General features: G+C 35.4%; 1 protein-coding gene and 1 pseudogene across 1 annotated transcript; one reads left to right on the top strand and one right to left on the bottom strand.

The window, feature by feature from the left end:
• Window positions 1–13,823: 13,823 nt before the first annotated feature.
• Window positions 13,824–21,583, bottom strand: LOC149558555 (L-type lectin-domain containing receptor kinase IX.1-like; annotated as a pseudogene).
• Window positions 21,584–28,109: 6,526 nt separating this feature from the next.
• LOC149558554 (L-type lectin-domain containing receptor kinase IX.1-like) lies at window positions 28,110–45,822 on the top strand. The gene is made up of 5 exons (XM_089830918.1): window positions 28,110–28,356; window positions 44,664–44,963; window positions 45,111–45,292; window positions 45,439–45,577; window positions 45,662–45,822. The coding sequence occupies exons 1-5, from the start codon at window positions 28,110–28,112 to the stop codon at window positions 45,820–45,822; spliced, it is 1,029 nt and encodes a 342-aa protein (XP_089687044.1).
• The last annotated feature ends 26,267 nt before the right edge of the window (window positions 45,823–72,089 follow it).

The raw sequence follows: 72,089 nt of genomic DNA, 5'->3' as shown, positions 1-72,089 counted from the left end.
ACTTTCCTACCATATTGTCTACGTACAAGATAACCAAAAGTTCATGGTCAATGAGAAGTGCCTACTGAAGTTCAAGATTGGAAGCTATTAGGATGAGATTCTTTGTGATGTTATAGCTATGGGCATACGTCATATGTTTTTGGTTAGGACATGGAAATTTAATAAGAATGTTGTACATGATGGCCATGAAAATAGATACATTATGACAAAGGATGGAGTGAAACATAAGTTGGAGCTATTCTAAGGATACAAATGAAAAGGTGTGTAGTCGTGCTACAATATTTTTATTGATCGAAAGAAGTTCCTAGAGTGTAATAGGTGTGAGCATATATGATTATCTATAAATTCAAAAGATGGTAAACAAAAAGTAGAAGAGGTACCTATAGAAGTTGTAGATTGGTTGGAAGAATTTCTAGATAGTGTATTTGATAATGTGCCTAATGGATTACCACTAGTGTGGAAGATCAATCACCAAATTGACTTGATTCCAAGAGCCAGTTTCCCAAACTAGCTAGGACATAGAATGACACCAGGAGAAAGTGAAGAGTTAAACAATCAAGTTCATGATTTTTTTTATAAGGGCTTGATTCGAGAGATTTTGAGTCCATGTGTTGTACTACAGGTATTAGCACCAAAGAAGAATGGTGAATGGAGGCTATCAACAATATCACAAAAAGGTATAGATTTCTAAATTGTTTGAGTGGAGCTATGTATTTCACAAAGATAGTTTTGAAGAGTGGGTAACATCAAATTCACAATAGAGAAGGAGATGAATGGAAGACTACATTCAAGACAAGGGAAGAATTGTATGAGTGGTTAGTCATTCCTTTTGAGCTAACCAATGTACTGAGCACTTTCATGTGGTTCATGAATGAAGTACTAAACAAATTTATGGGTAATCTTTTCATTGTTTTTGAATATTGCATTTTGATTTTTAACAAGACATTGGAGGAGCATATAATGCATATTCATAAGGTGCTCAAGAAGTTGAGGGAAGAAAAGTTGTTGATAAATTTGAAGAAGTGTAGTTTTGTGAAGGAGTTGGTGTACCTAGGATTTGTAGTTTTTGAAGGTCTTAAAATGGACCCTAAGAAAGTGAAGGTTATCCATGAATGGCCTACTCAAAGGAGTGCTATAGAGGTAAGATGTTTTCATGGATTGGCTAGTTTTTACAAAAAGTTTATCAGAGGTTTTAGCAGTATTTGTGGACCCTTTATTGAAACAATGAGAGGGGATATGAAATAATTTAATTGGACTATAGGATAAGATAAATTTTAATTTGTTGAATCATAAGGTTATAGAATGACCTATTTTACCACATCTTGATTTTAATTGAAAGGTTTCAAGTAGACTATGATGCTAGTGGTACTATAATATGAGTTATTTGAGCCAAGAAAGTAGGCAAGTTTCATATTTTAGTAAGGAGTTGAATGATGCCAAAAGAAAAAATATTTTTTATAACAAGGAACTTTATACTATTTAATAATTCAAGTATTGAAGAAGTGGAGACACTATGTTCTTGGTAAGGAGTTCATTTTATATACCGATCTTTAAGCTTTGCTATATTTCAATAGTTAAGGGAAATTGAACGAAAGGAATTTGAAATGGGTTGAGTTTTGTAGAGTTGCACTTTTCTTTTGAAATAGAGGAGTGTTTTTAGTCTACTATAGTTGCAGATACTCTTAGTAGAAGATAACTTTTGCTAACAGAGATGTAGATTGAGGTGGTTGTGTTCAAGGAACTCAAGAATATATATCTAGAGGGTCAAAATTTTGGTGAATCTTTGAAAACTTGTACAAAACCTATTGCACTTGATAGGATTAAGTAATTTTATTTCATAATCCAAGATGGTATGTTGTTCACACAAAGTCATTTTTGCATTCCAAGAAGCTCTATGTGAGGGAATTTAATCAAGGAGAAACATAGTGAAGGATTGGTTGGATATTTTGGTAGTGATAAACCTATTGATTTGGTTTCTAAGAATTACTATTAGTTAGAGTTAAAAAAACGTGTGAATAATTTTTTACAGAGTTGTAAAGTATGGTAGAGGAAAAAAGGAGTGAAGTAGAATATGAAGCTGTATCAACCATTACTTGTACTAGAGAAGTCATGGGAGGATGCTAGCCTAGATTTTGTTCTTTGCTTTAAAAGGACTCAACAAGCACATGATTAAATGTTTTTTTTGGTTTATAGGTTTTCAAATATGGTACACTTTATGACTTTCAAGAAGACTATTCATGCAGTTAATCTAGTATAGGTGTTTTCTAGAGAAGAGGTGAGACTACATGGTCTGCCAAAGAGTATAGTTTTAGATTGAGATGCCATGTTTCTTGGGTATTTTTAGCATAAATTATGGAAGAAGTTAAATACATAATTCAATTTTAGTTCATTAGATTTTCCAAAAACTTATGGACAAATAGAAGTTGTGAATAGGAGTTTGGGAAACCTCCTGAGATGTTTGTTTGGGGATAAGACAAAGGGATGGGAATTTATTTAATCATAGGCAGAATTTGTATACAATAATTCTATCAAAAAAACTATTGGTAAATGACCATTCAAGATTTTATATGGGAGTAGTCACATAAATGCTTCTAAATTGTGCAAGTTCGATAAAGGAGAGATAAGTAGTGTTAAAGAGGAGGATTTTGTTGGACATTTAAAGAACATCCATTAGGAGGTGAGAAGCACATTAGAAGGATGAATACACAATATAAGGGTAAGGAAGATGAGAAATAAGGAATTTCATATAAGAGATGAAGTCATGGTTAATTTGAGGAAGGAGAGATTTCAAGTGGGTACATATAATAAGTTGAAAATGAAGTAATTGGACCATGCAAGATACTAAAAAGACATGATTTTGGAAATGCCTATAGAGCATAGTTGCTTACTAAATTGAATATTTCACCATTATTTATCATTTTAGATATAAGAGAGTGTCATCAAGGAGGTGATGGTGATGTAGTCATAGAAGCAAAATGAACTATTTCAATAGCTAGTTCATCTACAAGCGAGATCGAGGACATATTGGACAACCGATTTGGCATAAGTACAAGGAACAATGAATATAAAGAATTTATGATCAAGTGGAAAGGAATGTAAACCTTTGAGGACTCATCATGGATGATGAGGAGGTTAACTACCTTGGTTTTCCTATAAAAATTTAGAGATGTGATAGGGTCACTTCTCAAATTACCCTAGGTGTCTGATGCAGGAGCATCCTAGGTGTAAGGGAAATCTTGCATCAACCAAAAAATATTTATTTGTTTTCATGTTTAATAGGGGCTATTGTAGTATAGAGTTACTATTTATGGAAACTTACTTTTTTAAGAAAGTGGGTCATACAATCTCATAATGTTCTTATTTTATAGGTGGAGGTTCACCTTGTTCATTTCATCCTACCAGTTGACTTGCATTGTCACACCATATGTGTTACAGAAGTTATTGAGGTTTTTGGGCACAAAACATTTGAGCTCAATTTTGAAGGCCTTACAGGCTCTAAAACAAGGTCATGCCTAGGTTCATTGGTGCTTGTGCATATTAGATGACCTGCATTGTCATACCATATGTGTTATAGAATTTATTGAGGTTTTTGGGCACAAAACCTATGAGCTCAATTTTGAAGGCCTTAGAGGCTCCAGAACAAGGTTGTGCCTAGGCTCATTGGCACTTGCACATGTTAGACATTGTATTTCAGGAGCTAACAATTCTAAAAAGTATTTATAGTTGAAAATCAGATATATAGTTTGAAAGTTATGGCCTTGGGAAGTTGGGGTGCGTAAAAACATAATTAGGGTTGACCTTATGTAATAAATTAGGAAATAAATTTTAATTGGAGCTTTTTGGTGTCATGGGCCAGGGTCAATGTCTAGAACCTTCTTGGTTAGTGAAAAATAGCCTATACAGAGAAGGCCTGTAGTGATGTTTAGTCAATCTGAGTGGTAGTTTGTGGCTTTGTGTTGAATAATATTTTAAAGAAATTGCCCATGTGGATTTTCATATTGTAGTTCTGAAAATCTATATAATTTTACATTTGTGGTGATATTAGGAAGCCCATTTTCTATTCTTACAAAAATTAAGTTATTCTCTTTTTCTATATATATATTTTGTATTAAGGGGAGCACCCTTCATTAGTCTTATTAGTCTATATCAAAGACATTTCTATAGAACAAAAATAATTTTTAAAAAAAAAGACAAAACAACATAAATAGAAGGCAAACAGATGAAAAAGAAAAGATTAAAATGACTGCCCACCTCTACAAAGATAAAATAATTTATTCTAAAAAAACTTTGGACATTTAAAATGTTATCTATAAAAATGGTTCATAAGAAAATCAATAATGAGTATGAATTTTTTTGGTAAACCCCTAAAACCCCCAACATGTCACCAAATTTCCCTATGATAGAACTATTCATGAGCTCTACAAGAAAGTTAAATGAATTTTCGATTCAATAGTAGGTAGAGGTGAAAATAAATTTAGTTAAGTGATTCATCCATGAACTTTGAATGCCTTCAATGCCCTATCCAATATGACATAGTACTGTAAACTCACATCCTCACAAAATTCAATCAGTAATTAGTAATGATATATATTAGTGTAAGAACAAGGAGGACATGACATTGTATTAAACTGTCAAAAAAAGTTCACAATTCAATAAATAGAGGTGAGCCATTTACTACCTAGAGATATTTTACATGCACCATAAGCATTAATTCAATATCATGAGGAAAACCTTGCATTAAGCTCAGTAGCAATTTGGCAAGTAGAAAAAATGTCATTTCTCTCTACTGTTCAAGATAAATTTGATTGCCTGATCATATGCAATAAAATATCAAATAAAATTTTGGATGAGTGTTACAAATTCAGCCTAGTAGCTTATTGGGGTGAAAGTCTTATATCAAATTTTGATTTCTCTATTTTGTTATCAAGATCATTTGAACAGGTGAGGTATACACTACTAAATTACAAAATTGACTTTGCATTTGTTAAATGGCTAAATCATAGTTTTAAAGAAATTTTTTTGAATAGCCCTATTGTATATGTTAAAGGATTTTCACTTTCTTTTTTTGAATGGAAAAAAAATTTCAACTTATCTAAAGTTCTTTTTATCTTTACCTACTATTGGATTAAAATTCATAACTTTCTTATAGTGCTCATGAGTAGTTCTATCATAGGGAAAATTGGTGAGATGTTGGGGGGTTTTGGGGTTTACCAATTTTTTTTCCTAAATTCTAATTTTGTCAAAATTTTGGTAAAACTTCTTGCAAACAAGATGCTTAAGCCTATAACAATTATTTTAAAGAATTATGTTTAGAATGTATATTCTACCTTCTTCAAGAGAACTATTCAATCAAAAATTATTTTCATCGATCCTAACTTAGCAGAGGAATTCTATAAAGACATAAATAAATTTAAACTTAAAAATAATAAAGGGCTCAATTTTAAATTTTTAACCAATAGAGGCTTTGGTTTTTTTTTGAACTCTATGGATCTTGAAGATGGCGAGATTCCCATCCCTTCCAAACCTAATGGGTATCTTCTTGCCCTCCCAAATCATCTCTAGATAAACCCGTAACTAAACTAGATCCTCTATCCCTAGATCTAGTCTCTTATCCTAATTTTTATACATCTCACACTCTATCACTTGATGATTGATCTCCTCTATTTAGATTAATTGAGGTTTGATTCAAATGAGGCTAAGTCATTTCCTATGGTGAAGGATAATATCATTATGTAGGAGGTGGTGCTTGAAGTGAACTTATCACAAACTAACCCAATTTGATAATTAGGTTCCTCAAATAGAGGAAGGATGTTTAAACCTTAAAATTAGGGATTTGGAAGAAGTGAATATCCTTATTTAAAAACTTGAAGGAAATCTCTCAATTCTAAATGCTTTGATGAAAGACAAGATGGTTGTTCATGAAGAAGTGTGTGAAGAACTCACCACTTGGAATGAATTCCAAGATCTATATTCTTCAAATAAAACTAGCACCAATATCTCTCCCAATGTTAGAAATATGTTTGATGATCACCTAGTATTATTTCCTAATAAAAATGAAGAATGGGTTGAAGAGTTTCGGGTAGACATTGCAGATAAATATCCTATGCATGATGTGGTTTTTTCATATCGTAATATCAATCATTTTATACTATCATCTAACACTCCTATAGAAAATAATGGATCTCCTAAAAATCCCACTAAGAATAAAAATAAGGAAGAACAAGAATGCCAATAGTTAATAAGCTAGATTCATTGACAAGAGATGAATTTCATGATATTATAAGAGATGCCAAGAATAAAGAAGTTGATTTAGAATCACCTAATCACAAAGTTAACTCAAACTCTCATATTCCTTTGGATAAATTAGGTATAGAATCCAATATAGGTGGTATAGAATATCCTAAATTAGTGAAGGAAAAAAGAAGAGGGGTAGGAAACCACTTTCAAAACTTAGATCCAAGGATGGAATGATTGAAAATCAATCAAAACTTACTAACATATTTGATACAGGGATGGGGAAGTACCCTCCCACTTTCCAATGAAAGTATCTATTTGGAATATTAAGGGATTAAATGGCCTTAACAAGAATATACTTCTCAATAGAAGTCTAATAATTTTGTCTTCACATTTAATCTTTATACAAGGAACTAAATTGGACAAGATAGAGATTAAAAATTTTGTTAAAAAATTAGGATTTTGGCAATGAACCTAGATTGAACCCCAAGGTGCTTCTAGAAGCCACATCCTTTTATGAGATCCTAGGAAAATTAGTTTGGATAACTTAAGTAGTATCTTCAATTGGATTAGTGATAAATTTAAAATAATAGTATTCCAAATGCATCTAGACAAAGCCCTAGCTCCAGATGGATTCAATCCTAATTTTTTGAAAATTGTTGGGATATCATAGGGAAAGTTCTACATGATGTCATAGAAGCTACCAGAAACTCAACTTCACTAATTGTGTAAATTAATAACACTTTTCTAATATTAATCCTAAAAAAGACTAATTATAATTCAATTGGAGGCTTTAGACCTATTTCTTATGAAACATAGTATATAATTTTTTGTCAAAGCTTTTGGCCAACATATTGAAGGATCTTGTACCAAAACACATTTTGGGGGAATAGACGAGATTTGTACCAAATAGGTTTATCCTTGAAGGGATTATAATTGCACAAGAGATCATTCATTCCATCTGATCCAACAAGGATTCTTGTATGTTGATTAAATTAGATATTTAAAAAGAATATGTTAAAGTCAATTGGAGATTCCTATGTAAATCAAGCATATGGTTTCTTCGAAAGGTGAATAAACTTTATCTTTAATTGTATTTCAATCCAAATCTTTTTTATTATGGTTAATAAAAACCCTGAAAACTTTTTTAATATATATAATAAAATAAGTCAAGGAGACCATATCTCATCCTCTCTCTTTCTAATACTAGCATAAGCCTTAGGTCATTCCATCAAAAAAACTCACATTGAAGGGAAAATGGTAGGAGTCTAGATTGTGGAGTGTACTCCAAAAATTACTTACCAACATTTCACAAATGATATAATTCTTCTAGGGAAAATTTTTAAAGAGGAAATATTGCATTTCAAAAACATCCTTAAAAATTATATTGAAGCCTTAAGACAAAAAGTGAAAGTTGAAACATCAGAAATCTATTTTGTTAACTCTAAACTAGAAGTTGAGTATGAAATTTGCAAAACTATGGGGTTTAGAGAAAGAAAAAATTCCCTATAAATACCTTGGGATTCCTTTACATAAAGGTGTTAGGATAGTATTTTGCATTTTTCATACTTCATCGCCTAGATCATTAGTAATGCAAGTTGTGGAGTCCAGACCCATTAACTCGTAGTAAGATGATTCACTGGTAGATTGTATATATCCATGTGCATGGTGCAATTTTGATGCTTGTGGTATTAGTTGGCATTGTCCTTGGTCATTTTTCTATTAGTATATTACCTCCATGGGAGAATTGATAAAACTATCCTTTTTAAAAAAAAATTGATATTTAGAGAAAATGATTTTTCACAATATCAAGTCAACTCCATCTCTTTGTGGTGATAGGTTACATTTACATTTATCACTCTATCCCAATTTTTTCTATGAAAGTTTTCTTATACTTAAAGAAATTCAAAAGGATTGTAAACTTGGATATAAGATGAAATCCTCCTTCTAGATTGTTGCTTTGCTTCCAAATTCTATTTTTTAGGTAATCCATCAAGACATGTACCAGATATCATTAGTTGTTGTACATATCCTATGCACCATGAATCCACTTGAAGATGTAACATATTTGAATGACTTATCCACTTCTCTTGGCTATCCAAATATGTACCTATAGTGACAAGAGACATCTTGCACAATTTAAGATACTCCATAGATCAAGATGTACTTTTTTTAAAATTAGTTTGATACCCATTGTTGTAATATTCCCAACTAAAGATTAAATAATGGTGTCATAATTAGTAATATTTTATTGGTTCTATTTGGGTAAAAGTAAAAAGTTATGTCACCTTGTAAGCTGACTTATTAGAATGACTGAATTTGAGTATTTCTATCTAAATTTTTTTTTTTTTAAACATATGATCTAGATAAATTCATTCTAGCTAAGTTATATATTATCTCACACTTTTCCAATTGGAAATGTCTATTAAATGCATGTTTTATACTAGTTTGTATCCAATTAGTAAACAAATAAAATTATTTTAGAAAAGTGGTGCTTCAATAACTCTTACTATTTTTTGTGATATTATTTTAATAACATAAACACCGTTTTATAGATCTTAGAGTTAAGAATATTCTAATATAGATTTTATAGTGTTTTAATTAGATATAGTATATTGTAATTTAAAAATTCAACAAGAACGTATTTTAACACTCAAAAAGATGTTAGTTTTGAGAAAGAAAGAAATATTATATCATATCAAAAAATCTTAGAATTATATGACATTCTAGAGGAAAGAGTCCTTCTCTAGAATGTATAATTTTTCTCCTAGTTAGAATAGATTTTCTTTGAAAAATGTGGGGGGAGATGAAAACTATTAATTTCAGGTGAGTTGAAATTACAATCATTATAAAAGATAAAATATAGGTCTAAAGCCAATTTTTATTTTTGATTGTTCTAGATATATATGCTATCTATAAAATAGTCTAATATCAAAGAGAAATAAGTTTATTTCCATATAGTTTTGCGATGGGAACTAGACCCCTAATTTTCAGTGTTTTTCAACAACTAAAAAATTATCTATAAAAATTATGAAAATATATCAATTCTTATTCCAAATAATTATTAAAAAATATAATCCTAAACTTCACCCATTTCTACACATTTCATTAGTTTACTTCATTTTCAAATTCAAAATAATAATACCAATTTTACGTCATTGAACATCAACAGTTATACTTTTGTTAGCCTTTCCCTTTACAAAAGGGTGACACAAGTTTGTACTTTTACCCATTTGTTAAATGGGGTAAACCTTATATATTTTATCATCTTGTCCATGTGTGAGGACAAGTCATTTTTGTAATTCCTTTATTAAAGAAAATAGTGTATCCCTCCTTAAGATGATTATGATACTTGTTATGCACACACTTATTCCTCTTCCTATCCCTATATAAGAGATGCTCCTCTCTCATTCTAAATAATACACACTCACTATGTAGTGCTTGTAATGAGCCAATGGGTCCATCTCTCTTTTTCTCTCTCTTTTATTCTTTACATTTTTGCCTCATTCACATTGTGTGCAAGGGGTTTTCTTTACTTTCCCCTTTCAAAATCTATATCTCCTCTTGTTGATTCATTGGTTGTTGTTCCTTCAATTTTTCTTATTCCATGCTCTCTTTGGATTTGAATTTTTGGTAACTATTTTCATATCAAGTTCTCTTGGATTTATTTCATTTCATCTTTTTTAATCTTCTTTTAAATTTATTATTGACTAAGATAAGAATGTTATTGTTAAGACAAATGCATAACATTTTTCTTTTAGTAATAGAATTATCCACATCATCATATTTTCTTATTTCTATTTTCAACAATTGAGATAAGTACTATGAGCTAGAAGAACTTGGGAGGACTAGAATCGTGGCATTCTTTAATTACATTATTAATTTTTTGACTTGCTATGCTTACTATTATGAAACTATAGTCATGACTTCAAAATAGCTCATAATCTAAGTGTTGACTGACTAAACCTCATGGTGAAAATGTATATTTGGATCTTGATCAATAGACACGGAGGTGATCAAGTTTATATATTGAGCCTTAAAAGATTAATATCCAACATAGAATGTTTGACATGGAAGTAGCTAAGAGAACAAAAAGGACTATCTTTGGATGTTCCTTTCTTTTTGAAGATTCCTATCTTAGATTGATAAGTGTTGAGTTGGGATGATTTATAGCACATTCATTCCATTATTTCTCCTATCCTCATTGTTGAGTCATCAACAATGTGTATTGATTTATTCATTATTGAAAATTTTCATCTTATGCCAAAAGATGACATGAAAAATAATAATGAAATTCTTAAAACTACTATGCATAATGAAATGAAGACCTCATAGAAACAACATAGATTGCGCACAAATATCATATAATAAAACTTTGATAAGGATCATTAAAAATGTAAAAAACATTACACTAGCATGTATAATATTGTTTTGCTATTTTCTTGTTTCTTTGAATAATGTATTATATATTTAAAAAGGCTTGATTTAATAGTTCTTTTCTCTGAGACTCATTTTGAACCAATTATTATTAATATAAATATGATATTTTGCCAAAAAATTAAAATGAATTTCTTAATAGAACTCTTTAAATATTAATTTTATTTTAATAATTCAAACAAGAATTTCCATTGAATTAATACTATATTAACACTTATAAGAGCAATACAATAATTTTAACATGGTTAATCTCGAAATAGATATGTACGTAAAGTCATCAAATATACATTTATAATCATAATGTATGCATCATAGAGTAAATGGTTGTTTCTAAAATAGTTAATATATTATTTATAATTTCAATTAAAAAAAGGTAAATAATACAAAAATGAAATATGATCTACATAGTTGATAAAGCTAGTTTATATTAAAAATAAGAAATTGAAAGATATGCATTAATAAATTAACAATTTTCACACAATCTAAAAGAGAAATCTATACAAACAAACATTCAAAATATTTATGGAAAAGAATAGACAACATACTTATTAGAGGTGACACAAGATATACTTTAGAAAACCCTCATGAATGAAAAACCCAACATCCAAAAGCATCTTCCATCCATGTATTATTAAGCAATGGAGCATTACAATACTTTCATGAGCACCTTTGAGTTGCAAGCTCTTTACAAATAATCCATGCAAACAAAGATTTAAGTATGAATTCCATGTCATACATTGAACCCTTACATATATTAAACAAGAGATAATTTGAATTCCTTTGCCAAATTAATCAATTGGCCAACCTTAAATAACTACCATCATGATTGCTTTTATAAAAAAAAAACTCTCACAAAACCATAAATAATATTATTTAAAACCTTATAACTAAAATAAAATAATCACAAACTATTTTGTATGTATTTAATATTGATTACTGATTTCTAATTCATTAAATTACTTTCTCCATTATTAAACAAGAGTTCTAACATCCCTGCCTTTTGCAAGAAATGAAAGTTGTTTTTGTGATTAGTTAACTGATAGCGATACAAAATAGTAACAAAGTCAGCATGACAACTTATCAAGACAAGTACTAATAATCACTTTTAAATCTAATCTATTAATAGCAAACATTTTTCTGTAAAACAAGGTTTTCAATGGTGGCTATTATTAGGAATGAGTAAAAAATGAATTGTTAGAAAATTTATTTAGATAAAATGCATTTAGAAAGATTGAAATTAAAAAATAGTTTTTCCTTTAGTAAGGAGATATTTGAAGTTAAATAGTTTGCTTATAAAATTAAATAAATAATGGACAATTTTGATAATTTTTAAAACTAAATAAATAAGTTTATTTTATATTTAGAATTTTGACATTAGCAAAGAGAAAGATGATATTCATTTTGTAAATATATATATCTAGAATTTCTATTATAAAATAATTAATTAGTGTTCTAATAGATTTTATTTTAAGTTAACTTTATTTTCTATTTTGTCTCATATTATTGAAGTCAATAATCAAATTGTTTATAGAAATTTTTATTTTCGAAATGTAATTTTTGCTAATAATTAAAAATTTCCATCAATATTTCTTTTTGTTAAATTTATATTCTACTGTGTTATATAATTCATGTTTTGTTTCCTAATTCCAACACTTTCTAGAAATTTAAAGTCACAAATTAATTCAATAAGAACATCGTGTACATGGAAAATGTAGTACTAGGGATTGAGTTGTTGACACCTTACAATATCCTACCATGACATTTGGGATGTCATTGAAATTAGAAAAGAAAAAGAAAATGGATGAAAACCTGTGTACCAAATTTTGGAAAAGACCTACCTTATTCCCTTGATTGACACACAAACATCACTAAATCCTAAATAAAATTACATTTTTAGTTTGTCTTATAGCCAACATGCAGTTATAGGTTTGAGTCTTTGTACTACTTTTCAATTGCTATGGGCAACATACCAAATTATTTTGTGGTCAAAATTTATGGTCTGTTCATTTTCTATGTGGTCTCATCATTTGTTTAATAGGTGAAAGGCAAAATATCTACATCAATTAAACATTTTTCTCATAAAATATTTGTACAAACAAAGGCCCAGGATTGAGATTACATGTCTTTCGAACATGCTACATTTAGTCCCTTTTTGTACCTTTTCTCGTCAATTTATGTTGTAGAAGATCTTTTTCCATTTCTCTCTTTTTTGGAACTATTCACATTGACACCTAAATTCTCAATGGATAAGAATAACAACTATTTCTAGGATCACAAATTTCATAAAAAAAAATGGTGTCATATGCTCATTGGACATCAATACAGCCTGTCATGGAGAAAAATTCCTTATAATATAGGTGTTAAATTAAGACAAGTAAGGGTAGGATGTATGGAATAAGAGAATCCATCATAAAATATTTATATGATAGGTGAGACGATTTGCATCACTAGATTAATTTATGAGTTATATGAAATATTATTCTACCACTTTGCAACTAGTGTATCTTTAATCCCCTTTCCAATCAATTGAGAAATCTTTGTATAGCTGTAGGGTCTGGTTTTCTACATTATGTGGCTACCAAGTTTAATTTTTCTCCACCAATATTAAATCGATGTTCACACATGCTCCATGGCTGCAGAGGCTTTGAACCCTTCATCAAGTTGAGCATCATCTTTTCAAAGAGAAGGGCATTCAAGGGGAGGACCTTGCAAATGTTTTGACTAACAAGTGTAAGAGGATGAGGCTAAATATTTGATTGGTCAAGAAGCAAGCTTGACAGAGAGTCCTAGAGTTATAGGGACCAAATTAGAGAACTTGTGCTTGGGTTGAAAGTCGATGGCCATGGTTCATGTGGGTACTGTTGGGCTACAAGTTTAGAAAATACTAGAATTGTTTGAGGAAGCTTCTAGAATGAAGCTAGAAGGTGGGTATCAAAAAATTATTTTTACCCCTAGTAAAAATCAGAAGTGATTTAGAAATACAATGATTTTTAAACCATAGTTTAACTAGAAAAAATAATAATTGTGACCCTCAAGGGGAACATTAGTTCTTTAGCTATAGGATAGTAACGGACTAACAAATATAGTTACATATGACATAGAACACATAAAGGGTCCACAAATTTACGAAGAAACAACTTATAGACTTTAGGCTAGTAGGTCCCTGTGTCGAACAATAGAGGGCTGGACATTTTGACCGGGCCACTTGAAGCCGTAGAAGATGACATAATAGACGTGTTCAATGATGACATTGCTACTTCACTCACAACGGAGGAGCTAACTGCTCCCGACGACCACGAGCCTGACGTTCCACCACGACGATTAATAGGCTGACTGTATACAGCCACCGGCATATCCAGCGGAACACTCGACAGTTCAGCTTCCCTTTTAAATATCTTCAACGCCTCTCTCATTCTCGGCCTTGATGTCGGGTCAGGATGAGAACACAGCAGCCCCACCAGAATCAGCAACTCCATTTGTTTCTCGTTAAAATTTCCTCCAAGTTTTTTATCCGCAGCATCCAAAAGCTTTCCCCATCCATACAAATCCCAAACCCATTCCACCAATCTGGAATTATGCTCAACAAGTGTGTGGTCAACGGGCCGCCTCCCGCAAGCAATTTCCAACATAACCACCCCAAAACTGTACACGTCCGCCTCTGGACTGGCCTTCCTTGTTATATAACACTCCGGAGCTAAATACCCCAGCGTCCCTTCCACCACGGTCGTATGGGAAGCCTCCTGGTAACGCTCCACTGTTCTTGCCAATCCAAAATCCCCCAACTTGGCGTTGAAATCGGAATCAAACATTACATTGCTTGCCTTGACATCTCTGTGAACAACACGCTGATCCCACTCTTTGTGGAGATAAACAAGAGCAGACGCTATGTCACATGCGATACTATATCTTCGATCCCAATCCAGAGTATCCTCCTCTTCCCCAAAAATGTATTTATCAAGACTCCCATTTGGCAGGTATTCGTAGACCAGGAGCAACTTACCCTTCTGATGGCACCATCCTAAGAGGTGCACAAGATTACGGTGTCTGAGCTTACTGATTATGGTAACCTCAGAAATGTACTCCTTCCTTCCTTGTTTCGAACCCTCGGATATTCTCTTAACGGCCACCGCATCCGCCGTCTGGCCAGGCAGGATGCCTTTGTAGACCCCACCAAAGCCGCCTTGCCCAAGCTTTTCATCTTCGCTGAAGTTTCTCGTCGCCGCACTGAGCTCGGCGTAGGAGAATTTCTGGGGACCCTGAGAAAACCATTCGTCTAGCTCCTCATCGCTCTCTTCACCTTCCTCACCAGACAGTCTATTTTTCCACCACCAGACAAAGAATACGAAAACGCCAATAGCCAGAGCGCCGCACACGACCGTTATTGCAACAACTCTAGTAGAACTGTTCCTCCTCCTTCTCCTGCCACTTGATGGGTTCAGTTCATCTCAAGTATTGCTCGAGGAGGGCGCGGGCGAGATTTCCCAAGAATAAAAATAAGAAAAGTTCCACGCGTTCACAGTGTGTGTCTCCGTTGAAGCTCCAGTAGAAGCCGATAACCCAACCTTGATATTCGGTGGAAGAGCCTCCCGCAGATCTATATCATGAGATAAGATTGGGATTTCAGGTTTGGAGACACTAGTGGCATTGGGTTTACAGAAGAGGAACACTTGTAGCCTCTTTGCTCCTCTGTCATAATCCACCCACGCATGCCACTGCTTTCCGTTCTTGAGATTTCTATCGCAAACGCTGTATAAGCTTTGATTCAAGCTTCCCAGTGAAACATTTTCCTTGGATAGTATGCTGTTAACTTTGATCCTAACATGGTTTCCGTTGGGATCCCTGTTAATTATTGTTAGTTGGACAGCTGTTATTTCTGACCCGGAAATAGCAGTTGTATTTATGAGTAGCTTGGACAGCTGTTCGTCCTTATCTATATATAGCAGCACTATTTATGGGTAGTTTGGACAGCTATTTGTCCACTTGCCAAGAATTAGTAAATGGTTGTTGCAAGAATAATTATTTACTAATTTTAGTGATTCCCTTTTGGACACCTTGCAACCAATTCTATTATTGGCTGTCGAGTTGTCTTAATCTCAACCGTTGGTTTGATTTAATCTCGGTCTTTGGTTTACCAACAAGAGTAGTATAAAAAGGGGTCATTGGGTCATTTGGAGCATGAAGTTTTGGAGAAATGTTTGCAGTGTTAGCAAACAGTCTTGCAGTGTTAGCAAGGGCGCAGTGTTAGCGCGGGAATAGCAGTGGAGAATATCAGCGGGATAAATTAGGAGGTTGTCAGAGTTCTGCCAGTGAGAGGCAAAGAATTTTGTATCTCTTGATTTGCTGAAGTTTAATATAATTCCTCATCTGTAGAACTGGGTTTCCCTTAGGGGTTTTTTCAGGGACAATTTGTTCGAAAATATTGTGTTCATTGTGTTGTTCATTTCTTTCCGTATTATACGTGAAGTTGCAGTTCTATTATTTTTCAATATTAGCTGAAAATTTGTTTTCAGCAGTTTAATAATCATTTACAATAGGAGATTAATAATCAGTGACTGCAATATTTGATTTTTCACATGGTATCAAAGCATTGTTAAGGGTAGAAGAGTTTTGCCCTAGAAAAGAAATTTTGATCTTTTTAAATTTATTATTGCTTTAAACCCTTGAGATGGCTTCAGCTGGTTTGAGAGATCGGGATAGATTGGATGGTGCCTCAAATTTTGGTGTCTGGAAAGCCAGAATTTCTTTATTGTTGGAAGAGAATGGTATCAAGGATTATGCTACCAGTGGTGTACCTGTACCAACAGATGCAACACAACTTGCAGCATATAGGAAGGACGATGCCAAAGCAAAAAGGATTATCCTTGATGGTGTCAAGGATCATATTGTTCCACATATCTCGGAGCCAGATATAGTAAAGAAGATGTGGGACGCCATTCTAAATCTGTACTAAAATGTTACCACCAACAGGAAGTTTATTCTCAGAGAGAAGCTAAAGAATACCCAGATGAATCAGAGAGAAGACGTCACAAGTTACCTCACTAGGCTCACGCTTGTCAAGGATGAGTTAGCAGCTGTTGGAGATAGCCCTAGTGATGATGAGCTAGTGAGAATAGTCCTAAATGGGTTTACTAAACAATGGAGTGTCTTTGTTCAAGTTGTCAGTGGACGAGATAATTTACCGAGTTGGGATCGACTATGGACTGATTTTACTTCAGGAGGAGTTTAGACTAAGTCTTGTCAATGGGGCCGACAAGAGTCAGAAAAATGAGGTGGAACAAAAGAACGTTTCCCTAGCGGGTAACGGGAAAGCAAAGAAGGGATTTAGCAAAGGATCAAATTCACAAAGTGAAAAGAAGAAGAAGGACCTTTCTAAGGTCAAGTGCTTTGGATGTCACGAGTTTGGTCACACTGTCAGTGATTGCCTAGAGAGGAAGAAGGGTAAGAAGTAGGTGGCAGCTTCAGCAAGTGCAGAAGAACTCTCAGTAGAATGGAAGATGAGTTTGCACTCATAGCTTGTATGGTTAGCTCAACCTCACAGTGTGTTTGGTATATAGATAGTGGGGTGTCATTTCATATGACAGGAGTTAGAGAGTACTTCTCTAGTTATAAGGAGGAGGACACCAACATCCAGATTTCTATGGGAAACTTGTCCAAACTCAACCCTGTTGGGAAAGGGACTGTTTAGTTTCAAAGGGAGAATGGAAAGATAATTCCACTTCATGATGTGTTATATGTGCCAGGCTTAGGTATGAATTTGATTTCTGTATCTGTTCTTCAGGATAGGGGGTATAATGTACTCTTTAGAGGGACACATGTGTTGATTAAACACAAGGATTGGAAATCACCCATAACTATTGGAGTTAGAAGTGGTCGCCTTTATAGATTGTAGCTTGATACTCCTAAGGTACTTATGAGCAACAGTAATCCTAGAGATCTTGGAAAGCTATGGCATAGGACGATGGGCCATATTCATCATGGAGCACTTAGATTGCTTCGTGAGACCGTGACAGGTGTTCCAGAGGTGAGCACAGAGCATGACGATGTATGTAAGGGATGTGTGTTGGGGAAGTTTGTGAAAGCATCTTTTCCAAGGAGTGACACCAGATCTAAGGGTGTTCTTGATCTAGTACATTCAGATGTTTGTGGACCAATGTCGACGAAATCTCTCAGAGGATATGAGTACTATGGTACTTTTATTGATGATTTCTCTAGAAAGACCTAGATATACTTCTTGAAGACTAAGGATGAGGTTTTCAGTTGATTCCAAGAGTTCAAGGCTCTTGTGCAGAACTCGACAGGAAAGAAGATAAAGGTTCTTCGGTCAGACAATGGAGGCGAGTACAAAGGAAATGTCTTCCAGGAGTTCTGCACCAGAGAAGGAATCAAGAGAGAATGAGTTATTCCTTACAATCCATAGTAGAATGGATTTGCTGAGAGGAAGAACTGTTCTATATCGGAGGCAGCAAGAGCTATGCTACATGACCAGGACATGCCCCGTTACTTATGGGCAGAGGCGTGTAATAAAACAGTCTACATTCAGAATAGAGTTCCACACAAGGTGCTAGGGAAAATGACACCAAAGGAGGCTTTCACAGGGAAGAAGCCAGATGTTAGTCACTTCAGGATATTCGGGAGTTTGGCATATTGTCATATTCTTGGAGATACACGTACAAAGTTAGATCAAACTGCAGAGAGGGGGGTGCTTTGTTGGGTACAATGAGACCTCAATGGCATATAGGATTTTCATTTTGGGGATTAAAAGAATTATTGTCAGACGGGATGTCAAGTTCATGGAGGAAAAGGCATTTAGGAGATCCAGAGATTTGCCAGTAGATGATCAGAGTGAGCAGCCAATAGAAGCTCCAAGACCAAGTCAAGGGCAGCAAAGCTCAAGTACAGTTACCAGTACGAGTGTAGACTTAGTTAGTGAAGATTCACAGAGTATGGAGCAATAGGTGCAATAGTAAATGCATCTAGAAGACTTAGAGGTTGACATTTCATCCTCTATAGTTGGCAGCAGGAACCATCTAGTTCCAAATACACAAAGGGATACTCAGGAGTTTGTGGGAGCTCCTAGGAAGACTACTAGACAACGAAGACAACCAGCCAAGTTCAATGACTATGTGTCATTAGTTAGTCAGTTGGTGGATAGTGAGCCTTCTAGCTATCAGGAAGCTACAAAACATCAGGTATGGCGAGATGCTATGGTTGAGGAATATTCTTTAATAATGCAGAATAATGTGTGGGAGGTAGTACCTAGACCAACAGATAGGGTTGTAGTTGGATCACGCTGAATCTATAAGATAAAGCACAGTGCAGATGGTAGCATTGAAAAATACAAGGCTAAGTTCGTGGCAAAGGGGTTCCCTCAGAAGGAGGGAATAGACTATGAGGAGACATTTGCTCCAGTTGCTAGGTATACTTCTATATGAGCTGTAATCTCACTTGCAACACAGATGGGATGGAAAATCCATCAAATGGATGTCAAGACAGCATTCCTCAATGGTGAGTTGAAGGAGGAGGTATACATAGAACAACTAGAAGGCTTTTTAGCACACAACAAAGAGACTCATGTGTGCAGATTGAAGAAAGCATTGTACAGACTCAAGCAGGCTCCTAGGGCGTGGTATCAGCACATTGATACATACTTGCAGAAAATGGGCTTTGTGAAGAGTGAAGAAGATGCTAACCTCTACTACGTGATGGTTAGGAGTGAGATTCTCATTCTTGTTCTTTATGTGGATGATTTATTTCTTACAGGTTCACTAGGGCTCATAGTGGATTGCAAGAGGAACCTTGCAGAAGAGTTCGAGATGAAGGATTTAGGACTTATGCACTACTTTCTAGGCATGGAAGTGTGGTAGACAGATGGGGAGATTTTTCTTGGTCAAGGGAAATATTGCATTGAAATCTTGAAAAAATTTGGGATGGAGGATTGCAAAGCCATGTCTACACCCATGATCACGAATTGGAGGAAGGTAGATACATCTAAGGAGAAAGATGTAGATGCCACTTTATATAGACAGTTAATTGGTTTGCTTATGTATTTGGTTAACACTAGGCCAGATATAGCATTTGCAGTAAACTCTCTTAGTCAGTTCATGGTTGAACCAAAGAGAATGCATTGGATAGCAGCTAAGCATGTGCTACGTTACTTGCGTGGTACAGTCGAGTATGGGATCAGATATGTTCAAGGTGAAGGTATTAGGTTGATAGGCTATACTGACGCAGATTGGGCAGGAAGTACAACAGACAAAAGGAGCACTTCAGGGTGTTGTTTCAGCTTGGGATTAGGAGTTGTATCTTGGTTCAGCAGGAAGCAGAAGTCTGTGGCTCTAAGTTTAGCAGAAGCAGAATACATAGCAGCTAGCATGGTGACATGTGAATCTATATGGCTTCGGAAGTTGTTAGTAGCCTTGTTTGGTCAGAAGGTTGAGACTACTGTGATACATTGTGACAATCAGAGTTGCATCAAGTTGTCTGAGAATTCAGTGTTTCATGATAGGTCTAAACATATAGATATCAGATATCACTTCATCAGAGATTGTGTACAAAGGAAAGTTGTTAAGCTATAGTACATACCTATAGAGGAGCAGGTAGCAGACATTCTGATGAAGGCTTTGGAAAAGGCCAAATTTATCTTTTTCAGAGATAAGATGGGTGTCATGCAGAACAGCTTCCCCACTAAGAGAGATTGTTAATTATTGTTAGTTGGACAGCTGTTATTTCTGACCCGAAAATAGTAGTTGTATTTATGGGTAGCTTGGACAGCTATTCGTCCTTATCTATTAATAGCAGCACTATTTATGGGTAGTTTGGACAGCTGTTTGTCCACTTTCCAAGAATTAGTAAATGGTTGTTGCAAGGATAATTATTTACTAATTTTAGTGATTCTCTTTTGGACACCTTGCAACCAATTCTATTATTGGCTGTCGAGTTGTCTTAATCTCACTCTTTGGTTTGATTTAATCTCGATCGTTGGTTTACCAATATGAGTAGTATAAAAAGGGGTCATTGGGTCATTTGGAGCACGAAGTTTTGGAGAAATGTTTGCAGTGTTAGCAAACAGTCTTACAGTGTTAGAAAGGGCGTAGTGTTAGCGCGGGAATAGCAGTGGGGAATATCAGCAGGATAAATTAGGAGGTTGTCGGAGTTCTACCAGTGAGAGGCAAGGAATTTTGTATCTCTTGATTTGCTGAAGTTTAATATAATTCCTCATCTATAGAATTGGTTTTCCCTTAGGGGTTTTTCCAGGGACAATTTGTCCAAAAATATTGTGTTCATTGTGTTGTTCATTTCTTTTCATATTATAAGTGAAGTTGCAGTTGTGTTATTTTTCAATATTAGCTGAAAATTTGATTTCAGCAGTTTAATAATCGTTTACGATAGGAAATTAATAATCAGTAACTGCAATATTTGATTTTTCACAATCCCAACCATTCTGGTAAGTGTCAAATTCAACAACAACCATCTGATAGTATGATCCATTAAAAGTCGTGGCGTTAAACAATCCAAGACCTCCTCCAGAAGCGTTCAAGGGCTGATTCAACTCAAAAGGTGCCATGAAGAAGGTAAGTCTGTCTCCATAATCGGTGTCAGGATCATTACCTGGCTGGATAACAAAATTGAAATAGGCAGAGATATTTGCTAGACTTCGGGAAGAGGTGTCCCATAGCGGAACAGATTCGTCGTAAAGAGCCCAGCCGAAGCTACGCGTTAGCTTCCCTGATACTTGATTCTTGGTGAGCTGCACCATGTCTCCTTGACAGTAGGCGTCATTTTTGTATGTTATTATGTCTGAGATAGGAGGGATCGAAAAGCTGTGGGTTGCTGCGCGTGATGAGAAAATGAGAGAAGCAAGAGAGCATAGGAAGAGCAGTGCAACCGAAGGCTGTTGACAAAGCTTCGCCATCTGAATATCTGATTAGCAGGTCTATGCATGATTATACTTTGTTCGTAGCCCTGAGTCCTGACCATTTATTTTAATCATATCTAGTGTGCAAGGTCTTGACCATTTATTTTAATCATATTTAGTGCGCAAGTTCTTAGACGTTGGCTAGAATCGGTCAGAGTTATTTGTGTGTTGACAACGAAGACTTCCTTGTGGGACACTCGTTCCTTCCACGAGAAAAAGTCTTTTATACAGTGACAATAAAGGTTCTGGAGTAAGACTCTTTGTACATGGAAAGTTCAGCCAATGTCTATGCCGGCATCAAATCAGTATTTTACTGTTTTAAAAATTAAATTAAAAAATCATTTTACAATTGTATCTTAAATTTAAATTTATTTTAAAATTGTCGTTCGAACACACTTGGCTCGCTGAAAAGATCATTTATCCGTCCAAGAAGACGAAAATGCAACGCCACAACAAAATTTGTATCAAATTTTAACGTCTTGTATGGGTTTTGGTCATTTTTTGAAATGGCAATATATCAAAAACAATTTTTTTTTCAATTTTTGTGCTGTTCACATGTCCACGAAGACCTCGATGTCACTTGCTTTCCATCGAAGGCCCTTCAAAACTAATAAATTGCCTTGTCTAAGACCCTGTGAAAGAGCTAATCAGATGGCCAATCTTTGTCAGCCTCTACCTACCCTCCTTTTAATTTGCTTCATTGCTTCTTTAATTTTATTCACCCTTTCAGCAAGTGTTAGCTTTAACTTCCCTCCTGTGACAGATATCGGAATAGAACACGATACCAAATACGAAGAGGACCATGAAGAAGGCGTGTTGCAGCTTACCAAAAATGAAGCATGGGAAAGGCTAGATAGCAGCTATGGCTGGGCATTTTATAATCAAGCTATTCCTCTATGGGAGAGATCCTTTGGGGCTTTGGCTAATTTTTCTACCCATTTCCAATTGAGGTTTTGGCTTATTCAATGAGGAAACCTATAAGGGATCTCCCTACCCCATGTTTGTCGTGGAGTTTGACACTTTCAAGAACGAAATAGATCCCAGTAAAAATCATGTGGGGATTGATATCAATAGTATTTTCTGAAAGTTGATAGTTTCTCTTAAAAACTCCAGACCATTCAATACCTCTTGCTACCCGTATCTCATAAACGGTAAACCATGGGATGCTTGGGTGGATTGTGATGGTGTAGAAAAGAGTTTGCATGTCTTTTTCTCTTGTAATCCAAACAACACTAATGCTTCTAAACCCAAAAGCCCTCTTTTTAACTATACAATAGATCTGCGTGACTATCTACTAGAAACCATCAAGGTTGGCTTGTCGGCTTCAACAGGAGCTTTCACGAAGATAGTGTGAGAGTTTGAAATTTTTCCTCTCACCATTCATGGGAAGTCTGATCTTTTGTGGATGGAAGAAGATTTCTTTTCCATGTTTTTTTGATATTTGTGTTGTTCGTTGTTGTGGAGTTATGTGGCTTTATAATAGTTAAGTGGTTGTAGTATTTCAGAACAAGTAAAAGAGGAGCTGGTAAGGCGAGGGATGAAAGTGATCCAGAGCTGGACAAATGGTGTTCTCATGGCCCACAAAGCTTTTCCTACGCTGAGCTGAGGGCTGCGATAGGAAATTTCTGCGATAAACAAAAGCTTGGGCAAGTTGGCTTCAGTAGCATTTATAAAGGAATGGTGGTGGCTCTAAAAAGAATAGCGCAAAGTTTGGGACAAGTAAGAAAGGAGTATGTTTCCGAAATTCAAACAATCAGCAGGCTGAGACACTTTGAAAAATAGAAATTCAGAGGAATATTTTCCATTTATTGTATTCACATAAAACTATATAGGTACATATACAATTGTGTGCCAAAAGCATAAAGCTACAAGAAAGGAAACACCTATGGGAAAGCTACAGGAAAAGAAAGAATAGATTAGGAAAGAACAATTTAGGAAACAACTATAGGAAAGCTATAGGAAAAGAAAGAATAGTTGAGGAAAGAAAGCTCTTTCAATATTAGAAACAATCTAATATTGCAACACTCCCCCTCAAGTTGGTGCATAGATGTCCCACATGCCCAACTTGCCCAAAATTTTTGAGAACACTCAACTTGAAACCGCTTTGGTAAGAATATCGGCCAGCTGATCTTTTGATCGAATATTAGGTAGCTCCACAATCTTCTCATCCAACTTCTCCTTAATAAAGAATCTATCTACCTCCACATGCTTTGTACGATCATGTTGAACTGGATTATGAGCAATATCACATGCTGCTTTATTGTCACAGTGTAGTTGAATTAGCTACCTAGGTGGATAGCCCAATTCTCTCAGGAGAAGTCTTAGCCAAAATGCTTCACATGCTCCAAGTGCCATACCTTGAAATTCTACCTCCACACTATATTGTGCAATAACATTTTGTTTTTTGCTTCTCCATGTAACAAGATTACCTCCTACAAAGGTGAAATAGCCTGAAGTAGAACACCTATCATCTACTGCTCCAACCCACTTAGCATCAGTATATGCATCCACACTTTGATAATCCTCATTTTTAGTGAATAAAATTCCTTTTCCAAGAGAAAACTTCAGATATCCCAAAATGTGCATAACTACATTCATATGTTGCTCTCTAGGATTATGCATAAACTAGCTAACAATAGTTAATGCATAGGCAAGGTCTAGCCTTGTGTGTGCTAAGTACATCAATATTCCTACGAGTCTCTGGTATCTTCCTTTATCAATTGGTACTTGATTAGACTCAATACATAACTTCAATCCTTCTTCCACGGGTGTATTAGTGGGTTGACATGCTGACATACTGGTTTCCTATAACAAGTCTAAGGTATACTTTCTTTGAGATAGAAAGATTCCTTTATTAGATCGAGACACTTTGATCCCAAGGAAATATTTTAAAGGACCGAGATCTTTCATTTTGAATTCTCTAAACAAGTAATCCTTGAGAGCCCTCCTTTCTTCAGGTCCATTCCCTATAACTATCATGTCATCCACATACACAATAAGTGCAGTGATCTTACAGTGCTGATTCTTTATGAATAAAGTATGGTTTGAATTTCTATGATGGTAACTAAAGGCTTTCATTGCCTTTGTGAATCTTCTGAACCATGCCCTTGGAGATTGTTTCAACCTATATAGTGACTTCTTTAATCTGCACACCTTCAGACTATGTATTTTTGGTATCATGCAGCCAGGCGGGAGTTGCATGTAGACTTCTTCAGACAACTCTCCATGTAGAAAGTCATTCTTCACATCAAACTATTGTAATGGCCAACCCAAGTTTTCAGCTAGAGACAATAGTGCCCATACTATATCAATTTTAGCTACAGATGCAAATGTCTCTACATAATTGATCCCATAGGTTTGGGTGTACCATTTTGCCACCAGTCTCACCTTAAAGCATTCAATTGTACCATCTACTTTGTACTTAATAGCATAAATCCACTGACATCCAACTGGTTTCTTTCTTGGTGGAGAGTTAGCAAGTTCCCAGGTATTATTTTCCTATAATGATTTCATCTCCTCATTCATAGTGGCTTTCCACCTTGAATCAGCTAAGGCTTCCTGCACATTGTTAGGAATAGATGTAGTAGATAATTGATTTACAAATGACTGATTTGATTCTGACAAAAAATGGTTAGACACATAATGACTCACAAGATATTTAACTTTACTAGAAAGTTTGGGTTCATATGCAGATTTAGGAATACCTTTGGTGAGATGTTGAGGTAGTAGTTTTCCAGATGGTTCAGGAGCATCCTTGGTAAGTGACTGGTGTGGTGTTAGGGACTCGGATGGAGGTGGACCCAAAGCTTCAATTTCTCAGTGTTCATCATTGTTTTGATCCAAAGTTTAACCTACTTCTTGATTAACAATATCAGTTTCTAGGTGTTCATCACTACTTTAATCCAAAGTTTCACCTACTTCTTGATTAACAATATCACAAAGTTCCCCTTCTTTAGAGATGTCCAATCTACTGACATCTTCAAGAATGTGAACATCCACATTTTTAGAGGTGTTATCCACATCTTCAGAGATGTTCAAGCTACCTACATCTTATGAGATGTGAGCATCCACATTTTCAGAGATGTGATCATCATAGTCTAAAGTATGAATTTCCTTCTGGTACTCCCCTTGAAGTTTAGACTCAAAGAAAAAATACATTGAGTCTTCATGAAAAACTACATCCAATATAATAAAAATTTGTTGAGTTGGAGGATGATAGCATTGATACCCCTTTTGATAAACAACATATCCTAGAAAGATAGATCACAGTGCTCGAGGAGATAACTTGTTGTGCTAATGCTTATGGAGGTGTATGAAAGCTACACAACCAAAGACATGAGGAAATAAATTTGGGATAGTAGGAGCAACAACTACCTTAATGAGAGCTTGGGATGGTGTTTGGAAATCAATAGTGCTAGAGGATACCTAGTTGATCAAATATGCTACAGAGGTAAGTGCTTCGCCTCAATAGGATAAAGGAAAATGTGCTTCTATCATAGAAGCACGAACAACCTCCAACAAGTGATGATTTTTCCTTTCAACCACCCCATTCTGCTAAGGTGTATTGAAACAAGTAGTTTGATGAGTAGTTCTATGTGCTTCTAGATACTGTTGAAGTTCAGAACTCAAATATTTGCCTCCATCGTCGTTAGAAGAACTTGAACTTGTGCATTTTACTAAGTATGAATCATGTTACCAAATTTTTGAAATAACAAGTTCACATCACTTTTAGACTTCATTAAGCATACCCAAATCATCCTAGTACAATCATCAATAAACGTAAGAAACCAATGAGATCCACCCAAGGTAATGACTTTGGATGGACCCCAAACATCAAAATGTATGATCATAAATGGAATTGGACTTTTATTCAAACTTAATGGAAAAGAAGCACGATGACTTTTTGCAAGTTCACAAACTTCACATCAGAAGCTAGAAACATCATATTTTGCAAATAAACTAAGAAATAATTTCTTCAGATAACCAAAAGAAGCATGTCCTAGATGTTGATGCCATAACTAGATTTCAAATTTCTGCTTGTCCCCCTTAGAGCTAGCCATCACTAGAACTTGACGTAGCTTGTTTGAACTCTTTGACTCCAAGTCCAAGTAATAAAACTTCCTTCACTTAACACTACAACCAATCGTTTGTCTCATTTGGATGTCCTTAAACATGTAGAAATCAAGCCAAAAAATTACAACGCAAAGTAAAGTAGTGGTGATTTGGGAAACTGACAAAAAATTGTAATCCAAAGATGGAACCACTAAAACAAAATTTAGATTCAAAGTATCAGTGAGAGGTAAGGATCCTTCTCCAATAACTAGGGTTGGAGAGCCATTGGCAGACGAAACAAATTTTTGTGAGGACGGTTCAAGGGATAAGACCTATCTAAAATCAAATGTCATATGATCCATAGCACCAGAATCAATTATCCATGCACTGTTAGAAATAAGTGTAGACATATTTAAAGACTTACCACCATTACCTACCACTACTGCTAATGTCGAGATCTATCCAGCAATAGTTTGATTGCAATGGGTGCATTTGTAGGTGGATTTTTCAGCACCATTAGTGATCCCTGCCTTGAACAACAAACTTTTAGATTGAATAATAATGGGAGTAGATTTGCTCTCAAATACTTTGGAATCTAAATCGGCCATAGTTCAATGAAGGAATACAAATAATTCAAGCTTCAAAGCTCTGTTACCAACTTGAAAAATAGAAATTCAGAAGAATATTTTCCATTCATTGTATTCACATAAAACTGTATAGGTACATATACAATTGTGTGCCAAAAGCATAAAGCTACAAGAAAGGAAACAACTATAGGAAAGCAACAAGAAAAAAAAGAATAGATTAGTAAAAAATAGTTTACGAAACAACTGTAAGAAAGCTATAAGAAAAGAAAGAATAGTTTAGGAAAAAAAGCTCTTTCAATATTAGAAACAATCTAATATTGCAACGACACCATAACTTTATGTGGCTTTTAGGGTGGTGCCATCAAAAGGGAAAATTACTTCTTCTCTACAAAGATTTGCCAAATGGGAGTCTGGATAAACACATTTTTGAGAAGGAGAAGGATACTCTGCAGTGGGACCGAAGATACAGTATCGCTTGTGACATAGCATCTGCTCTTGTCTATTTGCATGAAGAATGGGATCAACATGTTGTACATCGAGACGTGAAGGCAAGAAACATAATGTTGGATTCTAATTTCAATGCCAAGTTGGGAGATTTTGGTTTGGCGATTGATGGAGCGTGATTGGGCGGCTTCCCATATGACTGTGGTGGTTGGAATGCAGGGGTATGTAGCTCCAGAGTGCTATATAACTGGAAAGACCAGTCCAGAGGCTGAGGTGTACAGCTTTGGGATGGTTACTGTGGAAATCGCCTGCTGTCGGTTGATCACTGCTTTGAAGAGCACAATTGCAGACTAGTAGAGTGGGTTTGGGATCTATACGGGAAGGGAAAGGTCCTGGATGTGGTAGATGAGAAACTTGGTGAAGATTTCAATGTGGAGGAGATGGAGCGGCTGATTGTTGTGGGGCTGTTGTGCTCTAATCTGGATTCAACATCAAGACCCAAAAGGAGAGAGGTGATAATAATATTGAAAAATGAAGTTGGACTGCCATATGTTCCTTCAGATTTGCTGGTAGCTATTTACAGCCAGCGTAATCCGCTTAAAATGAGTTTAGGCTTGTCAAGCTCTGGGGTGCTTTTCTTCCCAACTGTTGTCGAACCCATTATGTCGTCAGGTTCACCGGTTCTCAGTGCGCCGACTTTGTTGTCTTCTGACTGCAAATAGCTTTAAAAATCTGTCGTCGAGCCCTCTACATTTCACAACTAGCCTTGTCAATGTAGACTATATCAAATTGAAGTGGGTGTGTAGAATGGAAGTTTCATGTTTTAAATCTGTGTTTGTGAAAAACCAAAAAAAAAAATTTAAAAAAATTGTTTTAGAATTTATATCTGTTTTCTTTCCTCTCATTTCTTTAGCATGTATGCAGCTTTGCGTAGTTCTATTATGTAAGCGGCTTCTAAGCGTGTTTCAAATATGAGACCCACATACCTTTTATGACAACACATAACCTTTACAAAATTTTCACATGATCAAATGCTAAAAATTCAACTGTAACAAGATATAGTTCTAATTATGCTTCTTGGTGAGATTGTGTATGAGTTTATCAGCATCAACATTTCGGATCATACTCAATGATACATCATTAGGATGAGAGAGCTAAGAAATGAAATAATAGGTTACGGACCCAAACTTATAAAAAGAAAACAAGAGGGGGCCAAGGAGGGCAGCACACAAGCCAAGGGGACGAGTAATAAATAAAAAGAGAAAGAACAATAAGGAAAAAAATATATGTATAATTGTCACAACATTTGATTGGTGTATTTTCAAAAGCTATTGTTTATATATTAATATTACAAATAATATAAATTTTCACATGCTACAACGCTATTATAAAGATTGAAATAAAACTTCTAGATTAGGAAGATAATCAAGAATAATTTTACAGAGAGAGGGGGAATAGAGGGAAGCTAGAGATAGAGAAATACATGTATATGTGGATGATATAAGAGGAGAGAGAAAGAGAGGGAGCGAAATAAAGAGAGAGAGAAAAACAGAGATTATGAGGCATAGGGAAAAAATATTTAAGAAATAACATGTAGAAATAGATAAGTAAAAAATACTTATGAAAAATATCAAATCTATAATAAATAAAACTATAATAATATAGTATATTTCAATAAATAAAAAGATAAATTCTAACATTTAAAATTAAAAAAATAATTTACAACAAAATAATATTTGGATATTAAGTTTTTCAAGATATTTCTAATAATATTCTTTAAAAAAATAATTATTTATTACTCAATATATATTTTTATTATTACTTTAAAAAAATCAAAAAAATTATGTCACTAAATTCAACTATAACTAATTTATTTTTAATTAATTAAATTTTACAATTCATAGAAGTTTGAAAAGTATTAAGTTTATTAATAGTATTGATTGTATTTGTCGATTTTTATTATTACATTTAATAATATTAATTAACTATAATTATTAAACACTTTAAAATATAGAAATAACACAACTAAGAATACAAATGAAAAAACATGTCAATAGTATTGAAATGTAACAATTTTTTTTTTTTTAAATTCATATTTCTAAATGTTGTATAATAGAACTTGAGTTATTTTCAAGATTAAGGATATTTAAAAAGATATTCAAAACACTAAGAAACTCAAATACATTATTCCTAGTGTTCACACGTTAGCAAAAGGGTATCAAATATTTTAGATAGGTAAATGAGAGGAAGATAGAAAATTTAGAGGATAAATTTGAAGGTGTGCAACAAAAATTACATAAGATAGTGAATGTTAGAAAATCTACTCTACATGATACCAATGAGGAACTAACATAGTTTAATGAACAATTTGAGGTTGTACATTATCCATCTATAAGTAACAACCCTAATTCTAGTTTTAAAAATTTTATACATGGAAATTTCTAGGTGAGAAAGAAGCATAGAGAGATAGAAATAGGCAAGGACATGGTGAAAGATCTTGCACCTCCCACTAGCACTCAAGTTGTACTATGCATTTATTTTTGCAATTTGTTGATGTCAAACTTTTTTATGGTTATGACCTATTTTAGCTTTTTAGAAGTCACTTTCATTTTGACTAATAACTTTTGGGCTTCTAGTCATTGTATTTAATCAATTTTCCTCTAATAAAGTAATTGATACTTCCTAAAAATCTACTGTTTAAGTTTTAGCATTACACATAACATAAATTTTCACATGCTACTATGCTACTACCAAGATTGAACTAAATCCTCTTAATTAAGAAGATAATTAGGATAACTTTTTAAATAGGAGGGAGAAACAGAGAGAGGGGCGATGTGGAAGGAGAGAGAAAGGCGGGCAGAAAATAAAGATAGAAAAAGGAAGATTGTTAGAGAGGGAAAAAAGGTATATACAAGATGAATAGGAATATATATATATATATATATATATATATATATATAAGTTTAAAATTAAAGAATTACAAATTTTATAATATTTTTATATTAAATTATTTGCACTATTTACAATTAACTTTCTCTAATGACATTTATTAATTAATGGGTATTTTTAGTATTCCTTAGAAATCTTTAAAAATAAGTTTATACTAAACTCAATTCTTTTTATCTCATGATTTCTTAATTTATCTTTAAATTTTGATTTTTTTTTAAAAAATATTTTTAATAATATGAATTATCAATAATTGTGAAAATATTAAGCAAACAAAAAAAACCATCAAAATACAAAAGACAAAATTTGTCAATGTTATTAAAATACTATGAAAGCTTATGTTTTTAATATTGATATATTCAACATCTTGTGACATATTTTCTATAACATATATTTTTTTTGTAGAAACTTTTATAGATTATAATCTCCTTTCCTTGTAGTGTACATAATAGACAAATAGATATGGCAATGGGAAAAAAGAAGTTGAGTAATGAAAAATCATGGATCCAATAAGAGTATGGACCACATGATATCATTTCTTATAATCAAAACTAAATCAAACAATATAATTTTTTATTTCATCTCATTTTTGTTTAGTAAGGAATATTTTTCTTCAAAATTTTAAGTATAAAATAATAAATTAGTCTAAAATAATATTTTTTTATAACTTTTAAAATTGATTATTTATTTTACTATTAATGTGCTTCTTCTTTTTTTTTTCAAACTAATACACAATATGCAAAAGAATCTAATACTTTGGTTATATATATAAAGATATAGTAGTTTACTTGGCATAACATGTCATCTTTTGGTTAAATATTTATTGTCAATTTAATAGTCTTATTGAAAATATATATATTCAAATCAAGTAACTATTTTTTTATAAAATCAACTTTCTTACTTATAGATTTAACCTACATAAATATAAATTAACTAGAAATCAAAATAAGTTGTAAATAATATGAATAAAAAATAAATTATTTATCAATTTTCACATTAAAAATACTGCTTAAATAGTGAATTGAAACAATCCAATAAAAAAAAATGGAAGATTTGCATTTGTCACCATTACTATCGAATGGAATCCTAACATTGAAATTTGAGCACCTTACAACATTAAATTTAAAATGTAAATTATAAACCTTTAATTATGAATAACAGTAGGCAACTTGTTAAAGTTTCACTATTCAATCATTGTGCCTTGAAGAGATTGGAATAAAGTTTTATAGTTGGTAAGTCTTTTATAAAATGTTAAGGTGGATAAAATTAGTAGGTAACCCTCAAAATGAGGAAGAGCTAGATTTGAACTTTTGATGTATGAAAACTAAGCATGTAGTTATAATAAGTTGAATTCATAAAAAATTATGTATCTCTAGTCCTTTTCAAACACATTAGTTTCTATTATAACTTAAATGTATTTTAGTGTATAAATGTTTTATTTGAATTGAGAAATTACTAAACATGCTTAATATGGTTGATATTATATTATATATATTCATCCAAAAATATTTCCATACAATATGTGTAGGGGGTCTACAATTTTGGGTCGAGTTGGCCTTATGACTTCTCATGTCAGAGTTAGCTAGCTTAGGCAATTCATTTGCAATTGGTGTCCACTCTCATAATGACACCAAGCTTGGAGCCAACTTGCTAAGTATCTGCATATCGGGTATGATAGGTCCCATGGTGGGGTTTATCCTATGTTGGACCAGAGTGTTTAATATAGTGGGGGCACCTTGGACAATTCAAAGGGGCTAGCCCTAAGCGGTTATTGCCTTGGAGAAAGAAATAGGTCCCACCCATTAACTAGTCCTTTAGGCTTAATGGCTAGTTGTATTAATTTTGGAGTGATAGGGGCTAGCTGCCTGGATGGTTAGTTAATGACTTACTCGAGGCTATCTCTACATAAGAAATAGTGAAGGATCATTTGGAGATCATCATCACTTAGTGTTATGAGTTGGAGCATTCAGTCACTTGGTGTTGATAAGAGGCATTGACCTAAGAGAAGAGAAGCATTTTGAGTCTTCCTAGCCAAGTAGTATCTAAGGAGTAGCAAGGCATGAGGAGTTAAGGAGTAACTACCTTGATACCAAGCCACATTCGGCTAACTAGCTATTGAGGATAGTTGTACTTGAGATAGATGCTCATCATTGTAATAAAGGGACAACCAAGAGATTTTGGCACGATCTTATCTTGGGGGTGATATTTGTTCTTTAACACAACATCCTATCCTTGATTATTTGTAATATAGGATTGCATAATCTACCAGATATTGGGGATATCACCCCACATCATATCTTGGTCCATGATGTTTGCTTGAAGGCACCATTTTTCTTGCCTTGTTTATTTTGGATCCACTTGCATATAGTATTAGGAGCAATCAAGTCGGTTTACTTAGTATCCACTTAAGTGTAAAATGTGAAGGCATAGTCTCATATCCTTTATGTGAGCTCAGCTTGCATACTTATTCTGCATAGGATTGCAAGTGTCGCATGGACATGTCCCAAGGTCTGTGACAATATGGGTAGTGCTTCCTTCAAATTCACTCCTGTAAGAGCCCTCATATATGAACCAAGAAAATTAACATAAAACACTTGTAATGATTTTAGAATTTTAAATTTCACATTTAAACATTTAGTAAAATGATAAATGAAAAATAAAAATAAAAATAATTACATTTGATTGACCTAAACACAAAATATTAATCACAAGTTAAGAGCAAGTGATTGTATAGTATATTCCCTACAATAAATATAACAAGAGTTGTATGTAGTAGGAGTCCCACCATTTGCCAAAATATCAAAAATTGAACCATTTGCCTTAAGATGGAACATTGACTTTTATGCCATTTGTCAAAAGATTTTAAAAAAATGAATTCTATCTCAAGGAAAATTTGATCAATAAAGGAGGTGGATGAATGAATTATCACATAAAAATATTAAATAATATGTACAGAATTTTGTCAACACAAGTTTTCTTCTAAAAAAATTATTGCTATTGATCTTAATAGAAAATGATTGGCTTGGGAATTGTTTAAATTAGTTTTTCAGTATAGACAATTGATTTATATACAAATTCCCACATGAAATATGATTTTGTAGATTACATATAGTCTTTAGAAGCTCTAGGGAATCCCATTTTCTTAGATATCTCCAAAAGCTACAATCTCAGAGATATTCTAAAGAGTTAGAAAATTTGATTATTTATAGATTGGCATGGTATAGGAGTTGGAAATTGCCATGCATAATATTTGGAGGTGTGTATGAGCACCTTTTCTTTGAACGTGAGTAATTTAAGGTATAATGTTTCATCACAATGTATGAGTGAGAATATATATGAGTTAATGCAAGGTGGGAAAATTCTCAAATAAAGATTTGCAATAAAATCATTGAACATTTCAATATAAAATCATTTTAAAAGTCTTCTAAGTCTTTAGTTTGAATGTGTGTAAGTCAAATCAAAATTGAAAGTATTTTTCTATAATATCTCCAAGTTGAGAAGGCTTGATAAATAATAGTTTCCACTAGCAATGACAAGATCCATAACCTATTATTGTGCCTTTGAAACATTAAGATAAACAAACTAGTAATTTTCCAAAAAATTGTAGACTTGAATCTATTTGTAAACTTGATAAAGGAAGGATAAGTCAATGGTATTAGTTCTAAGCAAGATGAGTAGATGAAAATAAGTTTGAAAATATATAAGATCATTCATAGCAAGAAAATGATGGAAGAAAATTTTAAAACTTTGCAGACCCCTACTAACTATATTTAGGAAACATAGTCAGTACAAGAAACATTACTTAATAAATTGATATGTAAGTAATGAATTGCATAGCAAACTTCTATTAGAGCATTCCAATACCAAAATCAAAAGGAACTAACATGTTATTGTCATCTAATGAAACTAACTTATTATTGTCATCCAAAAGAAAGATTATAGAATCTGCCTACAATATTACTCCTTTTAGACACATATAATTTGCCAATGTGGGGCATCATTCTACTAGACTTATCATTTGTCATTTTTAGGGTGATTTTCTACTCTTTCTATATTTCTTGCACATATCATTGATGCTTATATGTGTTCTTGGACTTTTAAAAAAAAAATGAGTGCATAGTGTGAGAGAATAAAAATATGAGTTTATCATGTGAGAGAATAAAAAATTAATGTCATTCAAAAGTCTCTGCATGCAACAAATATGGTATATATCACAAATTATCCATTCACCTATAACCCATGTGGTTATTTCCATGCTCTGTATTTTAATTAGAAAAGAGAATGCTAATACACTAGAGAAACTCAAAAAATATTTTTTTATTAATTAATAGTGATTGAAGTTCTCTATGCTAAACATTGGAATAAAATTTAGGGGGAAAATTGGTGATGAGGAGATAACAAGAACAAAGCCTATAATAGGCTCAATATTGGGTGGAAAGAATAAATTAAAAAAAAATTACAGGGAAACACCCATGAAAGAATTAATTTACCATCATTATGGTTTAATATTATGCACAAATGTAAGCAAGAAATGTGACATGGGTGAAGGATCTCGGGAGTATTATTATCTTATCATTATTATTTAAGTTGATGCACAAGTTTAATTCAATGGGTAATGTATCTTATAAAGAATCCTCAAAGAAAAGGATTTAACACTATTTTGTAACCAAATGAGAATCGAATGAATGATTTTAGGGTAGTTGTAAATAGTTTGTAAACCATTTAGATAGTTTTTAAAAGACATCTCATAATGTAATGGAAGGAGATAGAGAAGAGAATCAATAATAGGGGAAAAGACAATAGGTTTGAAGAAGGGAGTAAATTGAGAGGAAACTCTCATGGCTCTCTGGCGGTAGCCACCAGAGAGCCATACGTTTGTAATATGTCATTAGTATATAATGGAAGTGTGTTTTAGTTTTAATAATGTTTCAATCTTCTCTATATTGATCTTTTGTGCTCTAAAGCATTCGGTCATAGTTCATTGGTTCATTGATAGGAAGAATGTTATAACAATTTGGTTCGGGTTCCAAGTTAAGAATAGTCAGTTTCATAGTACCATTATTTTATTGTCATTATTGTGGTTGCTCCACATCAATCGGCGAACACTATTGACTACCCAAAGTTATCTTAGTAGTTATGTTAATCATTGATGCTCCCATAATATTGTAAATTGTATAGGTTCAAACTTTGTCTCTATGAATATAGGTATGTATATATAAAAGGATAAAAATAAAAAATAATAATAATAAATGAATATTTCAAAAGGATTTGCCTTTACTTGCCTATCAAAATACTTTGATATATATTCACTATTTCTTGAATCTTTAATTAAATAGACATATTAGTTGTACAATGACGAGCATTTAAGTAGAGATTAAATAAAAGGAAAACCAAAAAAATAATGAGGAAGTGTGAGATACTATTAAAAGCAACTATAGAAGTGTTTAAAGAAGTGATGTACTCATAAATAATAAACATAGCAATGAAAGAATCATGAGTGTCTAAAGGGAACAATGCATCCCTTCTTTCTAATGGGACTATATACTAACGATTTAAATACTCATAAAATAAGAAACATAAAATCTACCAAAATTGCAAGAAGAGGAAAATTACAAAACACTCCTGACACAGAGAAAATGGCTCCCAAGAGGTGAGTTGGTACATCCCAAGGAGTCTTGCTAAGGGCTGCACATCAAATGAATCATTATGTTAATCAACAAAAGAATATGGAATTGTGGGATCTAAAAGAAAATGTTAAAAAATTAGAACTTGCAGGATGATAAATTATTTATTTATGTTTTGAACCTTAAGGGCCATAGCCGCCTTGTTCTTGATAGACACATAGTCAAGAAAGAGCTTAAAAACAATAATTGAATTTCAATTGTACAAATTTATTTTGTAAGGAACCACTAAAAAAAACTATGACCCAACAAATTAATTTTTTTACAACACTAATGTACCTTCTCAAGAATTGAATTTTCTAATAAGAATTCTCTATCTCAAGTTGTAGAGGTTCCAGTTGCAATTGTTCCTTTAGTTTGTAGTCAAATTTTTGATTTTGGGATAAAGTTTTGGACCAACCAATTACCTGCCATGAGAGATGTGCTCACTCATATTGAGTCTTTGTTCAAATATGGAATATCTTGATGCAAACTAAAATGCACAGATTGACATTGAAGGCATGTATGAAAAATGTTTGCAAGCATGTATGCAAAATGTGTGAATATAAATTTGGCATGTGTATTATTTTATGGTTTTCAAAAAATGCAAAAATGCCACCTAGTGATAGAAGTATATGCCAATTACAAAAATGTTAGAAAAGTTCCACTTGTCCAAGTTCAATACATCAACTTAGAGTTTTGGCTATTTTTTCAAGTAAGAAATGGAAAAGAAAACTAGAAACAACCAATAAAAAAATAGAAATTCAAATTCAAATTTTCATTTCAATGAACAAATTTGTTTAGACCATAGCATATGGATAAAATTTGTTTGATTCTTCTAACATAAATTAATTGATTTAAAGCATTGAAAACTTTAGTCTCCATCATTGAGAGGTGGGACTAATAATAAATCCCAAAATTAATCTTGTTTGTTAACATTGACATAAATATATCATTTGATTTAATAATTAATATACCATGTGCAAATTCATCAGCATGAAATGAAACATTAAAGAACAAAAACTTGCAATTAAGGATATGAGGAAATTCTTACCTTACAATTATTTTCAGACATGACTATCCTCCTTACAAAATGTTCTATTGACTAAATTTTAAAAAATTGAAAACATGTTGATTTTTAAAAAGAAATTCACCATTTCATCTTCATGGTCTACATATTTTGTGATCGAAAACAATAAAAAGTTTGGAAAAAAAATCACTATGGTGTCATGAATCTAAACAAAAACTATGTTTTCACTTTATTTTGTCTTTGGTGCTTTTTGTCTGGAGATTAGCCAGTGTCATTATTTTCTAGGGAATATCAAATCATATTATTAAAGAAAACAAACTGAGGGGGCATTAAAATATTATACAAAAATTGGACATTTATGATATCTAGAATTTTATGGACCATGCATGTTTTCCTTGAAAAAGGCTGAAATTGTAGAACGTCACAACAAGAACCCTAGATTTTTAATGTATTCGATGTTCATAATGGCCAAAGGCATTCCATAATGAATTCCATAGTGGATGACATTAAAAATATTTCTCTTGCACACTCTTCATATCTCAATGAAGACCTTGATGAAGCCTGTGTGTTGTTGAGGTTTCACTTGGCTCTTATACCAAGTTATATAGGAATCCTTTTTAGATACATGGTTCATCAATATGTCAAATTAAAAAAATTTGGGGTGTCAATTAAAACCAATAATGCACCCCATACATTTTCATAGCCCATTAACAAACATCATTAATTCAATCTTCAACACTTGGTTGGGGGATATCAATCCAATATTCATCTATTACATGAAACTTTTGATATCAACGTACCCATGACATGTAGACAAACAAATTCTCAATGCCAAACCAAATACTTTCAATCAAAACCAATGTAGACATCTTGAACAAACCCTTATACCATAAAAAATCCTCAACATACCATCTCACTAGCAATCAAACCACTTTTACTTGATGCAATCACAAATAACTTCCATTACTAATCTATAACATCAAACACACATTCTTCAAACACAAATGCATAGTACAAAACTTTTAATAGTAGAAAAATAAGCCTTAACCTTCAAATTTAGTTTCCTTCTTTTCACATTGTATTCTTGTGAAATCTTCTTCTCTGTCAAGAATTATGCATGCACTCTCTAGCATTGCCACTTACACAAATGTTTTCTACAGACTACTAATATATGACTAGCCACTACACAATGCAAATGCTCCAAAAACCTATAGATTTCTAATAGAAATCTCCATGGGACAAATCCCTAGCAACACTTCTCCAAATTGTTTAATTCTCCTTCAACTTGCTTTGCAAAATAACATTCACAATTCCTTACCCAAAGCTCAATAACAGTTGTCTTGCCTAACAATTCCACATGTCACTTTCGATTGCTTACATAGGAAATACCAAATAGGAAACCCCACACACCACTTTCCACTTCTTACATAGGTAATACCAAATAGCCTTCCAATACAATTTTATCTTGTAGCCACCAATTACAAATTGAGCTTTTGTAATGCACTAACTAGGGTGATCTCCTCCTCTTGTCTTGACTAGCCATCTTTGACACTTTCCATAACTTCCTCACATGTTGTTATCTCCTCAGAATCAATGCTTTTCACAGAATTTGCCTTTGAACATGACCATTCAAAACACCATTTCTATATTGAAAGAGTTTAATCTCAAAATACAATCTTTCCCTTGGGCTGCAATAGTATTGCACAACTGATAAACACGACAATATTTACCAATTGTAAAAGACGTTTATCTTTGTGCACCACTTTTCATCTACTAGTAGTTTCATTCTCAACCTCTAGCTCTGATACCAAGTTAAAAACATAGCAGAAGAAGAGACTACAAGAGAAAGGAAACCAAAGGAAATGAGAAACCCAAAATTGGCTCTCCTAGACTATTGTTAACTGTATTATTAATGAGATTAATTGAAAAATACAATTGTAGGTGGCTATGGATGGTTTTGGATTTTATGTTGAAACTTCTATTTGGATGGCATGTTAAATGCATGTTTCTGGAAACATCTCTACCGACCATACTAATGGAAAAGCAACTAGCTTATATATATATATGTATGTATGTATAAAATATGCTAAGAGTAATCCTTCTTGAGGCATCTATTTTTCATCAAATCCTAACCCACACAAAAAATCCTTAGGAATTGATGAAAAATAGGTGCCTCGAGAAGGATTACTCATATATAAGCTAGTAGTAGTCGTCGCGCACCATGGAAGACATTTTTGAAGATTTTGGATGATAAATTTTTTTTTTTAAAAAAATTTTTTTTAAAAAAAAAATTGTTCTAATCTTTAAAAAATAGATCTTTTTTTTCAACTCTATTATATATATGGTTTCAGTTAGGCTTAGGGTTCAAAGTGAAATTATTAATTCTATTTTCATAAGATTAGTATCAAAGTATTCTTTTAAATATATTTTAAACATATTGTATAGGTAGTACTTTAGTTGCATAATTTGACACGTGACTAGTTTTCTTCAATTTAGTATAATTTTACTAATTTATTCAACTTTGAATTATGTATACCTTTAATTTATATGTTTTATGTTTAGAGTTAGGAATATGGTTATGGATAGGTACACAAATAGATTTAGTGAAAGGCTTCCTCATTAGAAGTAGGCTTATAGTTAGATTTAGCATTAGGAATATGGCTAAGGGAAGAATTAGACTTAGAGTGAGGCTTAGGGTTAGGAGTTAGGTGAGATTAATATTAAAGTGGTAAATAGTATTATTATGTTTACAACTATAATTCAATTTTATAATGGTTAGGGTTATAATTATGATTTTGTGCAAGGATTAGGATTAGTATTAAATTATAGATAATCTGGGTTCATATTAAGGTATACATGCATATGGTTAAGGCTATAGAGGTTAGGATAAAGTTTACAATTAGAGTTTAAGGTTGAGTTTATGGGTAGGGTTAGAGTTAGAGTGAAGACTTCAATTATGGTTAAAACTCTCTCTCTCTCTCTCTCTCTCTCTCTCTCTCTCTCTCTCACACACACACACACACACACACACACACACACACACACACACACACACACACACACACACATATCAACTCATTATCCATCTAAATATACCTTCTCTTCATCTATATAAATATACCTTCTCTCACTCTCTATTTATCTCCCCTACCACTAGTTCACTCTATATTAAAAATAAAATATAAACTACTCTATGTCTCTCTATCTCTCTTTCACACGCACATACACATCCCTTTCTACTTTATCTAGATATGCCCCATAATAACCATGTCTTTCCTTCCACCTTTCCTCATCTTACCATCATTGTAATCTCTACCCCACCTACCCTCCGACCTCTTTGTTAAAAATAAAATATGAGGACCTCTCTCCGCTCCCTTATAATACATACATACATACATACATAGGGGAAGGGATAAAGAGAGAGGGAGAGAGGTTATGGAGAATATACATATATTCTCCATAACCTCTCTCCCTCTATCTTTATCTCTTCCACTATCTCTCTGTCAAAATTTCCCTCCCTCCACTATCCATTAACACATATACTCTCTCTCTCTCTCTCTCTCTCTCTCTCTCTCTCTCCACACACACACACACATACCACCTAATCACCCTATTTGAAGTTCTCTTTCTACCAAAAATATAATAGGCTTCCTTACCCATGCTCTCTCTCTCTCTCTCTCTCTCTCTCTCACACACACACACACACACACACACACACACACGCACACTCTTGAAAATGCACAAAAAAATTTCATTTTAGTAATTTATTATAGCTTTGCAAAGTTGAATTTAGATAATGGAATGCCTTGTTCCATTCGCAACATAATGTTCTGTTCAAGTGTTTTTAAAGTCAAGTAAGGAAGCAAGGGCTCACACCATCTACAAGAAATAGTTATCCTCGAAGCCAAAGCATTTATGAGACATGCATTAATTGAACCAAGTTGGGAATTGATGAAGGTGTTTTAACTAATTTCTATTATATTATTTATTAATTGGATCTCTCTCTCTCTCTCTCTCTCTCTCTCTCTCTCTCTCTCTCTCTCCTCCCTTTCTACCTCCCTCCCTCCCTCCCTCCCTCCCTATTAATTCACCCTAATCACCCTCTCTCACTACCCCCCTTTATATATATGCCCCCTACCCTCTCCCTCCCTCCCTCCTTCCCTCCCTCCCTTTCTTTAGTAATTCCCCTAGTCACCCTCTCTCACTATTCACCCCTCTCTCTATATATGTGCACATACTTTCTTTCTCTCTAGTAATTCCTTGTAATCACACCCTCTCACCATTTCCCCCCCTCTCTCTTTATATATATGCATGCTTCTCTCTCTCTCTCTCTCTCTCTCTCTCTCTCTCTCTCGCTATATATATATATATATATATATATATATATATATTCCACATAATATTTATCTCCTTTTCTCCCCCTGTCTTACTCCTTCCCCACTCTCTCTCAATCTCTCACTCCCTCCCCTGTCTATTTCATCTATTTATAAATATGCCCCCTAATTGCCCTCTCTTTCTCCCTCTATCTCACTCACTCCCCTCTCTTAGATATTTCCTTCACATCTCTCTCTCTCTCTCTCTCTCTCTCTCTCTCTCTCTCCCCCAGCTCACTACCTCCCTCTTGTAATCCCCCCTAATCAACCTCTCTCACTATTCCCCCCCCACTCTCTCTAATATATCTCTATTAAAAATATAATAAGGTCCCTTGCCTCTCTCTACTTATACCCTCTAATCACCCTCGCCCTCTCTCTATATGTATGCCATATAATCACCCTCTCTCTCACTCTCCCCTACCTTATCTCACAATTATATCTCTCTCTTTACCCCACTCTATAAGATCTCTCAATTAAGATAATCTTTAGCTCTTGAAAATGTAATATGAGTTCCCATCTATCTCTCTAGATATGGCCACCTCTCCCACCTTCCTCCCTTTAACCAAGTGTCACTTTATCTTCCCTTCATTAAAAACATAATATGTGTCTTTTTGCAATTAGACTATGGCCATTATTATGGTTAGATTTTATGTTAACATATGTTATAATAAGATGGATAACTACATTTTCTTTCATATATATTTTGTTATTGTATTTTCTTAAATTAAATCCCAAATAAAATATATAAGAGTTGAGAAAATTATATAGTTGAAAATTTTGTCAAGTATATTTTTAATAAAATGAACATTTACTATATACTATTATTATATTATACAATAATATATAATATAAGAAAATTCAAATCAAAACAATTGTATAATATCTTTTAATTTAGTGGTAGATCATATCTATCATTTGAAATGAAAATAACAACCTATGCAATAGTAATCATTTGAAAGTAAAAATATTTAAGATATAAACAATTATATGTAATTTTATCTTTGAGTTAACTTATCTTATATTTCATTAATGAAATTGGAAACTCTTTATTTATTGAAAAATGAAACTAACAATCTTGTTATATTTAAATAAACTCTAAATTGATTTAGAAATCCAAAAATTAGAAACAATTATATTCTATTTTATATTTGATCTAGTTTTAAAATCTATCAATCATACTTACACTTCACATATTTTAAAATATAAATATAAACTTTTATTTGTTGAAAAATGATTGATCATATCTTTAATTTCAATGGTAGGTCCTATTTGTCATTATGGAAAGAATAAATTAAAATATAGTCTATAGAAAATGATAATTTCTATTTATAACCTAAATAATATTGAATACAAATTTAAATAATAAATTCAAAAGTATTGTTAAGAAATCAAAACGAAAGACAAGCAAATGTGGTGTGTTTTTATTTTCTCAAATAATAACTATATATTTGATTAAGTTTCTAAATCAAATTTTATTTGTTTAAACTCAAAAATAAATAAATTTTATTAATGATAAAAAGTTTAATTAATTAATTTTTGAATAAATTAATAAGTTAATAAAAGAGATTTTGGTTTTAAATCTTGAAGTCTTAGAAAAAAAAATCATTAATATTATGTCTTATCTTTTATTTGTTTTATAATTTGAAATGATTTTATAGGCCTATTATCCTGACCCTATTTTTCCAAACATGTTATTTTTTATTGCCTCCTATTTTTTGGGCCTATAATGTCGGGTCCATTATTATGGAATAACAAAAGACATTTCATATGTAACCACCTTTCATTCTTTTTTCTTTACATGGTAGATTCCTCAGCATATTCCTATCAGTCTCCATTGTATATGCCTCTCAACATAATTAATTTAGTTTAACAATCATGGCTACTAATTTCCTAGGTCTTATCGGTGACAAATAAAAATAATGAAATTTAACGCAACTTGGAGAGGCCAATGTGTTTATTGGTATGTCAAAATGGAATCACCCGACTGACTGCATTAAGAAATGCTTAACTTCTATGTGTTTTCTAGGAAGTGCCGAATCATAAAATCAATAAGTAAAATAGAGAGAACAAACTAACGAGGAATTTAACGTGTTATAAAAACAACTCGACTTCATGCTATCCACCATCTTGTGCACCATGCCTGAGTGCCTTCAAGAAGACTAAAATGGAATATCAAATGAGAAGCCCATGAATTTCAACATCAGTTTTGTAATTTGTTAGAATATCCACAAGGATTCCCACGAAGAATTCCATATTGCTTGATATGGAAAACACTTTTCTTGGGCCCGGATCCCTACGTCCACGAAGACCTTGATGAAAGCTGCGTGCCTTCGAAGGTCCATTCCGAGTAACAAATCACCAGGTCCTAATCGTATAAGAAAATTAATGAAGAAAGAGTCGTGTGTGTTCGTTCGTATCTCGAAATTGAATCGGCCAAACAATTGCAATATATCTAAATCGTAGCGAAGGCATCGAATAGACCTACCCATGAAAGGCATGACATAATATAATATGCTAACAAATTACCATCAGAGACCCTCTAAATCACATATTCGGATGGCTAAGCTCAGTCACCCTATACGGGTCTTCCTTTTCTTATTTTGTGTTGCGGACATAGGAATAGAGAGTAGGCATGTAATATTGGGAATGAGAATGGCTATTTCAATAACAGCTATTTTTTGGAATGGGCATAAGCTCATTTTGGAGGCAAAATGAGAATATAAAAATGGTATTCCAAATTTTTCTATTCCTATTCTATCAACCAAACAGAAAATAAAAATCGTATTCCAATTTTTCTATGCCTATTCTATCAACCAAACAAGCCCTTAGCTTCCCTCCAATAAAAAGTATAGAAAGAAAAAATGATGCCACATATCAAGAGAGCAATCAAGGAGCTCTGCAGCTTACTAGTAATGAAGCATCTAATGACCCTAAGAACAGTTCCAACTGGGCGTATTATAATGACAGTATTCTGCTATGGAATAGGTTCTCTGGCCAAATTTTCAACTTACTTTCAATTCAATATTGATCTGAACAACAAAATATACGATAATCATGGAGATGGACTTGCGCTCTTCATGGCACCATACGAATTGGAACCACCAGAGGACGCTTCTAGCGGATTGGTTGGCTTGTTTAATGAGGAAAGCTTTAAACGATCATCTTATCAGATGGTTGCTTTGGAGTTTGATACATACAACAACGATTGGGATCCTGATGACAATCATGTTGGGATCAATGTCAATAGCATTTTCTCAGAGTTCATTTTTCCGCTCAATACATCCAGTCTATTTAATCGCTCTACACACCAAAATCTCACAATCGCGACATGGGATGCTTGGGTGGATTATGATGTTATGGAAAAGGTTCTGCACTTCTTTCTCTAGCATAATTCTTCTAAATCCATAAGCCCTCTATTTAACTACTCAATAGATCTGCGCAACTATCTACTAGAGTACATCAAGATTGGCTTCTCGACTGCCACTGGAAAGTACATAGAGACGCACACCGTAAAAGTTTGGAATTTTACTTCTGAATATTCATGGGAAGTCGGACCTCCTGGTGAAGTATTTAGAAATGGCAATACAAACAGATTTTCTGTGAAAGTTTATTTGGTATGTGTGTTCTTCGTTGTTGTGGTCCTATGTGGCTTCATACTAGTTATCTAGTGGCAGTATTTTAGGAAAAGGGAAATAGGAGGTAAGGCGAGGGAAGAAAGCGATCCAGAGATGGACAAAGGCTGTTCTGATGGCCCCCGAAGCTTTCCCTACGCCGAGCTCAGTGCCGTGACAGGAAATTTCTGCAAAAAATAAAAGCTTGGGCAAGGCGGCTTCGGCAGTGTTTACAAAGGAATCCTCCCGGCACCGGGGAGGCGCTGGCAATGAAAAGAATAGCGCAAGGTTCGAGACAAGGAAGAAAGGAGTATGTTTTCAAAATTCAAACAATCAGCAGGCTGTGACATCGTAATCTTGTGCGGCTTTTAGGATGGTGCCATGAAAAGGGAGAGCTACTTCTTGTCTACCAAGACTTGCCGAATGGGCGTCTCGATAAACACATTTTTGGGGAAGGGGAGGATACTCTGAACAGAGCCATCTATCCTGATGCAAAAAGCGATATGGATGGTCATTTCGTACATCAAAAATAACATGATCTCTACATGCTACCTATCAGTTTCCATTGTAGACGAGGTAGCAATAGTGACAATGGAGTGATGGAAACATGACGACGGAAAGGCGATGAGGATGGAAAGTACTTGAATGATTTGTTAGAGTTTACAAAAAAAATAGTGTTACTCCGGCGCGGGGGTCCCCCTGAGGGGACGTTGGGATGAGTTTTGGGTAAGGGAAAAAAATAGCCTCAATTTGGGGACGGCAGAGGTGCGGCGGAGGGGGAGCAGAGGGGGGGAGGAGAGGGAGTGGGGGGAGGGGGTTGCACAGTATATATATAATATTATTAATATGATTGAAAATGCTAATTATGAAATGATACTTCAATATATTATATAACAATGTAACATTAACATATCAAATATAGTTGACTACAATGAATAGAGAAAATTAAAATGTGATTCACAAACCATAAGTTCAAACTTGAAACTAGAAATTTCATAACCATTACTATTACTAATGACCATTTGACAAATTAACTTAGTTCAAGATGCAAGATTCAAATTCATTGTTCAAATATGATTTTATGAATATCATATATCATAAAGATGCTCATGATGACAATGAGCTGAATAGCATGAAACAGTGAAATAATAATAATGTATCATAGCCATATCAAAGTGAGTATAATCAACAAAATGACAAAATGCCAATAATGAGAATAGATGATTCTCAAGTGCTCTCTAATCATCCCTTATGCCAAAGTCCTCATCACTAGAACTACTAGACTCCTCCTAGGTAAGATCCTGATCCTCTAAAGGAACACCAACTAGCCTTACATTGGCTTCTGCATCGGCATCCTCATCAAGCTGAGCTGGATCCTCTGGCTCCACATCCCATCGTGCTGCAGGGCTCTCCTTGTACTCGCGTGTCTTGCGATCTTTGAGCTGCAAGTGACCATGTACAACAACCAGCTTCTCCACTCTCTTAGAGGTAAGTCTATTCCTCTTAACAGAGTGAATGAAGCTATAGGTGGACCAATTCCTCTCTGCAGCTGAGGAGCTAAACACCTAAGATAACAAAGTTGAAAGTTAAAATTTACAAGTTACAAACAAATGTTCATACAATTTGTAACAAATGATAAATGGTAAATCGATGATTAATAATTATTGAATCAATGAATCATAAATTAAAATCAGCAAGGTAAAACTCTTCAAGTTAAGATTGTAAAGGGCTAGAATTAGTTATTAGTATTACAAACCTGAGAAAGCAGTCGAATGACTAGTGAGGTGATCTTTAAATTTTGTGACCCATGACATTTCCACCACAAAATGGGATTCTTTTGTGCCATGGTTTTGAGATCCACCTTTGCAATATCCGAGTATCCTACAAGTTACAAGTTTTAAAGTTTACAACATAATATTCAAATTATAAATAACTTAAATAAAGTTATAACTTATAAGTAACAATTAATTATTAAAAGAACTTATAATTATAAAGAGTTTAGAGCACTGAATCAAGATTTAAGGATTACCTGAAAGACTAGCAAATTCAGACCACTTGGTACGGATCTCACTAGTAGTCTCAGTATCATACATTTTGGCAATGCATCGAAAGAACCCATTCTTCACCTCATCATCTTGAAGTGGTGTGACTCTACCAGGCCTAGGTATGTACCACTTTGGGTTCAATGCATAGGCAGCCATGTGCAAAGGAGTGTTCAACTTCTCCCACTTGCAGTGAATGATAGGCTCAATGTGCTTCATATAGAATGCTAGAGTGGGGTCTCTCTCATGCACAACAGCCCTCATCTGCCCAACCATGGAATCAATGCACTCATAAACCTCTCCAAGGCTAGGTGAATTTGCATCTCCATATCTGATAACCTGAAACACTGGAGTAATGATGGAGACTATGTATTTTGCATCACTCCAAAATTGATCACTCTTCACTGTCTCCTTTACCCTCTTCCCCTGCTCTGTTTTGGACTCAGGCCATCGATTCCATTCTTGTGTCATAACCATGAGTTTCAATGGCTCTTGCAACTCAATCATTCTCTCCAAGAGAATATAATATGATGCATACCTGGTCTCAATTGGTTTTAAGAATTGCTTCTTTGCGAAGCTCCTGAAAAGTGCATGTGATGTATGGTGATTGAAGATAAACATCTGCACCTCTCTCCCATTATTAACCACCTTTCTAATCCACTCTGTTTTTCCCATGTCTTTGAGTGCATTGTTCATGGAATGCACACAATATGGAGTCCACCAAATATGCATATAAGCTACCTCAATAAGCCTCCCTGCAGCTTTGCACACATGTGCTGCATCTGTCACAACTTGGACCACATTTTGTGGTCCAACCTCCTCAATGGCTTCCCTAAGCACATGAAACTGAAAATCAACATCTTTACGATGCCCTGAACAATCAACTGCCTTCAAAAAATATGGGCCCTCCGTGTATGTAACCATAATGTTGATGAGTGGACGATGACTAATGTCCGTCCACCCATCCATGATAATGCTACAACCTAAGTCCATCCAACATGCTTTGATTTGCTCCATCAAGATCCCAACCTTGTCATAGGCTCGATCCAACACTATAGTCCTCAGCTTGTGGTCACCTGGTGGCACATATGATGGCTCTCCCTCATTCACTGGCATGGTAATCATCCTCACAAAATAGGGACATCGAGCTACATGTGTAGAGATGCCATTGGCAAAGAAGAAATCACCAACAACATCATCTAACCTGTCCCTTGCATGCATGTTAAATAAATGAGCAATGGGGTTACTATCAGTACCACTTGAAGTTGCTTTTCATTTCCCCCTATTGTTGTCCCTAGCTGAACTGTGTGTAGGTGAGGAGAATGATGGTGTAGCTAGCATAGTCCCTGCTCTCTGATGCGAGATACGAGTAGATGTATCTCGCTGCCCCTGTAACTGCTGTATATGCTGTACCTGTTGCCTAGCAGACAAAGATCTAAGCACTGGAACAACACTATCATCGAGAATGCCCCATAGTTTATTTACTTCAATTCTGTATCTGACATTCTTAGGATTTGATAAGAAAATGCATGGGTTCACACCATAGCCACTCCAAAAAAGAAGGTGTGAATTAACTCTTGTAATGCTGCCAAACCATTTTTCTCCACATATATTGCACTTCCATTTGCGTGTGCCACCCCCTGAAGGTGTAGGGGGTGTAATTTTTGTAGAAAACTGTTTAAAAGGGGACTTTGGGTCATGAGGACCCCTAGCATACTTCCTCAAAATCTCTGAAGGGCAATCAGTATAAGGCACCCCTGGTGCAACATAAGGAGGCTCTTCTGCAGGCTCAGATTGACCACCTACATCAGCCCCATGATCACTTCCTTCAAGCTCAAGTTCAGGCTCATAATCAGATGCACTTGGTTCATTAATTTCCATGTCTTCTGCACTTTGGCTAGATCTAAAAGCCATTTATAAAACTGCATTTCACAAAATGAAAGTAAAATTATAAAAATGATCATGATACATTTCAGCCCAAGTAAAAATAATTTAAAACTTAAAACTTTACTATTTAATTTTAGCATTTACTATTTAAAAATTTTAAGTACTAAAAAATGAAACTAAATAGTAAAATACTAAAAGAAAATATTAAATAAAAATATGGCAATATGGCATATGCTGAAATGTTTTACTAAGTAAGTTACTCTCAAGTTTCAAGTTTTATTTTTGATTCTTGAATCTTGTTGATAGTTGAATCTTCTTAGTTCTATGATTTTTTATTTTATTATTTATATTAATTTTTAGTTTTTAAATTTTTTCATTGTTCTTAAAATAAAAATATGGCAATATGGCATATGCTGAAACGTATTTAGTAAAATACGTTTCAGCATATGCCATATTGCCATATTTTTATTTTAAGAACAATGAAAAAAAACTAAAAATTAATATAAATGATAAAATAAAAAATATTAGAACTAAGAAGATTCAACTATCAACAAGATTCAAGAATAAAACTTGAAACTTGAAAGTAACTTAGTAAAACTAAATACTAAATACTAAATTTAAAAATTATAAATTGATTTTTGAAACCAAAAAAACAAAGTAAAATAAAATAAAACCCTACCTTGAAGGCTCGAACTTGAGGAGACACTTGCCAAATCAAACTTTCTTGCTCCTCTTGCTCCTCTTGATTTTGCAATCCCTTGCAAAACCACCCACTAATCTCTCACAAGCTCCTCCAAACACTCTTTCTCACTTAGGTCCTTGCTGCTCGAAAATAGTGAAATGAAATGATGAAATGAATAAGAGATCTATTGGTCTTATTAAGCCTTCAAATAGACTACATGAGATCCACACCAAATTAGGGTTAGCATACTTCAAAAAAAAAAAAAAAAAAAGTATTTAAAAAAAAAAAAAATTGGGCCTCTTCTCGATGCACCCCTCGCGCACCCGGGAAGCACCCGTGGCGCATCCGCGCACCCTCGCATCCAGGAAGCACCCAAGCACCCGGTGCTCGACCGGTGCGTTGGGGGTGCGGCGGCAAAAAAGTCGCAGGCGGGGGTGCTTGGGTGTGTGACGCACCTGCACCAGGTGCGTACGCGCATCGGGTGCGTAAGGCTTTTGACCCGGGTGCACACACCTAGGTTACAGTGAAAAAAATGTCATATAGTTTTATCAAAATTGTTTTTAATTGTCTTTGTAGAATTCATTTGGTTAAATTTTAAATGATTGCTTCTCTTTGATATATTTTTGTTTTTGTTTGACATATGACTGCTTTTTTAGAAAGAAATTTTATTTTTATTAATATAGTATGTATTATTTATTTTTAATTTTTTATATATATCATTGTCATATTATTTTTGTTGATGTAAATAAGTATTTACTTATTAAACTTACTTAAGTTTACTTAGGTTAATGCACTATTTAATTATATTGCATTATTTTATTATTTTTATTTGTGAGACATTTAGGAGTTTTCTCACCTTTTCAGTTGTCATGTAGACAACACAGGAGTATGCATCTTTATTTTAGCACATGGTGTCTACAACATTGTTTTGCGTGTCACAACCTTGTAGGCTTATCCTCTTATCACTGCACTTACTTGCATGGTTAATGGAGGATAACTCATATCTGGTGGACATGTGTTTGGTTGTATTACACTTCATGGTGCTGATTACGAGGCATTCTAGATGTATCTCAGAGGCCTTTATATTCAAGCACTCCTAGTGTACTCTCATGAAGCAGTTATTGAATACATTGTTATTCTAATCATACTCTCTTTCTCTCTGGTCTACTGTGTGCTTGTGTTTCAGTTCTTAGTTCTTGGGTGAATTTTTCCCTTAGGCAAATTCTTACATGGTATCAGAGCAACTTGGAGAATTTCTCATCGCAAGCCATTCGAGACCTTTTGTTTGCTTCATCACCTCAGCCTAACTTCGAAGTGCTACAGAAATTGGGAGTGTCCAGAGCCAGATCTGACCTCACCATTGCATTTGAAACATTGAACCAGTGAAAAGCGACTATAAACTTAGCTACCTTGGCCCAAAGTCAACCATGACGCAAATTTTTTTTGCAAATTAGAACCCGGAGGCCCCAATTTGCGGTATGGGTATGGTCTTTTGCAGATCTCATTGATTATTTTTTAATCTGTAATTTTTATTTTCTCTATTATATTTTTATTAGCATTTTCAAAATATTTTTGCCCTTTGGGCACCCGACAAATAAAACTTATATTTTTTTAACAAACCTAGATTGTGACACTCTGGATTTACTATTTTTGGAGGTATATTTATTTTGTCACAGGGTATATTCAATTTTTAAATAGCCGCCGTACCACAGTTGCAGAGGACATTTTTTGCATCAAACACAACTGATAGAGCAAGTCTTCATACTACCTGGCGATAAGGACTTCCTGGCGCAACCTTCATTTTATTGAAGTGTAGTGAAGTTTGGTATATACAACCTCCAAACTCCCACTGCACATTGCATGTGGGATTATTGAATCCCACTCCCGACGTAGGATATTCTGGGTGCAAACCACATATTCTGTAGACTAATCTACGACTCGATTTGGCGAATTCTTGACGAGATCTACTTTCTTCCAAGGATAACTTAGCTTCAGATCCGGCGTACAGGCCAATTTTTCAATAGGCACACAATCTTTGGCCGCATAGACTTCAAATCTAACTCCGACAGCAACGTACAATCTGGTCCACTATGATTCTGGCATCGACTATACCTTTCTAGCATCCAAATCTTTTCCTAACGCGGCAACCATGCGGAGAATATATCGAGATCTGTTGAAGATTTGAATAGTTGCATTATTTTTTGGCATTGCTCACACAACCCCCACAGTGATTGTTCTTCTAGCCACGCAACCCCTTTTTTGAGGGTCCAAACATTCACCACAGAGAACTAATACCTGCTCACCACGTGTCTAGTGTTAACACAAACATTTGCCAACTCGTCGGTTAGCATAGTCATCAGCCGGTACTACCACATCATCATGTGGAAACTAGAATTTTGCCACATCAACTACCTATCTGTATGTTCTGTATAGTAGGACAATCATAGTCAACATCTAGTCAGTCTGAAAGGTCACCATAAGGCGTTGAATTTTTAGTAACATCATCAATTCAATAGGTCAAAATTGACGGCTATCTGGACCGTCATTGAAAGTCTTTTTCCAACTGCATGGATGGCCATTTGACTGTCAAATTTAGACTCGTAGTTTTTGCTCCAGACCCCTCTCCAAACTGCATTTCAATTTGGCAGCCTAAATTTGCGAGCCCATATCTTAGACATTAAGACTCCAATTTAGGTGCAATTTTTTTTGAAATCGGGTAGAATTTCTTGAATTTTCCATTAGTGGTGTTGTTTTCTAGTTTTGGTGCTCAAATTTTATAGAATTTGCATCTTTTGATGACTATACTTACATAATCTTATGTTTTATAACTTTAGAAGCTCTGTACAGGCACATCTGGTCACCCTTTCAGGTTTCAATTTTTTTAAAGTGTGTATTTTTTTGTCTACTTTTCAAATCTAAAGTCAGATTCTAGGGATGTGTGGACCAAATTCTCACTATCAAAATTAGGCTTTTTTCGACATTGTAAAGGTTTGATTCTTTTCAAAATTATTGTAAATCTAAGCTATAGTGCTTAAGTGACAAATTTTAGCCTCATAAGGCAGTTGTAAAAGAAAAATCAGAAATTCCACTTTGTTCATTTTGACAAGTGGCCCATTGTAAACGCACTACTTATAAAGTGCCAAAAGCATCTTTTTTGGGGGGGTCTTTTGATTGATTGAAAAGGGGGGGGGGGGGGGGGGGGTGTACTATGTTTTTTGTGTCTCTCTATTGTGCTCTTTTCATTTCTGCATCATGGGTTTTAAATGTCCTCCTCTAACTTCAAGCAACTATTCTACATGGAAAGATATTGCATGGAGTAGATAAATGGAAAAAAGATATAGTTTGTATGTTGATGGTATAATTACCCAACCTACTGATGCTAAAGAGCTCATTCATTGGCAAATTCAAGACCGACAAGCTTTATGTATTATCAAGATTTTTGTACATGGGGATCTTCTCTTTCACATTAAAAATTGTTCAAAATCTAAAGAAGCTTGGGATAAACTTGAATAGTTGTATGGTAAAGTGAATGAAGAAAAGGGATTTCAGATTGAGGATGATCTACTTCTCTTGGATCCTAAGAATTATGACACAATTCAGGATTATATCATCAAATTCAATGAGTATAGAGCACTTCTAAAAGATTTTGAAAATCCCATGAAGGATGACAGGTTGATTCATCACATCCTGAAGAGGCTACCTTCTGAGTATGTCAACTTTGTTTTGAGTTTTAATACTCATAGGTTAACCATGGGATCTGCTTACCAGAAGCCTTCCTTTGATGGATTTACAGACATGTTGATTGTTGAACAATCTCACTTGGTGGATTTTGGACTTCTCAAGTCATCTAAGACCAAAGCCCTGGTGGCTTGTGATGATCACAAATCTAGTCAAGGGGGAAAAAGCAACAACAAGAAGAAGCAGTGGAAGTAGAAATCACAATTTGAGACACAACATGACTCCTCTCAACAAGGTGGTTCTTCTTCAAACAAGAAGGTAAGTAATGAAAAGAAGGAAAAACTCTTTTGTGCATATTGGAAAAGCCAAATCATGATGAGCATCATTGCAAGACAAAAAGAATCGATGAGTTAGAAAATCTACTCAAGAAGAACAAGCTTCAAGTGCTAGGTACTTCCAAGGATTCTACTCCAACTTCTTCAAAAGGTGAAGGTCAAGCACTTATGGCAAACACAAATTCTTCTTTGGAATGGATACTTGACTCAAGTGCCTCTTACCACATGGGTTCTTCAAGGGAAGACTTTTCTTCGTTGAAGCAGTCAAAGGTACCACACATCTTTGTGGGAGATGATGCTAAGATGGAAGTTGAAGGGAAAGGACATGTGGAAATGGAAGATGGGGAATTCAAAGATGTTCTCTACATTCCAAATCTAAGCTCCAGTCTCCTACCAGTTTACCAAATCACTCACCTTGGAGATGGTTATAAGGTTGAGTTCCTTCTAGATTCAGTGATGGTGCGAAGTCTTAAAGATGATTTATTGGTAGCAGTGGGAAAAGTCAATGATGACAAGAGGCTTTATTCCTTCTCCCACTTTGTGCCTAAGAGTCCTTCCCAAGCCTTGTTAACTCACTCTAATTCAAACATCAACTTATGGCATGAGTGGTTTGGTCACCTTGACTTCCACTCTCTTCAGCAACTTTGCTCCAAATGCATGATCAAAGGTCTACCTAATATCAGCTTTTCTAAGGGAGAATGTTCATCTTGTTTAGTGGATATGAATCTCAAGGAGAAGTATGATAAAGGGAAGTCTTCTCGAGCACCATTTTTTCTTCAGCTAGTTCACATGGTATTAGCATGACCCTTTGCAGTGACTTCAGTCAGCCAAGGCCACTACATACTCACATTTGTTGATGAATTTTCAAGATTCACTTGGGTCTTCTTCTTTCATCACAAGAATGAAGTGGTTCATAAGCTTCAAGACTTCAAGACTCATGTTGTACACAAGTCAAGGAAAGCCATCAAAGTATTAAGGGTGGACAATGAGAACAGATATGTTGACAGAAGACTTAAGAACTTTTGCAGAATTGAGGGGGTTGATCTTCAAAACTCACTAGCATTCAATCTGCACAAGATCAATGTTGCAGCTATGAGGATTAGGACTCTCAAAACTATGGCAAGTTGCATGATTAAGGCCAAGTCTCACAATCCTACACTTGAAGTTGAAGCCATTAGCAGTGCTACTCACATACTTAATAGGTCTCCTCATCCAGCCTTAGATGGAAAGACTCCTTTTGAGGCATGGTGCAACATAAAACCAGTTGTGAGTCACCTTAGAGTCTTCGGTTGTCCAGCATGGGAAAACCTATCTCCGAGGAGTTGCAAGGTATTGACACCTTGGACTTGTACCTTCATCAGTTATGAAGATAATGTGAAGGCTTACAGACTAATGGATCCAGAGACTCATGAAATTTTTGTGGAGAAGGATGTTCATTTGTAGGAAAGTTCTCCTAGCTTGTCCTCTACTCCTCTCTACACATCATACACAGTGGAAACTGATAGTGACACCAGCGATAGTGCTTCAACAGGTTCAAACATGTGGGGTTCTATCAACAATTAGAGTGAGAGGTCACATCAGTCTAGTCCACATGCTTATATTACCACATGAAAGGTCCATCTCAGCATGGTACATCTCATCTTCCAGCTCTAGCTTCACTTGACTTGGGAGATAGACTTGAGGACTTACATCTTCTCATTGATGATGATTCTTCTATAGTTGTTGCGAGGGCTCACTCTAACCCTCATATCCATTTTGTACATGATCAATCTTCATAGGTTGGTGTGATTGTGGATCCTTATGAACAATGATTAGTGGAGGTCTCTTTGTCAGTTGAGGAGACAAATGGTTTAGTGGAACAGGTTCAACAGACATCCTTAACAAATCTACATTCATTCTTTTTAGCATAGTTGGAAGGGGTGAACTTCCACATCAATACAAGGATACTTGAGCAGGTTTCAAGGCCACCATACATCTTTAGGAGTGCACCTTTTCCTTTGTTTCTTCCTAAGGGGAGGAACACCATTCTGCATTCATGGACCAGCTTCTTCATCGGAGTGGCTTTCACTTGTTGGCATTCTTGGGTGGGGAAGCCTATTCTATCTCTCTTCCTTCTCTCATTCTCTTATGTATATACTAGATGTATGTTTTAATGGGGGTTCTTGATTACTCCATCCATCGATGCAACCTATCTATCTCTCTTTTTGGGAGAGGGTTTTTCCCATGAGGTTTCCCCTCTTTCCCCACTTTATGGGAGATTGCATTTTCATTATGTACATGGGTACCTAATATGGCCTAGTAGTCGGGACCCATTATGCATCTTCATCCTAGTTTGTGAGCTTAAGGGCATTCCCCTAAGTTGCACTTAAGGTGGGGTTATTGGTGTAAATAAGTATTTACTTATTACACTTACTTAAGTTTACTTAGGTTAATGCATTATTTAATTATTTTGCATTATATTTTTATTTTTATTTGTGAGACACTTAGGAGTTTGCTCACCTTTTCAGTTGTAATGTATACAACATAGGAGTATGCAACTTTATTTTAGCACATGGTGTCTACAACACAGTTTTGCGTGTCACACCCTTGTAGGCTTATCCTCTCATCACCGCACTTACGTACATGCTTAATGGAGGATAACCCATATCTGGTGGACATGTGCTTGGTTGTATGACATTTCATGGTGCTGATTATGAGTCATTCTAGATGTATCTTAGAGGCCTTTATATTCAGGCACTCCTAGTGTACTCTCATGAAGTATTTATCGAATACCTTGCTATTCTGATCATACTCTCTCTCTCTCTCTGGTCTATTGTGTGCTTGTGTTTGAGTTCTTAGTTCCTAGGTGAATTTTGCCTTGAGACAAATTCTTACAATTTTTTTTAACTCAACATTCTTATATTTATTTTAGAAAATTTACTTCATTTTTTCAATTTTTATCATTTTAAGATATATATATATATCATATGAGATGTTTTTGTTATGTTGTTTTGTTTAATTATATTTTTGAAAAGACATTAAGATTTTTTTTTAAAAATCAATATATTGTTAAATATAAACAAAAATAATTAATATGAATAATATTTAAAATTAAAAATAGTTCAAAATTAAGTTAGACTTTATATAATGGTTCAGTGAAGAGTTTGGCATATGAAAACAGAAAAGGTTAGGGTTAGAGTTAAGGATAAGATATGGAGAGGGTTATGGTTTAAGATTATTGTTGAGACTTTTTATAGGGTTAGATTTTACACCATGGTTAGGATTTATCTTATGGCTAATATAAGATTTTAGGGTTATGACGAGAATAATGGTTTTTTTGACAATGATGTTTAAGCAAATAATAATATTTAGGTTTAGGGTTTCCATCATTGTCTAGTGTTAACATTAGGATTAGCCATGGGATTACTATTAAGACTTATTATTATGGTTCAAATTTATGTTAGGATTAATATAATTTTTTTAATAATCTAATATAAATATAAGCATAATATAAATATTATAATACTAAGTTATTTAATTTATATTTTAATGTCTATTTTATATTACCATATATAAAAATATATATGATAAATTTATTTAGATATAATTATCTATTAATGCATATCATATATAATATAATAATGAGACATATTTTCAGCTCTCTTTATCTCTCTCTCACATACACGAAAAAAATCTTTGCCTCTCTTTGTCTTCATATTTATTCTTTTACTTTTTTTTAATATACCTCTCTCTTTTTATATTTGTCTATCCTATTTGTCATTATCTTTAATTCATGCTCTACCTCTATAAGAAGATAAAAAGAGATAGGAATAAACCTATCTCCTTTCCCATATATTTCTATCTCCCTTTTTTCCTCTTTATATTTATTGTCTCTCCCTTTTTAGGCTTTAATCATTAGGGTAAGAGAGAAATGGAGAAAATGAAAAAGGATACAAGGTTTATTTATTATGGTTATAGGGATTTTAGTTTTTATGTTACATGTTTATTGTTTAGTGATGAGAGGGTAGGTGGGGCTGGAGGAGGGAGAAAAGAAGAAAGGATTTAGAGTTTTGGACATATGGTTATAGATTTTGGGGTTCTAAGATTACATAAGTGTTAGAGTTTAAGGGGGAGAGAAGAAAAATATGGAAGGAGATGGGGAATTATGAAAAAAAAAGAGAGTGGTAAAGGGAGAGGGGGAGTTGAGAAAGAGAGAAATAGGGAAAGGCTTTAGGGTTTAATTTATATGGTTATATATTTTTTGGTTTTGGCATAGGACCTTTAGGATTTAGGGTTAAGGGAAAGAGATAGTGGAGTCTAGGAGAGAGATGGGAGAGAGGGAGAGAAATGGGGGCTAAAAGGAGAAACTAGGAGATAGGTGAGGAAGAGGAAGAAAAGGGAGATAGGGAGAAAGTGAGCAACAAAAAGAGAGAAAAGGAAAGGGAGAGAGATAAAAGTAGAAAGTGAGTAAGTAGATAGGGGAGAGAAGAAAATAGCTATGGGAGAGGGGGATTAGAGTGGGAAAAGACTAAAAGAGAAAGGATTTATGGTTTATGGTTTATAGTTATAGGATAAATAAGTTGTAATTTTAGGTTTTATGGTTTAAGTTTTAGGGGGTTGTGTGTGTGTGTGTGTGTGTGTGTGTGTGTGTGTGTGTGTGTGTGTGTGAGAGAGAGAGAGAGAGAGAGAGAGAGAGAGAGAGAGAGATTTACATCTCTCTCTAAACCCTATAACCATAATTGCTAAAATATAAGTCATTTCTCCCTTGCACTATCATTCTTTTTACCTCACTCATTCTCTCCCTCTTCCCCATCTCAATCACCCCTTCCAAGAAGTTGTGGCTTACATATGTGAGTAGACCCAACCCTTCCAATATAGGTGATGAACGAGTAGAGGAGGAGAGGGGTAATTTGAGGGAGAGGTAGTTTTAGATGAAGGTATATAACTAGATGAGGGCTTGACAGACAGACAAGAAGCCTATAAGGTGATAGATCTATAGGATAGGTAGTTAAGGAGAAAAAAGGTGATGTAGATGAGTAAGAGAATAAAATAGAAGTGGATATGGATATATAGAAAGCAAGAGTGAAACAAGGGAAATAGGTGGGGAAGAAGGAGAGAGTGAAAAAGGAGAGAGGGAGAGTTATTTGAGGAAGAGATATCACAACATTCTTATTCAAGTAAAAGAGATATGCATACATCAACATGATTTCATTATGAACATAAAGGTTGGTATTAAATTAAATCTAGTAGCTCCCCTACATATATCTCACCACTCTCTCTCCCTATCTAGGTCTCTCATGTCACTCTCCCTATCAAAATTTTCCTTTATATTACAAATAAACCAATAGGAACTCATTATGAGAAATAGGTGACACAGAAATCAATGTTCATTATAGAAGATCAAAATCTAGGATTGCATCACTATTTAAACATGGATTGTTTGTATGTAAGATATTAATGTTACCTTTACAGTTTCCATATTATTCAGTATGTTGTGATGACAAATTGTCAATTGTACCTAGAAATAAAGATATATAATGAGTACTACATATAGAGATGAATCTATTATGATAAAGGAAGAAGTAGATTGAGACTATTATTCTCATTTCTAGCATTTTTTCATTATTTCATTTATTAGATCTAAATACCTTCTTAGAGAGAAAGAAAGTGATGCGTCCTTTGATCCTATGCAAAGATTTTGTGATAAAACTATCTATGATGAAGACATAGATGCATGCTATTCACTTGAGAATCAACAAAATTATTCTAGACATACTTTTGAGAGAACTTTTACTCCCTTGGAATATTCTTGTGATGTTTTCTTACCAATGCTCCTTGCTAATGAGCTCATCACATTGCCTAAATCTAGCTCATATGGAAACCCATTCTTGGATATATACTGTGCATTCTAATCAATTGCACTCAAGTGGGGTAGTTGGTGTAATTAAATATTAACTAGTTACAATTTAATTAATCTTAATTAGGATAATTAATGTTGCACTAGTTCAAAAATGATACATAAAAGAGTTTGTACCTACATTAAGTACATGATGTAGGAGAGTTCTATTTTATGTGGGGATAGTTTTATATCATTCAAGATAGAGATTTCTCCCTCTCCCCCAAATCTCTCCCATTACCCTTCTAGACACTCTTTTTCAACCTAGCTCCCTATGACCCATTTTAACCCATTTGAAAGTATAATGTATTTCTTCAGGTGTCCAAAGGCCCCTTAACACATATATAAGCATTTAAATGGGTTAAAAGAAGTCATAATGTACTTATGACCCATATTGACATATAAGATCATATAATGTGTCTTTTGGGTATGTGCAGGATCATGGTGTACCAAACTATGGCCTTAAGTGGCAGTGAAAAATCAACAAATCAGGTTTATGTCAAATTGACACATAATTTTGGAGTGGTTATGTACTTTATATCAAAAAGTTGTAAGAAAATAATCTGTAAGAAATTGAATGTAGTTTCTAAACTACTAGGCCTTATAAGGAGAAAAAAATAATTAATTGGTCAAAAGTTTGAATTTTAATGCAATACTAAGAAAATTTTAGGGCGAAAATAAAAAGTAGGTGTATGTCTGACCACTTTAATCAAAATCAAATCATAATATTTTTTTAATATAATTATAGATATGACAAGAAGACTCATGCCCAGATGTGACACATATTTTTCGATATTTATTCCAAATAAATAATTAAATATGAATTTTCTACCAAAACTTTTTCAGACAAAAAAGTCCCATGTCTGACCAACCTAACTAATAGAAAATTTTACCAAATTTAAATTCTTTTTTTTTTTCCTTATACTAGACAAAGTATAGAATGTGACACAACTTTTATATTTAAAAAATGTTATACCATTTGAAAGTTATAGCTATTTTTCAATCAGTATGTCAATCAACACTTTACAATTATCTTCATTGATAATTAACTAATAAATACTTATCAAACTCAGAATTTGACATAAATTATATTGATGGAATCTAGAGAGCGATATTAAAAAACATTTTTCATTTTATTCAATTTCAATAAAAATAACATTGTTAGACAACTACCCGAAGTCTGAGTATCACTAAAACCATCTTCAAACACATCTTTTGGGTTGACCGGGAAGGCTTGGTAAATACTAAGTCTAATCGGATATCCAATTATTAATCTGATATCTCATATGTTGCGATTGGCAAATTCAAAATCCCAACCCATTTTGGAGGGAAAATTGGGTTTAAACATCATAGCTTATTATTTATAAGTTTTTTCACTTATATTACTATGTAAAGACATATTTTAATACATTATATATATATATATATATATATATATATATATATATATATATATATATATATATATATATGTAATGTAAAGATATGAAATATAATCTAGCAATATATAATAATATATTATGCTAATCTTATTACAATCCATAAATATAATTTATATTATTATTATTTTTACTAAATATAATAACGTAATTTATTTATATATATATATAATACGTATTATATATTATAATAATAATATGTATGTTATTAATATATATAATAACAATATTTTCATTAAATATAATATGTATTATATTATTATATTAATATGTATAATAATATTATATACATATATATAATAATAATGTAATATATTAAATATAAATATATAATATGTATTATAATTAAAGGGGGTCATAGGTCCCTTTGACACATTAAATGACAACATATGTGCCTAAGGGTCTTAGGACTTCTAGGGACATATTTGAATGGGTAATATGGGTCAAAGGGGGTCTTAAGGTGACCTATGACTCTCTTTGACCCATTAAATGATGACATATGTCTCTAGGGGTCTTAGAACCCCTAAGGACATATTCGAATAGGTAATATGGGTCAAAAGGGGTCATAAAGTGACCTATGACCCTCTTTGACCCATTAAACGACAACATATGTCACTAGGGGTCCTCGGACCCCTAGGAACATATTTGTTCATATGTGTCAAAAGAGTCATAGGTGACCAATGACTCCCTTTGACCCATTAAACAATGATATATGTCTCTAGGGGTCCTAGAACCCCTAGGGACATTTCGAATTGTTCATATGGGTCAAAGGGGGTCATAGGGTGACCTATGACCCCCTTCGACCCATATGAATGATTCCAATATGTCTCTAGGGGCCCTAGGACCCCTAAGGACATATTCTAATCGTTCATATGGGTCAAGGGGGTCATAGGTTACCTATGACCCCCTTTGACACATTAAACGATGACATATGTCTCTAGGGGTCCTAGAACCCTTAGGAATATATTTGAATTGTTCATATGTGTCAAAGGGGGTCATAGGCTGACCTATGACCCCCTTTGACCCATTAAATAATGACATATGTCTCTGGGGGTCCTATGACCCCTATGTACATATTCGAATCGTTCATATGGGTCAAAGGGAGTCATAGGGTGACCTATGACCCCCTTTGACCCATTAAATGACGACATATGTCCTTAGGGGTCTTAGGACCCCTAAGGACATATTCGAATCATTCATATAGGTCAAAGGGGGTCATAGGGTGACCTATGACCCTCTTTGACCCATTAAACGACGACATATTTCTCTAGGGGTCCTAGAACCCCTAGGGACATATTTGAATTGTTCATATAGGTCAACGGGTGTCATAGGATCACCTATGACTCCCTTTGACCCATTAAACGATGACATATCTCTCTAGGGGTCATAAGACCCCTACAGACATATTCAAATTATTCAAATTGGTCAGAGGGGGTCATAGGGTGACCTATGACCCCCTTTGACCCATTAAATGACGACATATGTCCCTAGGGGTCCTAGGACCCACAGGGACATATTTGAATCGTTCATATGGGTCAAAGCAGGTCATAAGGTGACCTATGACCCCCTTTGACCCATTCAACGATGACATATGTCCTTAGGGGTCCTAAGACCCATAGGGACATATTCGAATCATTCATATGGGTGAAATGGGGTCAAAGGGTGACCTATGACCCCCTTTGACCCATTAAATGATGACATATGTCCGAATCGTTCATATGGGTTAAAGGGGGTCATAGGGTGACCTATGACCCCCTTCAACCCGTTAAAAGATGACATATGTCCCTAGGGGTACTAGGACCACTAGGGATATATTCAAATCATTCCTATAAGTCAAAGGGGGTCATAGGGTGACCGATGACCCCCTTTGACCCAATAATAGACGACATATGTCCCTAGGGGTCCTAGGACCCCTAGTGACATATTTGAATGGGCCATATGGGTCAAAGGGGGTCATAGGGTGACTTATGACCTCCTTTGACCCATTAAATGACGACATATGTCACCAGGGGTCCTAAGACCCCTAGGGACATATTCGAATCGTTTCTATGGGTCAAAGGGGGTCATAGGGTGACCTATGAACCCCTTTGACCAATTAAACGATGACATATGTCCCTAGGGGTCCTAGGACCCCTAGCGACATATTCGAATCATTCTTATGAGTCAAAAGGGGTCATAGGGTGACCTATGACCCTCTTTGACCTATTAAATGACGACATATGTACCTAGGGGTCATAGGACCCGTAGGGAGATATTCAAATCGTTCATATGGGTCAAAGGGGGTCATAGGGTGACCTATGACCCCCCTTGACCCACTATACGTCGACATATGTCCCTAGGGGTCGTAAGATCCATAGGGACATATTTGAATCGTTCATATGGATCAAAGGGGGTCATAAGGTGACCTATGACCCCCTTTGACCCATTAAATGATGACATATGTCTCTATGGGTCCTAGAACCCTGAGGAACATATTCGAATAGGTAATATGGGTCAAAGGGGGTCATAGGTCCCTTAGACCTATTAAATGACAACATATGTCCCTAGGGGTCCTAGGACCCCTAGGGACATATTAGAATGGGTAATATGGGTCAAAGGGGGTCATAGGGTGATCTGTGACTCTTTTTGACCCATTAAACCACGACCTATGTCTCTAAAGATCCTAAAACCCCTAGGGACATATTCGAATGGGTAATATGGGTCAAAGGGGGTCATAGGTTGACTTATGACCCTCTTTGACCCATTAAACAATAACATATGTTGCTAGGGGTCCTCGGACCCCTAGGAACATATTCGTTCATATGGGTCAACAGGGTCATAGGTGACCTATGACCCTCTTTGACCCATTAAATGATGACATATGTCTCTAGGGGTCCTAGAACTCCTAGGGACATTTCGAATGGTTCATATGGGTCAAAGGAGGTCATAGGGTGACCTATTACCCCCTTTGATCGATTAAACGATGACATTTGTCTCTAGGGGTCCTATAACCCCTAAGGACATATTTGAATCGTTCATATGCGTTAGAGGGGGTCATAGTGTGACCTATGACCCCTTTTGACACATTAAATAACGGCATATGTCCTTAGGTTACTTGGGACCCCTAAGGACATATTCGAATCGTTCATATTGGTCAAAGGGCGTCATAGGGTGACCTATGACCCCCTTTGACCCATTAAACGACAACATATGTCTCTAAGGGTCCTAAAACCCTTAGGGACATATTCAAATTGTTCATATTGGTCAAATGGGGTCATAGGGTGACCTACGACTCCCTTTGACCAATTAAATGATGACATATCTCTCTACGGGTCATAAGACCCCTACGGACATATTAAAACTATTCAAATTGGTCAGAGGGGGTCATAGGGTGACTTATGACCCCCTTTGACCCATTAAATGACGACATATGTCCCTAGGGGACCTAGGACCCCTAGGGACATATTCAAATGGGCCATATGGTTCAAAGGAGGTCATAGGGTGACTTATGACCCCCTTTGACCCATTAAACGATGACATATGTTCTTAGGCGTTCTAGTGCCCCTAAGGACATATTCGAATCATTCATATGCGTCAAAGGTGGTCATAGGGTGACCTATGACCCCCTTTGACCCATTAAATGATGACATATGTCCCTATGGGTCTTAAGAATCATATGGACATATTTGAATCGTTCCTATGGGTCAAAGGGGGTCATAGGGTGACCTATGACTCCCTTTGACCCATTAAACGACGACATATGTCCCTAGGGGTCATGGGACTCCTACAAACATATTCAAATTGTTCATATGGGTCAAAGGGAGACATAGGGTGACCTATGACCCCATTTGACTCATTAAATGACAACATATGTCCCTAGGAGTCCTAGGACCCTAGGGACATATTCAAATAGACCATATGGGTCAAAGGGGGTCATATGATGACCCCTTTTGACCCATTGAACGATGACATACGTCCCTAGAGGTCCTATGACCCCTAAGGACATATTCGAATAATTTGTATGGGTCAAAAGGGGTCATAGCATGACCTATGACCACCTTTGACCCATTAAACGCTGACATATGTTCCTAGCGATCCTATGACCCCTAGGGACATATTTGAATCATTCATATGGGTCAAAGGGGGTCATAGGGTAACCTATGATCGCTTTTGACCCATTAAACGATGACATATGTCCCTAGGGGTCGTAGGACCCCTAGGAATATATTTGAATTATTCCTATGGGTCAAAGGGGGTGATAGGGTGACCTATCACCCCTTTTGACCCATTAAACAACGACATATGTCTCTAGGGGTCCTAAGACCCATAGGGACATATTCGAATCGTTCATATGGGTCAAAGCGGGTCATAGGGTGACCTATGACCCCCTTTGACCCATTCAACGATGACATATGTCTTTAGGTGTCCTAAGACCCATAGGGACATATTCGAATCGTTCATATGGGTCAAAGGGGGTCAAAGGGTGACCTATGATCCCCTTTGACCCATTAAAAGATGACATATGTCTAATTCGTTCATATGGGTCAAAGGGAGTCATAGAGTGAACTATGACCCCCTTCGACCCATTAAATGACGACATATGTCCCTAGGGGTCCTCGGACCACTAGGGATATATTCAAATCATTCCTATAGATCAAAGGGGGTCATAGGGTGACCTATGACCACCTTTGACCCATTAATAGACAACATATGTCCCTAGGGGTCCTAGGACCCCTAGTGACATATTCAAATGGGCCATACGGGTCAAAGGGGGTCATAGGGTGACTTATGACCCCCTTTGACTCATTAAACGATGACATATGTCCCTAGGGGTCGTAGGACCCCTAGGGACATATTCGAATCGTTTCTATGGGTCAAACGGGGTCATAGGGTGACCTATGAACTTCTTTGACCAATTAAACGACATATGTCCCTAGGGGTCCTACGACCCCTAGCAACATATTCGAATCATTCTTATGAGTCAAAAGGGGTCATAGGGTGATCTATGATCATCTTTGACTCATTAAATGATGACATATGTACCTAGGGGTCCTAGTACCCATAGGGACATATTCGAATCGTTCATATGGGTCAAAGGGGGTCATAGGGTGACCTATGACCCCCTTTGACCCACTATACATCGACATATGTCCCTACGGGTCGTAGGATCCATAGGGACATATTCGAATCATTCATATGGATCAAATGGGGTCATAGGGTGACCTATGACCCCCTTTGACCCATTAAATGGTAACATATGTCTTTAGGGGTCCTAGAACCTCGAGGGACACATTCGAATGGGTAATATGGGTCAAAGGGGGTCATAGGTCCCTTAGATCTATTAAATGACAACATATGTTCCTAGGGGTCCTAGGACCCATAGGGACATATTAGAATGGGTAATATGGGTCAAAGGGGGTCATAGGGTGACCTATGACTCTCTTTGACCCATTAAACGATGACATATGTCTCTAGGGATCCTAAAACCCCTAGGGACATATTTGAATGGGTAATATGGGTTAAAGGGGGTCATAGACTGACTTATGACCTTCTTTGACCCATTAAACAATAACATATGTCGCTAGAGATCTTCGGACCCTTAGGAACATATTTGTTCATATGGGTTAAGGGGGTCATCGATGACCTATGACCCCCTTTGAGCCATTAAATGAAGACATATGTCTCTAGGGGTCCTAGAACCCCTAGAGACATTTTGAATGGTTCATATGGGTCAAAGGGGTTGATAGGGTGACCTATGACCCCCTTTGACCCATATGAATGATTTGAATATGTCTGTAGGGGTCCTAGGACCCCTAGGGACATATTCAAATCATTCGTATGGGTCAAGGGGGTCATAGGTTTGACCCATTAAATGATGACATATGTCTCTAGGTGTCTTGGAACCCTTAGGAAAATTTTCAAATTGTTCATATGGGTCAAAAGGGGTCATAGGGTGACCTATGACCCCCTTTGACCGATTAAACGATGACATATGTCTCTGGGGGTCCTATAACCCCTAGGGACATATTCGAATCGTTCAGATGAGTTAGAGGGGGTGATAGGGTGACCTATGACCCCTTTTGACCCATTAAATAATGACATATGTCCTTAGGGGTCTTGGGATCCCTAAGGACATATTTCAATCATTCATATTGGTCAAAGGGCTTCATAGGGTGACCCATGACCCCCTTTGAGCCATTAAGCGACGACATATGTCTCGATGGGTCCTAAAACCCCTAGGAACATATTCGAATTGTTTATATGGGTCAAAGGGGGTCATAGGGTGACCTATGACTCTCTTTGACCCATTAAACGACAACATATATCTGTAGGGGTCATGAGTCCCCTAAGGACATGTTCAAATAGTTCAAATTGGTCAAAGGGGGTCATAAGGTGACTTATGACCCCCTTTGACAGTTTAAACGATGACATATGTCCGTAGGGGTCCTAGGACCTCTAGGGACATATTCAAATGGGCCATATCGGTCAAAGGGGGTCATAGGGTGACTTATGACCCCCTTTGACCCATTAAATGATGACATATGTCCTTAGTGGTTCTAGTACCACTAAGGACATATTCGAATCGTTCATATGGATCAATGGTGGTCAAAGGGTGTCCTATGACCCCCTTTGACTGATTAAATGATGATATATGTCTCTAGGGGTCCTAGGAATGCTACAGACATATTCAAATCGTTCCTATGGGTAAAAGGGGGTCATTGGGTGACCTATGACTCCCTTTGACCTATTAAATGCTGACATATGTCCCTAGGGGTCCTAGGACCCATAGGGACATATTCAAATCATTCATTTGGGTCAAAGGGGGTTATAGAATGACGCATGACCACATTTGACCCATTAGACGATGACATATATCCATACGGGTCCTAAGACCTCGAAGGACATATTTGAATAATTCATATAAGTCAAAAGGGTGACCTATGACCCCTTTTAACCCATAAAATGACAACATATGTCTCTAGGGGTCCAAGGACCCCTAGGTACATATTCGAATGGGTTATATGGGTCAACGGGGGTCATAGGATCCTTTGACCCATTAAATGATGACATATGTCCCTAGGGGTCCTAGGACCCTTAGGGACATATTCGAATGAGTAATATGGGTCAAAGGGGGTCATAGGGTAACCTATGACTCTCTATGAGCAATTAAACAATGCCATATGTCTCTAGGGGTCCTAAAACCCCTAGGGACATATTTGAAAGGGTAATATGTGTCAAAGGGGGTCATAGGGTGACCTATGACCCCCTTTGACCCATCGAACGATGACATATGTCGTTAGGGATCTTTGGACCCGTAGAAACATATTCGTTCATATGGGTCAAGGGGGTCATAGGTGACCTATGACCCCCTTTGACTCATTAAATGATGACATATGTCTCTAGGGGTCCTAGAACCCTTAGGGACATTTTGAATTTTTCATATGGGTCAAAGGGGGTCGTAGGGTGACTTATGACCCCTTTTGACCCATATAAATAATTTGAATATGCCTCTAAGGGTCCTAGGACCCCTAGGGACATATTCAAATCGTTCATATGGGTTAAGGGGGTCATAGTTGACCTATGACCCCCTTTGACCCATTAAACGATGACATATGTCTCTAGGGGTCCTAGAACCCATAGGGACATATTCGAATTGTTCATATGGGTCAAAGGGGGTCATAGTGTGACCTATGACCCCCTTGACCTATTAAACGACAACATATGTCTCTAGGGGTCCTATAACCCCTAGGGACATATTTGAATTGTTCATATAGGTCAAAGGGGGTCATAGGGTGTCCTATGACCCCTTTTGACCCATTAAATGATGACATATGTGCTTAGGGGTCTTGAGACCCCTAAGGACATGTTCGAATCGTTCATATGGGTTAAAGGGGGTCATAAGATGACCTATGAGCCCTTTTGACCCATTAAACAATGACATATGTCTCTAAAGGTCCTAGAACCCCTAGGGACATATTCGAATTGTTCATATGGGTCAAAGGGGGTCATAAGGTGACCTATGACTCCCTTTGACCGATTAAACGATGATATATATCCCTAAGGGTCATAAGACTGCTAAGGACATATTCAAATTGTTCAAACTGGTCAGAGGGGGTCATAGGGTGACTTATGACTCCCTTTGACTTATTAAATGATGACATATGTCCCGAGGTGTCTTAGGACCCCTAGGGACATATTTGAATGGGCCATAGAGGTCAAAGGGGGTCATACGATGACTTATGACCCCCTTTGACCCATTAAATTATGACATATGTCCCTAGAGGTTCTAATACCACTAAGGACATATTCGAATCGTTCATATGGGTCAAAGGTTTTCATAGGGTGACCTATGACCCTCTTTGACCCATTAAACGATGATATATCTCCCTAAGGGTCCTAAGAATCCAAGAGACATATTTGAATCATTCTTATGAGTTAAAGGGGGTCATTGGGTGACCTATGACTCCCTTTGACCCATAAAATGATGACATATGTCTCTAGGGGTCATGCGACCCCAACAGACATATTCGAATCATTCATATGGGTCAAAGGGAGACATAGGATGACTTATGACCCCCTTTGACAAATTAAATAACAACATATGTCCCTATGGGTCCTAGGACCTCTAGGGACATATTCGAATGGGCCATATGGCTCAAACACGCTATGACCCCTTTTGACCCATTGAACGATGACATATGTCCCTAGAGGTCCTACGACCCCTAAGGATATATTCAAATCATTCATATGGGTCAAAGGGGGTCATAGCATGACTTATGACCCCCTTTGACCCATTAAACAACGATTCTAATCATTCATATGGGTCAAAGGGGGTCATAGCATGACCTATGACCCCCTTTGACCCATTAAACGACGACATATGTCCCTAGGGGTCCTAGGACACTTAGGGACATATTCGAATCATTAATATGGGTCAAAGGGGGTCATAGGGTGACTTATGACACCCTTTGACCCATTAAACGATGACATATGTCCCTAGGGGTCCTAGAACCCCTAGGGATATATTCAAATCATTCCTATGGGTAAAAGGGGGTCATAGCATGACCTATCACCCCCTTTGACCCACTAAACGATGACATATGTCCCTAGGGGTCTTAGGACCCACAGGGACATTCAAATCGTTCATATGGGTCAAAGGGGGTCATAGGGTGACCTATGACCCCCTTTGACACATTAAATGATGACATATGTCCCTAAGGGTCCTAGTACCCATAGGGACATATTCGAATCGTTCATATGGGTCAAAGGGGGTCATAGGGTGACTTATAACACCCTTTAACCCATTGAACGACGACATATGTCCGTAAGGGTGCTAGGACCCCTAGGGACATATTCTAATCATTTCTATGGGTCAAAGGGGGTCATAGGGTGACCTATGACCCCCTTTGAACCACTAATCGACGATATATGTCCCTAGGGGTCTCAAGACCCCTAGTGACATATTCGAATGGGCCATATGGGTCAAAGAGGGTCATAAAGTGACTTATGACCCCCTTTTACCCATTAAATGATGACATATGTTTCTAGGGGTCCTAAGACCCCTAGGACCATATTCGAATCCTTCCTATGGGTCAAAGGAGGTCATAGGGCGACTTATGATCCTCTTTGACCTATTAAACGATGACATATGTCCCTAGGGGTCCTAGGACCTCTAGGGACATATTTGAATCGTTCCAATGGGTCAAAGTGGGTCATACGGTGACCTATGACCCCCTTTAACCCATTAAATGATTGCATATGTCCTTAGGGGTCCTAGGACCCCTAGGGACATATTATAATGGGCCATATGGGTCAGAGGGGGTCATAAGGTTACCTATGACCTCCTTTCACCTAGTAAACGATGACATATGTCCCTAGGGGTCCTAGGACCCCCAGGGACATATTTGAATCATTCCTATGGGTCAAAGGGAGTCATAGGGTGACCTATGACCCCCTTTGACACATTAAATGATGACATATGTCCCGAGGTGTCGTAGGACCCATAGGGACATATTCGAATCGTTCATATGAGTCAAAGGGGGTGATAGGGTAACCTATGACCCTCTTTGGCCCATTAAACAATGACATATGTCCCTACGGGTCTTAGGACCATGAGGGACATATTTGAATCATTCATATGGGTCAAAGGAGGTCATAGGGTGACCTATTACCCCCTTTGACCCATTAAACGATGACATATGTCTCTAGAGGTTCTAGAACCCCTAGGGACATATTTGAATGGGTAATATGAGTCAAAGGGGGTCATAGGTCCCTTTGACACATTGCATGACAACATATGTCCTTAGGGGTCATAGGACCTCAAAGTACATATTCAAATGGGTAATATGGGTCAAAGGGGGTCATAGGGTGACCTATGACTCTCTTTGACCCATTAAACGACTACATATGTCTCTAGGGGTCCTAGAACCCCTAGGGACATATTCAATTGGGTAATATGGGTCAAAGAAGGTCATAGGGTGACCTATGACCCACTTTGACCCATTAAACGATGACATATGTCGCTAGGGGTCCTCGGACCCCTAGGAACATATTTGTTCATATGGGTCAAGGGGGTCATAAGTGACCTATGACCCCCTTTGACCCATTAAACGATGACATATGTCACTAGGGGTCCTAGAACCCCTAGGGACATTTCGAATTGTTCATATAGGTCAAAGGGGGTCATAGGGTTACCTATGACCCCCTTTGACCCATATGAATGATTCGAATATGTCTCTAGTAGTCCTAGGACCCCTAGGGACATATTCAAATCATTCATATGGGTCAAGGGGGTCATTGTTGACCTATGACCCCTTTTGACCCGTTAAATGATGACATATGTCTCTAGGGGTCCTAGAACCCCTAGGGACATATTCAAATTG

This window comes from Cupressus sempervirens, chromosome 5 (assembly GCF_028749045.1).
Source record: "Cupressus sempervirens isolate cs-2001-9-10 chromosome 5, ASM2874904v1, whole genome shotgun sequence".
In the NCBI taxonomy this organism is placed as follows: Eukaryota; Viridiplantae; Streptophyta; class Pinopsida; order Cupressales; family Cupressaceae; genus Cupressus; species Cupressus sempervirens.
The sequence above is the reverse complement of the archived record's forward strand: the minus strand, read 5'-3'. Positions and strand labels throughout refer to the sequence as shown.

Coding starts and splice junctions, on each gene's coding strand:
- LOC149558554 (XM_089830918.1), top strand. CDS start 28,110: ATGGAGCGGCTGATTGTTGTGGGGCTGTTGTGCTCTAATCTGGATTCA. Junction 28,357..44,663: donor GTCAGGTTCACCGGTTCTCA/GTGCGCCGACTT, acceptor GCTATGGAATAG/GTTCTCTGGCCAAATTTTCA. Junction 45,578..45,661: donor AATGAAAAGAATAGCGCAAG/GTTCGAGACAAG, acceptor TGCGGCTTTTAG/GATGGTGCCATGAAAAGGGA.